Source organism: Oncorhynchus mykiss, chromosome 9, assembly GCF_057628025.1.
Source record: "Oncorhynchus mykiss isolate SJ-2025 chromosome 9, ASM5762802v1, whole genome shotgun sequence".
Taxonomy (NCBI): domain Eukaryota; kingdom Metazoa; phylum Chordata; class Actinopteri; order Salmoniformes; family Salmonidae; genus Oncorhynchus; species Oncorhynchus mykiss.
In genome coordinates, this window is record NC_143030.1 from 23,240,642 (window position 1) to 23,309,592 (window position 68,951).

General features: G+C 44.6%; 2 protein-coding genes across 3 annotated transcripts in view; one reads left to right on the forward strand and one right to left on the reverse strand.

Annotated features, from left to right (window-relative positions):
• Positions 1-4,271: 4,271 nt before the first annotated feature.
• LOC110531711 (calpain-5) lies at positions 4,272-32,530 on the reverse strand. Its single transcript, XM_036987535.2, has 14 exons — positions 32,418-32,530; positions 30,654-31,060; positions 29,401-29,566; positions 16,015-16,146; positions 15,557-15,768; positions 14,788-14,980; positions 13,791-13,984; positions 13,518-13,595; positions 12,910-13,378; positions 12,212-12,334; positions 11,861-12,057; positions 6,164-6,282; positions 4,851-4,987; positions 4,272-4,678 (listed from the first exon to the last, which is right to left on the reverse strand). Exons 3-14 carry the CDS (start codon positions 29,563-29,565, stop codon positions 4,502-4,504), a joined length of 2,196 nt encoding a protein of 731 aa, XP_036843430.2. The 5' UTR covers position 29,566; positions 30,654-31,060; positions 32,418-32,530; the 3' UTR covers positions 4,272-4,501.
• A 17,557-nt stretch (positions 32,531-50,087) lies between these two features.
• The window catches only part of LOC110531712 (netrin-1), a 23,836-nt gene continuing 4,972 nt past the window's right edge, over positions 50,088-68,951 (forward strand). The window contains exons 1-5 of one of the 2 annotated variants that reach the window (XM_090183765.1): positions 50,474-50,585; positions 53,218-53,324; positions 61,511-62,988; positions 63,150-63,338; positions 66,069-66,218. In XM_090183765.1, the coding sequence (XP_090039891.1) occupies positions 61,521-62,988; positions 63,150-63,338; positions 66,069-66,218 (1,807 nt within the window). In that variant the 5' untranslated portion in view covers positions 50,474-50,585; positions 53,218-53,324; positions 61,511-61,520. Of the gene's footprint in view, positions 50,586-53,217; positions 53,325-61,510; positions 62,989-63,149; positions 63,339-66,068; positions 66,219-68,951 lie in introns of both variants that reach the window. The other variant, XM_036987537.2, reaches the window with a different exon arrangement.

Below are 68,951 nucleotides of genomic sequence, written 5' to 3' on the forward strand. Positions count from 1 at the left end.
ATATTATCGCTTGCACAGTGCTCCTTGGGATGTTTAAAGCTTGGGAAATCTTTTTGTATCCAAATCCGGCTTCACAACAGTATCTCGGACCTGCCTGGTGTGTTCCTTGTTCTTCATGATGCTCTCTGCGCTTTTGACGGACCTCTGAGACTATCACAGTGCAGGTGCATTTATACGGAGACTTGATTACACACAGGTGGATTGTATTTATCATCATTAGTCATTTAGGTCAACATTGGATCATTCAGAGATCCTCACTGAACTTCTGGAGAGAGTTTGCTGCACTGAAAGTAAAGGGGCTGAATAATTTTGCACGCCCAATTTTTCAGTTTTTGATTTGTTAAAAAAGTTTGAAATATCCAATAAATGTCATTCCACTTCATGATTGTGTCCCACTTGTTGTTGATTCTTCACAAAAAAATACAGTTTTATATCTTTATGTTTGAAGCCTGAAATGTGGCAAAAGGTCGCAAAGTTCAAGGGGCCCGAATACTTTCGCAAGGCACTGTAACTGTCAATCTCCCTCGGCCTGGGGCTCCATGCAAGATCTCACCTCGTGGAGTTGCAATGGTCATGAGAACAGTGAGGAATCAGCCCAGAACTACACAGGAGGATCGCCGTGAAGGACTGAAATCCTGCAGGGCCCGCAAGGTCCCCCTGCTGAAGAAAGCACATATGCATGCCCGTCTGAAGTTAGCCAATGAACATCTGAATGATTCAGAGGACAACTGGGTGACAGTGTTGTGGTCAGATGAGACCAAAATGAGCTTTTGGCATCAACTCAACTTGCCGTGTTTGGAGGAGGAGGAATGCTGCCTATGACCCCAAGAAACCATCCCCACCGTCAAACATGGAGGTGGAAACATTATACTTTGGGGGTGTTGTTCTGCTAACGGGACAGGTCAACTTCACCGCATCAAAGGGACGATGGACGGGGCCATGTACCATCAAATCTTGGGTGAGAACCTCCTTCCCTCAGCCAGGGCATTGAAAATGGGTTGTGGATGAGTATTCCAGCATGACAATGACCCAAAACACACGGCCAAGGCAACAAAGGAGTGGCTCAAGAAGAAGCACAATAAGGTCCTGGAGTGGCCTAGCCAGTCTCCAGACCTTAATCCCATAGAAATCCTGTGGAGGGAGCTGAAGGTTCAAGTTGCCAAACGTCAGCCTCGAAACCTTAATGACTTGGAGTAGATCTGCAAAGAGGAGTGGGACAAAATCCCTCCTGAGATGTGTGCAAACCTGGTGGCCAACTACAAGACACGTCTAACCTCTGTGATTGCAAACAAGGGTTTTTCCACCGAGTACTAAGTCATGTTTTGCAGAGGGGTCAAATTCTTATTTCCCTCATTAAAATGCAAATCAATTTATAATATTTTTGACATGCGTTTTTCTGGATTTTTTTGTTGTTATTCTGTCTCTCACTGTTAACATACCATTAAAATTATAGACTGATCATTTCTTTGTCAGTGGGCAAACGTACAAAATCAGCAGGGGATCAAATACTTTTTTCCCTCACTGTATAATGATTACATGAGCAGACATTTATAGTTAAAGTAACCTCAAAATTTGGCCTTAGATGTTACTCATTTTAAGGTTGAATGTTGCATTAGTTTGTAAAATAGTCTTAACTTTAGGCTATTTATTGTATTATGCCAACAAATAACATTTTAAAGGAGCTGTACACTGAGTGTACAAAACATTATGACATAGACGGACCAGATGAATCCAAGTGAAAGCTATGATCCCTTATGGATCTCACGTGTTAAATCCACTTCATTCAGTCTAGATGAAGGGGAGAAGGATTTTTAAGCCTTGAGACAATTGAGACATGGATTATTGTGTATGTGTGCCATTCAGAGGGTGAGTGGGAAAGACAAACGATGTAAGTTCCTTTGACCGGGGTACGGTAGTAAGTGCCAGGAGCACCGGTTTGTACCAAGAACTACAACACTGCTATGTTTTTCACTCTCAACAGTTTCCCATGTGTATTGGAGTCAACATGGGCCATGGGCATCCCTGTGGAAAGCTTTCGCCACCTTGTAGACTTCCTGCCCTGACAAATTGAGGCTGTTCTGAGGGCAAAGGGTGTTCCTAATGTTTGGTATACTCAGTGACTTAGTCTGGCTTTAGGTCCAGTTTATGTACAAATTGATTAGTTGGGTTCACGTCTCCATCTCAACCACATACACAATCCAAGAATATAAATAAATCAAATCAAACTCTAAATGCACTTTAAATAACGTGTTTAGATAAAAAAAATAAAAATAAAAATATTTTCCATGTAGATTCCACGTCACAATACGATGACAAATTACGTTGAAACAACGCTGATTCCAACTGTTTTTGCGCAATGGGTATCTTTTTTAAATCTAAATTAAAAACATATTTTTTAAGATGGTACATATTTGAAATGAATTCTCAGCGGTCTGCAGGTTTTTGATGATGAGCATTGTGACAACTAGCCCCAGTCTCCCCTAATGCAAAGACATTTCTGATGTTCTCAATCAATCACTTACAATAATACACACAAAATAGTGTGTATTTCACAAGCAGATTCGTTAACAAAAACACAAGGGTCATTTGATTTTGTACGACTTACTTTCGTGCTTCGTCTTGTGACAAACTGTGTCCTGTTGGTTATTGAAGTACGTGCTGATACAGCTGCCAGTAAGAAGAGCCAGTGCCAAAGCCCAAATAATGTATTTACATATTTTGGAGCATAGACCTGCACACATACCTATCGTGCCTACCTACATGTGAAAAAAGAAGACATTGCATTGTGAAACACATTTTAATGATAGCACACATTTGTCCCCTCAAGTCAGCAAAAGGGATTCGACCTTCATATTATGTACACAACTTCAGATAACCTTGGCAGCTGTCCAGAACCAATAATGTTTCACAGTTTGATTATTTTGTTTTAGGATAACGCTGTGCCCTATAAGGTCTGACCAGCAGAGATGTAAAACTAGGGCATGTATTTTACACATTAACTTATCTCCACTGCACTAGTGGTGAACAGCAAACTGATCACTGTGCTTGTGTGTTCCAAATCATTCCTCTTTACTCAGTAGTGCTGAGTTCTCATAACTATACTGAAGGAATATATAAATGCAACATGCAACCATTTCTAAGATTTTACTGAGTTACAGTTCATAGAAGGAAATCGGTCAATTTAAATAAATTATTTTAGGCCCTAATCTATGGATGACTTGGAATACAGATATGCATCTGTTGGTTTCAGATACCTTGAAAAAAAGGTGGTATCATGAATATGCATATCCTTGCTTCAGGTTCTGAGCTACAGGTAGTTAGATTTGGGTATGTCATTTTAGGCGAAAATTGGGGAAAAAAAGGTCCGATCTTTAAAGGTAAAAAAAAAAAAGTATGGGTGTGGATCTGAAAACCAGTCAGTATCTGGTGTGACCACCATTTGCCTCATGCAGCATGACACATTTTCCTCGCATGAAGTTGATCAGGTTAATGATTGTGGCCTGTGGAATGTTGTCCCACTCCTCTTCAAAGGCTGTGCGAAGTTGCTGGATGTTGGCGGGAACTGGAACACGCTGTCATACACTTCGATCCAGAGCATCCCAAATATGCTCAATGAATAACATGGTGAGTATGCAGGCCATCAAAGAACTGGGACATTTTCAGCTTCCAGGAATTGTGTACAGATCCTTGCGCCATGGGGCCGTGCGTTATCATGCTGAAACATGAGGTGATGGCGGCAGAAGAATGGCACAGATATGGGCCTCAGGATCTCGTCACTGTATCTCTATGCATTCAAATTGCCATCGATAAATTGCAATTGTTTTCATTGTCCATAGCTTATGCCTGCCCGTACCATAACCCCACCACCACCCTGGGGCGCTCTGTACCACAATGTTGACATCAGATAACCACTCGCCCACACAAGTTGTGAGACCGGTTGGATATACCGCCAAATTCTCTAAAACGATGTTTGAGGCAGCTTATGGCAAAGAAATTAACTTTCAATTCTCTGGCAACAGCTCTGGTGGATGTTCCTCCAGTCAACATGCCAATTGCACTCTCCCTCAACTTGAGACATCTGTGGCATTGTGTTGTGTGACAAAATTGCACATTTTAGAGTGGCCATTTATTGTCCCCAGCACAAGGTGCGCCTTGATATGCCACACCTGTCAGGTGGATGGATTATCTTGGCAAAGGAGAAATGCTCACTAATATCAATGTAAACAAATTTGTGCACAACATTTTAGAGAAATAAGCTTTTTGTGCATATGGAACATTTCTAGAATCTTTTATTTCAGCTCATGAAACATGTTGCAATTATATTTTTGTTCAGTGTATATTCATTAAGTTAATTCAAAGAGGCATTTGTCTTTGTTATTTATGGTAGTTCCAATGGATAAAGCTATTGAACCCGATACATTTTCATCCAAATCTGCAGCCTCTTCCAGAAAATCAGTGATTGCATGGTTGCATCATGGGTGGTACAAGCCACAGCTGTCAGTTATAAGTCTGTTAGGCATTCGCTGGATGAGGTTTCCACATAGATACAGCCCCTGGATCCTGACCGTGATTGGCCACCCTGCAGGTCAATCACTCGGCTCCGCCCCTTCTCACTGTCGCTAGTCTGGAGCCGAGCCCCGCCCAGTAGTGTGTCCCACAGTAGACCATAGCTCCACAACTAAACACACACACACACGTGCAAGCATACACACATACATACATACAAAGAAAAGCAAATATTACATCCCTGAATATAACTAGAATCATAACACTTCAATTACTGTATCTACCCCAGTGTGTGTGTGTGTGTGTGTGTGTGTGTGTCTCACTGAGATGTGTATATATCTAACCTCAATGCTAATATGTGCGTCTGGGTTTCTCCTGTAGAAAATGGCCCTGATGTTGAACTCTGGGTTTCCATCCTCCTTGAACACACGTGTTCTTATGGTGTCGTCCTCACACCAGATCACCGCATACACATCTGGTGCTACACAACACAGATACAGACACAATACATAGACAGTTCGTTTCATGTTTGTAGTCTTTGTAATCTTGTGAAAGATGCACATAGAGGTTTGTATACAATGAGATTACATGTGGCCAGTTGTTGGTAAAAGACACCGTTCCGTATGATGGTAATGTATTTTATGATAATGTATGTTATGATATTGATAATGCATATTATGATATTGATCATGTATGTTTATAATGTATGCTATGATATTGATAATGTATGTTTATAATGCATGCTATTGATCATGTATGTTTATAATGTATGCTATGATATTGATAATGTATGTTTATAATGCATGCTATTGATATTGATATGGGGCTTGATATTGATATGGGGCTGTTTCCTTTCTAGGTAGTTTTGTATGTTTATGGGGCTGTTCCCTTTCTAGGTAGTTTTGTATGTTTATGGGGCTGTCAACTGTCTAGGTAAATTGTATGTCTATGGTTGCCTAGATTGGTTCTCAATTAGAGGCTGCTGTCTCGTGTCTCTCGGTTTTTCTCTTCGTTTTTTTCCCACCTTTATTGTATTGTATTGTATTGTATTGTATTGTATTGTATTGTATTGTACTGTACTGTACTGTATTGTATTGTATTGTATTGTATTGTATTGTGTTCATGTTCAGTTTTTTCCTTATTAAAAACCACGGACACCTACCACGCTGAATTTTGGTCCGCCTCTCCTTCGACGGAAGAATCCTGTTACAGTATGTTTATAATGCATGCTATTGATCATGTATGTTTAACACGTATGCTATGATATTGATAATGAATGTTATGATATTGATCTTGTATGTGTGAAAATGTATTTTATGATATTGATAATGTATGTTCTGATATTGATTATGTATGTTATGATATTGATAATGAATTGATATTGATCCTGTATGTGTAAGATTATTGTACCTTTATTTAACTAGGCAAGTCAGTTAAGAACAAGTTATTATTTTCAATGATGGTCTAGGAACAGTGAGTTAACTGCCTGTTCAGGGGCAGAATTACATATTTGTACCTTGTCAGCTTGGGGATTTGAACTTACAACCTTTCGGTTCCTAGTCCAACACTCTAATCGCTAGGCTACCCTGCCGCCCCATATTGATAATGTATGTTATGATAATATTATGGCGTAATGTCACAGTGATGTAATATTTACCTGTCTGTTTAGGCTGGCTGAGTCCAGATGCTCGACGTAGGTGGACGGTGGTTACTATACTGGGCTGGGGAAGACAACACTGCCACAGTGAGGGAGCAGGCAACTCCTCTCTCAACTCACTAACAGGTAGAGAGAGAGGGAGGGAGATAAATAATAGTAGTGAAGTGGAAAAGGGGGAGAATAGATACAATCAATCATTATCTGGTGCTGACATGCTAAATTCCTAACATTCACCCCATCCCTTCATTCCTAACATTCACCCCATTCCTTCATTCCTAACATTCACCCCTGTCATGTATTGTCATGTTGTGTCTTGTTTCTGTCCTTTCCCTTCACCCTGTCTCCCTCTGCTGGTCGTTATTAGGTTACCTTTTCTCCCCCTCTTTCCCCCAGCTGTTCCTTGTCTCCTCCTAACTACCTCGTCACCCCTTTTCCCACCTGTTCCCTTTTTCCCTCTGATTAGTCCTCTATATCTCTCTCTGTTTTTGTTTCTGTCTTTGTCGGATTCTTGTTTGTGTTATTCATGCCTGAACCAGACTATCGTCATGTTTGCTGCAACCTTGTCCTGTCCTGTCGGAATCTGCCGGTCCATCTGAGCCTACCTATATTTTGTCATTAAAGAAGCTCTGTTTACGTTAATTCGCTTTTGGGTCCTCATTCACGCACCGTAACAGAAGAATCCGACCAAGAATGGACCCAGCGACTTCGGATCCTCTCCACTCAGCCGTCGAGATCCAGGGAGCGATGCTAGGCAGACACGAGCAGGAATTGTCTGCTGCTCGACATGCCGTTGAGACCCTGGCCACCCAAGTCTCCCACCTCACAGAACAGGTTCACCATCTCCGCCTCAATCCACCGGCCACTTCCAGGGCTTTCGAATCTCCGGAGCCCAGAATCAATAACCCGCCGTGTTACTCTGGGGAGCCCACTGAATGCCGCTCGTTCCTCACCCAGTGTGATATTGTGTTTTCTCTCCAGCCCAACACTTACTCCAGGAGCACTGCTCGTATCGCCTACGTCATATCTCTCCTTACTGGACGGGCTCGTGAGTGGGGCACGGCAATCTGGGAGGCAAGGGCTGAGTGTACTAACCAGTATCAGGACTTTAAGGAGGAGATGATACGGGTTTTTGATCGATCTGTTTTTGGGGAGGAGGCTTCCAGGGCCCTGTCTTCCCTATGTCAAGGTAATCGATCCATAACAGACTACTCTATTGAGTTTCGCACTCTTGCTGCCTCCAGTGGCTGGAACGAGCCGGCTTTGCTCGCTCGTTTTCTGGAGGGTCTCCGCGCAGAGGTAAAGGATGAGATTCTCTCCCGGGAGGTTCCTTCCAGCGTGGATTCCTTGATTGAACTCGCTATTCGCATTGAGCGATGGGTTGATCTTCGTCACCGAGCTCGTGGAAAGGAGCTCGCGATCTCCGTTGCCCCCCTCTCCGCATCACTACCATCTTCCTCTGCCGGCTCGGGTGCTGAGCCTATGCAGCTGGGAGGTATCCGCATCTCGACTAAAGAGAGGGAACGGAGAATCACCAACCGCCTCTGTCTCTATTGCGGTTCCGCTGGTCATTTTGTCACTTCATGTCCAGTAAAAGCCAGAGCTCATCAGTAAGCGGAGGGCTACTGGTGAGCGCTACTACTCCTGTCTCTCCTTCAAGATCCTGCACTACCTTGTCGGTCCATCTACGCTGGACCGGTTCGTCAGCTTCCTGCAGTGCCTTAATAGACTCTGGGGCGGAGGGCTGTTTTATGGACGAGACCTGGGCTCGGGAACATGACATTCCTCTCAGACAGTTAAGGGAGCCCACGGCCTTGTTCGCCTTGGATGGTAGTCCTCTCCCCAGGATTCAGCGTGAGACGCTACCTTTAACCCTCACTGTCTCTGGTAATCATAGCGAAACCATTTCTTTTTTAATTTTTCGTTCACCTTTTACACCTGTTGTTTTGGGCCATCCCTGGCTAGTTTGTCATAATCCTTCTATTAATTGGTCTAGTAATTCTATCCTCTCCTGGAACGTCTCTTGTCATGTGAAATGTTTAATGTCTGCTATCCCTCCTGTTTCCTCTGTCTCTTCTTCACAGGAGGAGCCTGGTGATTTGACAGGGGTGCCGGAGGAATATCACGATCTGCGCACGGTGTTCAGTCGGTCCAGGGCCACCTCTCTTCCTCCACACCGGTCGTATGATTGTAGTATTGATCTCCTTCCGGGAACCACTCCCCCCCGGGGTAGACTATACTCTCTGTCGGCTCCCGAACGTAAGGCTCTCGAAGATTATTTGTCTGTAGCTCTTGCCGCCGGTACCATAGTCCCCTCCTCCTCTCCCGCCGGAGCAGGGTTTTTTTTTGTTAAGAAGAATGACGGGTCCCTGCGCCCCTGCATAGATTATCGAGGGCTGAATGACATAACAGTGAAGAATCGTTATCCGCTTCCTCTTATGTCTTCAGCCTTCGAGATCCTGCAGGGAGCCAGGTTTTTCACTAAGTTGGACCTTCGTAACGCTTACCATCTCGTGCGCATCAGGGAGGGGGACGAGTGGAAGACGGCGTTTAACACTCCGTTAGGGCACTTTGAATACCGGGTTCTTCCTTTCGGCCTCGCTAACGCTCCAGCTGTCTTTCAGGCATTAGTCAATGATGTCCTGAGAGACATGCTGAACATCTTTGTTTTCGTTTACCTTGACGATATCCTGATTTTTTCACCGTCACTCCAGATTCATGTTCAGCACGTTCGACGTGTCCTCCAGCGCCTTTTAGAGAATTGTCTTTTTGTGAAGGCTGAGAAGTGCACTTTTCATGCCTCCTCCGTCATATTTCTCGGTTCTGTTATTTCCGCTGAAGGCATTAAGATGGATCCCGCTAAGGTCCAGGCTGTCATTGATTGGCCCGTCCCTAAGTCACGCGTCGAGCTGCAGCGCTTTCTCGGCTTCGCGAACTTCTATCGTCGTTTCATCCGTAATTTCGGTCAGGTGGCAGCTCCTCTCACAGCCCTTACTTCTGTCAAGACGTGCTTTAAGTGGTCCGTTTCCGCCCAGGGAGCTTTTGATCTCCTCAAGAATCGTTTTACATCCGCTCCTATCCTTGTTACACCTGACGTCTCTAGACAGTTCGTGGTCGAGGTTGACGCGTCAGAGGTGGGCGTGGGAGCCATTCTTTCTCAGCGCTCCCTCTCTGACGACAAGGTCCACCCTTGCGCGTATTTTTCTCATCGCCTGTCGCCGTCGGAACGTAACTATGATGTGGGAAACCGCGAACTGCTCGCCATCCGCTTAGCCCTAGGCGAATGGCGACAGTGGTTGGAGGGGGCGACCGTTCCTTTTGTCGTTTGGACTGACCATAGGAACCTTGAGTACATCCGTTCTGCCAAACGACTTAATGCGCGTCAGGCGCGCTGGGCGCTGTTTTTCGCTCGTTTCGAGTTCGTGATTTCTTATCGTCCGGGCTCTAAGAACACCAAGCCTGATGCTTTATCTCGTCTCTTCAGTTCTTCAGTAGCCTCCACTGACCCCGAGGGGATTCTCCCTGAGGGGCGTGTTGTCGGGTTGACTGTCTGGGGAATTGAGAGGCAGGTAAAGCAAGCACTCACTCAAACTCCGTCGCCGCGCGCTTGTCCCAGGAACCTTCTTTTCGTTCCCGTTCCTACTCGTCTGGCCGTTCTTCAGTGGGCTCACTCTGCCAAGTTAGCCGGCCACCCTGGCGTTCGGGGTACGCTTGCTTCCATTCGCCAGCGTTTTTGGTGGCCCACCCGGGAGCATGACACGCGTCGCTTCGTGGCTGCTTGTTCGGTCTGCGCGCAGACTAAGTCCGGTAACTCCCCTCCTGCCGGCCGTCTCAGGCCGCTTCCCATTCCCTCTCGACCGTGGTCTCACATCGCCTTAGATTTTGTCACCGGACTGCCTTCGTCAGCGGGGAAGACTGTTATTCTTACGGTTGTCGACAGGTTCTCTAAGGCGGCTCATTTTATTCCCCTTGCTAAGCTTCCTTCTGCTAAAGAGACGGCACAAATCATCATCGAGAATGTTTTCAGAATTCATGGCCTTCCGTCAGACGTCGTTTCGGACAGAGGTCCGCAATTCACGTCTCAATTTTGGAGGGAGTTTTGCCGTTTGATTGGGGCTTCCGTCAGTCTCTCTTCCGGCTTTCACCCCCAGTCTAACGGTCAAGCAGAACGGGCCAATCAGACTATTGGTCGCATCTTACACAGTCTTTCTTTTCGCAACCCTGCGTCTTGGTCAGAACAGCTCCCCTGGGCAGAATACGCCCACAACTCGCTTCCTTCGTCTGCGACCGGGCTATCTCCTTTTCAGAGTAGCCTCGGGTACCAGCCTCCGCTGTTCTCATCTCAGTTCGCCGAGTCCAGCGTCCCCTCCGCTCAGGCTTTTGTCCAACGTTGCGAGCGCACCTGGAAGAGGGTCAGGTCTGCACTTTGCCGTTATAGGGCGCAGACTGTGAGGGCTGCTAATAAGCGTAGAACTAAGAGTCCTAGATATTGTCGCGGTCAGAGAGTTTGGCTCTCCACTCAGAACCTTCCCCTTAAGACCGCTTCTCGCAAGTTGACCCCGCGGTTCATTGGTCCGTTCCGTATTTCCCAGATCATTAATCCTGTCGCAGTTCGACTTCTTCTTCCGCGATATCTTCGTCGCGTCCACCCGGTCTTCCATGTCTCCTGTGTCAAGCCCGTTCTTCGCGCCCCCGCTCGTCTTCTCCCCCCCCCCCCCCCCCATCCTTGTCGAGGGCGCACCCATCTACAGGGTCCGTAGGATTTTGGACATGCGTCCTCGGGGCCGTGGTCATCAGTACCTAGTAGATTGGGAGGGGTACAGTCCTGAGGAGAGGAGTTGGGTTCCCTCTCGGGACGTGCTGGACCGTGCGCTGATCGATGATTTCCTCCGTTGCCGCCAGGTTTCCTCCTCGAGTGCGCCAGGAGGCGCTCGGTGAGTGGGGGGGTACTGTCATGTATTGTCATGTTGTGTCTTGTTTCTGTCCTTTCCCTTCACCCTGTCTCCCTCTGCTGGTCGTTATTAGGTTACCTTTTCTCCCCCTCTTTCCCCCAGCTGTTCCTTGTCTCCTCCTAACTACCTCGTCACCCCTTTTCCCACCTGTTCCCTTTTTCCCTCTGATTAGTCCTCTATATCTCTCTCTGTTTTTGTTTCTGTCTTTGTCGGATTCTTGTTTGTGTTATTCATGCCTGAACCAGACTATCGTCATGTTTGCTGCAACCTTGTCCTGTCCTGTCGGAATCTGCCGGTCCATCTGAGCCTACCTATGTTTTGTCATTAAAGAAGCTCTGTTTACGTTAATTCGCTTTTGGGTCCTCATTCACGCACCGTAACAACCCCATTCCTTCATTCCTAACATTCACACCATTCCTTCATTCCTAAGATACAATACATTATATTCCTTCATTCCTAACATTCACCCCATTCCTTCATTCCTAACATTCACACCATTCCTTCATTCCTAACATTCACACCATTCCTTCATTCCTAACATTAACACCATTCCTTCATTCCTAACATTCACACCATTCCTTCATTCCTAACATTCCTTCATTCCTAAGATACAGTACATTCTATTCCTTCATACCTAACATTCACCCCATTCCTTCATTCCTAACATTCACCCCATTCCTTCATTCCTAACATTCACCCCATTCCTTCATTCCTAACATTAACACCATTCCCTCTTCCCATCCCTAACCTGAGTCTGAGGTGGGAATGTGAGAAGAGGCGTATCAGGAAGCGTCCGGTCGCCCCGGGCTGGAAGGTAGTGGGCAGGAGGGCGTAGCGGCCGGGGCCCAGGGACACTCGCAGGGCCACACTACGGGAGTCCATGTACACAGAGCTCGCTGCCTGCTCCACCACACACTGCACACGGCTTAGCCGGTTCACCTCCACCTGATGACAGGGGTGGAGGGTGAATGAATAGAGGGTTAAACACACACACAGGAAATATGGAGTATTCACACACTCACGGTCATATGCACACACACACACACCTTGGGTGTACTATAGCGTCCTACAGTGGCTCTTTTGAAGCCCTGTGACTCACCCTCAGCACCTCGAAGCCGATGGGCAGATTCTCTCCTCCTCCATCCTTCCTCTTTATCCTCCTGTCCTCCTGCTGCAGACAGATCAACACCTCATCCTCCTTTCCCTGCACCTCAAACATGAACTGAGAAGGAGAGAAAGAGAGAATTTATTTATATTTTTATGTAACCTTTTTTTAACTAGGCAAGTCAGTTAAGAACAAATTCTTATTTAGAGAGAGAGAGAGAGAGAGAGAGAGAGAGAGAAAGAGAGAGAGAGAGAGTTCAACAGTAGCAGATTTAGAGTACCACTAATATAGCTTAGTGTCAGCCATGTTGTTTTTAGCTTAGCAATGTTGTTTCCAACAGCACCACTCTGAATAGGCTTTCACAGGTCTATTTCCATGCCATTAAGATTGTAGCAGTTGCCCAAATAGTTCACATTAATCCCTTACAATTTCAGCAACACAAGCTATTTGCATGCTTGTGGTATATGCATACTATATTTGAGATACTATTCTAGCATCCTGAGTGTCCTTCTCAGAATATCAAGAATGTGTTTTTCACTACAGTCCGAATGTAACAGCTAAATTAGGACGAGACAGTTCTCCCCCACCCAGTCATAACCAAACATATTCTGAGTGTAGGATAAACTGGACCTCTACATGGAACCATTTAACCAGTTGTTTTGAGCATAAACCTAGCTGAAGTGTAGGCTCACCTGGGGGTTGTGTAGAAAAGTGTCTTTGTGGTTGATGCATCCTCCACACCTACTCTTCTTATCAGTCTGTTCATCCCATCCTCCATCCACCTCTCCCTCCTTCTTCACCCCCTCCTCCTTCCTCTTCGTCTTCTTCTCTCCTTCTTTCGCAACAACCATTTTTTCCCTCCCTCCACCACAAACAACTCGACCTCCTCCTCCCCCTCCACCCCTCTGTCTCTCCCCCAGTCTTGCCTCTTTCCGGTCCCCTCTCTGAGTCTGGTTCAACCCCCGAGGCTTGGCAGTATTCTTCCCCAGGTTGGGTGCCTGGCGCCTGGAGAGGAGGGTGCCGGGGGTGTTAGGGGCTGGCGCCCACTCCCCAGGGCAGCGTACTTCTCTCCAGTGAGTTCTGGGCCACAGCAGGGATCGTTCTACCAGACGACACACCACCACGTCTGTGAAGTAGCGGCAGAAGTCCTCAAACTCCATCCTGAGAGGAGAGGTGAAAACCCCTATTTATTTAGCTTTTCAGGATGAATTGAAGTGTATTTGTTAACGTATGCTATGCATTGAGCATTTAAGTTGTTTTCTGTTAAAATAGTAACATTTATTTGACTGTTTGTTTTTACCAGAACTCCCCCACATCTCTGACTATGAGGCCCATCTTCTCCCTTTCACCACGACCAACCCGCTGCCAATGTTGAGACCTGAATGTGGCGCAAAAGGGCTCTGTGTCAGTGGTTCCCTTCATGTGTGCTTTGCTATGAGACCCTCCAATTTTGTGGCCAGCCAAAATAGACAAAAACATGTTTCTAGCCAGATCCTGTCATTTGTTATGACCCAAGTGAGGCTACCTTGACCTTGACCTATACCTATGAACAGTACAGTAATAGCCCCCTCACCCCTGACTCCAGGGCCCGTTCCAGTCGGCTGTACCCCATGGGTTCCTCATGCGCACCATGCAGAGGCGAACACCACAGCCACCCAGCAGCGACCACTCCCCCAGACGCACTTTCCTCACCGCGGTGATACCGTAGGCATGGCCCCGCACCAGACCACAGTCTAGTACTGACTCTACTGTCTCCCCCTCCGCTGGCTGGGACAGACAGAGAGACACAGACAAAGAGAGAGAGACAGAGACAGAGACAGAGAGAAAATACAGATATGCCATACGATACACAATAGAAATACACTAACATCAATACACAATACAGGCACTCTATGAAGGACCCCTGATTTGTTTAATAAGAGTCATGCACGATATTATAACTACACAAACAATACAGATCATTAATCAATAAAAGCATGTATCTGGAGTGTTTATGAGGACAGGAAAGAGGAAGGGCAGAGAGCGAACAAAGACAAGAGAACGTGCCAGGATAGAGAGCATGCAGTGTCACGCCTGTCATAGTACAGTAAAGGTTGGTGTTAACATGCTGGACTATGCTTAACATAGCCAACTGTCTCTCTATGAAGCAGAATTCACCAAGCGGTGGATTGTTCACCCACTAATGGGGAACATGAGTTGGGTTTAGACCGTCGTGAGACATGTTAGTTTTACCCTACTGATGATGTGTTGTTGCAATAGTACAGTACAGTACAGTATTCAGAGGTGACCTCTCTGCTAGAATGACATTCATAGAATCTCTCTGGCCCAATCCCAAACCATTCATGTAATATCTAGGGCATGTGGGCACCAGTTTAGATCGAGGCCTCCAGTAATGGTCTCTGGTATTGTGATGGATTAAAATTCCACAGTCAAGCTGATCTTTTAGTACTAATTCACTGATCCAAGGTCAATTAAACATTTTCCCCTCACATGGTTGCTTTTACGTTTTGGGGACGGTAAGCTGATCCTAGATCTGCAGTTAAACAGAGAAATGTCTATTGTTCACTGACCCGTATGGAGCAGGTGATGAGGGCTCTGCGTCCATGAGCCTTGGCCAGGGTCTGGAACAGTGCCTTCCTCTGATTGAGGTGAAGGGTGAGGGCCTCCCTGTCCAGGCTTAGGGGCTCTGACACACCCCCTGTGAAGTCAATCAGGGCCTCTGCCGTGTTACCTCCTTCCAACGCCTCATAGCAGCCGTTCAACCTTGGTGAGAGAAGAGAGGGGGAGATTAGTGGCTGGGGGACAGAGGGGAGAATACGAAGGTTGGAAGACTGGGAAAGAGGGGAAATGTTGAGGATGAGGAGAAACATTGAAGGGGTGGAATGGGGTTTATTTTGTCAAGTGTGTATTTGCTGTGTGGTGTATACTTAAGCAATAAGGCCCGAGGAGGTGTGGTATATGGCTAATAAGGGCTGTTCCTATGCACGGCGCAACGCGGAGTGCCTGGACACAGCCCTTAGCCGTGGTATATTGGCCATATATCACAAACCCCCGAGGTGCCTTATTGCTATTATGATCTGATTACCAATGTAATTAGAGCAGTAAAAATACAATGTTTTGTCATCCCTGTGGCATACGGTCTGATATACCACGGCTGTCAGCCAATCAGCATTTAAGGCTCGAACCACCCAGTTTATAATGTATTCATTAGATAACAATTTACTAGGTGCAACTGGGACAATAAGATATTTAATTGACTGATTAACAACCTTTCTCTTAGCCAACCTGAAATCTAATTTCTCAGCTGGTTCTTGGCTTTAGCATAGTTTAAAGTCTCACTTGGCGTAGGCCTTCTCCAGCAGGGCGCTCCAGAACTCCCGTGGCGTGGCTGAGCGGCAGAAGAGCAGCGTTCCGTCCTCACTGACCGGCAGGCGGTCGTCCACCACCACGTCTGTCCAGCGCCCCAGCCGCCAGAAGCGGAAGTGGAAGATTCCAGCGTACAGGTCGGGACGCTTGAGGTTCCACTCCTGCTCCGCGTGGTCAGGAATCACCTGGTAGTTCAAACCAATCAAATAAATGTTTTTTTTTTAAGTTTTCAGGGGTGGTTACTGAATGTGTTATTACAGTGGTCACAGGGTGTGCAGGTTTTTGGTCCAGCCCAGCGCTAACATGTCAGATTAAGCTATAAGCAACTGATCATCAAGACCTCTCAGTGAAAATTAAATTAAATCAGTGACCAGGAAGTAAAATAGTGAGGTGACCTACAGAGATTTGGCTTCTGCCCTTTGACCCCTCACCTTCTTCCAAAGTGAGGGTTCTGAGGCCAGACAGGAAGTTGCCGCCACCATCCAGCAGTTACCCAGACTGCCTTGGTGCAGATCCCGCGTGCTGATGCCGTCCACAAAGAGACGAGGGTCCTTACACAGCTCCTGATAGAGAGAGAGAGAGAGAGAGAGAGAGAGAGAGAGAGAGAGAGAGAGAGAGAGAGAGAGAGAGAGAGAGAGAGAGAGAGAGAGAGAGAGAGAGAGAGAGAGAGAGAATTATAATGTATTATAGGCCCAAAAGTAAACTGGGTGCAACATACTGTACAGTACAGTAAGCCAATTGGACCTAGTTTATCTTGTCATGGTGCCATTGTATTTGTCAGGACTAGTGTGTTAATCCAGTTTACTCTTATTTGACTTTGATGTCAGAGCAGTGTAGAAGAGAGAGATCCTGTCCAATTGGAGCTGTTGATCTTAGTTTTGACAGTATCAGGTCACAGCAGAGTTATAAGGATACACACACTCATACACTAACACACACACACTGCTACACACACACACAGGACATAACTTGTACAAATGTAACTTTAGAAAAGTTATGAACTTCATTTTCCCTTAGATGATATCATGTTCAACCTACCGGATGAAGTATGAACCTGACTGGATGATAGCTGAGGAAGTTCACAGTGTCCAAGCATCCTGTGTGTGTGTGTGCACGTGTGCGATTATATGAGTGAGTGTGTGTCTCACTGCAGAGTGAGGTGACAGATGTCATCCTATCATTTGACCCTCGGTGGATGCACGCTTAAAATTCCTGCACAGAGCATGAGGAACACACTACAGAAAAGAGTGAGGTTAGCTACCACCTATAGTATCAGGCATGTGCACAGATAGGGCTCAACCAGTCCTCTAGGGCTCAACCAGTCCTCTAGCACTGACCCTTTTGCCCTCCTACAGAAAAGTGCCCTGTCAGCTCTGTGGATTTTTTACATTTATTTTATGAATTACTTTTCTTTTCATTTTGCTTTTCATTTGAAGTGAATTGAATTGCACATCAAACTAAATTCCCCATCCGCCCTACTGCCGGGGAGACTTGAATACTGGTAGGAGCAAAGTGCGAAACAGTAGACAGAATTTTTTTGAACATTTTAAAAGGCATTTCCTTGCAATTCTACACAGTTTGACATTACTTATTTAATTAAAAAAAATTAAAATTATGAATGAGATATTTGGCTACAGAAGTGACAGTTCTTACCGATCTCTACATCTTCCATCCAAAAACAAGTCCCCGCCTCCCTGTAGCAGTTTTGTCTATGTTGGATGTGTCATGTGTCTCTCACTGTTAAGGTGCCCCCATACTGGGTTCGGTTTGCCCCCATACTAGTTTCGGTTTGCTCCTAGCAGAGCTCGGCTTGACAAATTGGATGTCTGTGACACACATACTCCCTCGCATATGACCTTTTCTTGAAAAACTAGAAAAAGCATCAATATTAATGTTTGTCCCTCTTGAGGCGCTGTAGCAAAATAGTCGAAGTAATCTAAGATAAATCAAGAAATCTGTCATTCATTTGGATGTTTTTGCAGAGGAAGTATTAGTTGCGCAATTGTACATCTAACTAAGATTTTTGGTGCAGTATTTATCAAGTGAAAAAATGTACACGAAAACTAGTTGAATGACACTTCATTGAAGAATCCCATCCATCCTGTCCGTACTGTTGACCAATCACCGACAAAGGGGCATAGACTTTTTCTACCTAACGTCGACCCGCTGAACACAAAACACCACAAAATTTAGCTAGCTAGCATACTAACATCTAATATTAACATAATAACATATTAACAACATATAAACATTCTCCCATCATTCGCTGATAGCTGAAAGTCATTATTTTCCCGATGTCAATCATCTGTCACCGTCTCTAGGCCTAGTAGTCAATGGCACCAGCTGGCTTACAATCTGTGACGATGAGCGACTGTGTTGTTGCAGAAAATAAATAGGCATATAAATGCTGAAATGTTGGCTACAGAGGCAGTTAAGACACTACCTGTAAGTACAGTATTATATATTTAGCAATACAAGCAACATCAGACCTCCTATAAATTGTGTATCTTGTATGTACAGTGCATTCGGAAAGTACTCAGCCCCCTTCACTTGTTACGTTACAACCTTATTCTAAAACGGATTAAATAGATTTTTCCCCCTCATCAATCTACACACAATACCCCATAATAACAAAGCAAAAACAGAGTTTTAGAAATGCTAGCAAAAACAAATATTTAAAAAAGCTTTACTCAATACTTTGTTGAAGCACCTTTGGCAGTGATTACAGCATCGAGTCTTCTTGAGTTTGAGTTTATTTTTGATTTTTACAGGGACAGTGCACATTAATCAACGTTTCAGTAAAAGTGCCGGTTTTAGCCAGCCGGCTAATTTTCAACCGCAGTCCCTGGGCAGGTTATTAAAAACAAATACAATATAGACAATAGCAGCATAGAACAAGCAAGACATAGCATACAGACAGAGCAACATAGGACAAGCAAGACGTAGCATACAGACAGAGCAACATAAAACAAAAAGCAGCAAGACAAAATTCATAAAAGCAACAAAGTGTTTCCACACCTCACAAGCTACAGACAACAGACAACATAGAAAGCGGCAACACACAGCTAGGGACCATGTTCACAAATCTGACTGACCTTTAGCCATGTCTTCAAGCATTTTGTGAAAGTGTGATATGTGGTGCAGTTATGTGTGTCTGATGGCAGTGTATTCCAGACATGGGAGGCTCTCACAGAGAATGCAGATTTACTAAAGGTGCTTTTCCTTAGGGGAACTATACAGTCACCTCTCATGGCAGACCTTGTGGATCTGCTGCCATATGTCTGGGTTTTCTGTTTAACAAAAATATTGAGTGGAGGGGGAGCCAGGCCATTAAGGATCTTGAATACAAGACATGCGTCGGTGTATTGCACAAGATTTTCCCAACTCAAGAGCTCATGCTTTCTATGTGACAATGATGATGGCTATTGGGCTTCCTATCAAGCACTTTGAGAGCCTGTTTGTAGACAGACTGAATAGGTTTTAATGTTGTACAGCAAGCTTGGGCCCAACTAGTCAAGCAGTATGTTAAGTGGGGGAGTATCATAGATTTGAAGTACAGTTTTGCTACCTCTGTAGTCAAACAATTTCGATAAATCGGAAATTAGCTAGGTTGAATTTGGTTATTTGAATTACCTTTTTCACATGCTTTTTAAAAGAGAGGTTGGAATCAAGTATGATGCCAAGGTACTTAAAATCGGATACCACCTGAAGCTTCTCCCCTGACACATAGACATCTGGCTCAGTAGCATCTGTTGCCCTCTTTGTGAAGAACATGCAAACAGGTATCTTAGGTATGATGCTACAAGCTTGGCACACCTGTCATGTATTGTCATGTTGTGTCTTGTTTCTGTCCTTTCCCTTCACCCTGTCTCCCTCTGCTGGTCGTTATTAGGTTACCTTTTCTCCCCCTCTTTCCCCCAGCTGTTCCTTGTCTCCTCCTAACTACCTCGTCACCCCTTTTCCCACCTGTTCCCTTTTTCCCTCTGATTAGTCCTCTATATCTCTCTCTGTTTTTGTTTCTGTCTTTGTCGGATTCTTGTTTGTGTTATTCATGCCTGAACCAGACTATCGTCATGTTTGCTGCAACCTTGTCCTGTCCTGTCGGAATCTGCCGGTCCATCTGAGCCTACGTATGTTTTGTTATTAAAGAAGCTCTGTTTACGTTAATTCGCTTTTGGGTCCTCATTCACGCACCTAACAGAAGAATCCGACCAAGAATGGACCCAGCGACTTCGGATCCTCTCCACTCAGCCGTCGAGATCCAGGGAGCGATGCTAGGCAGACACGAGCAGGAATTGTCTGCTGCTCGACATGCCGTTGAGACCCTGGCCACCCAAGTCTCCAACCTCACAGAACAGGTTCACCATCTCCGCCTCGATCCACCGGCCACTTCCAGGGCTTTCGAATCTCCGGAGCCCAGAATCAATAACCCGCCGTGTTACTCTGGGGAGCCCACTGAATGCCGCTCGTTCCTCACTCAGTGTGATATTGTGTTTTCTTTCCAGCCCAACACTTACTCCAGGAGCACTGCTCGTATCGCCTACGTCATATCTCTCCTTACTGGACGGGCTCGTGAGTGGGGCACGGCAATCTGGGAGGCAAGGGCTGAGTGTACTAACCAGTATCAGGACTTTAAGGAGGAGATGATACGGGTTTTTGATCGATCTGTTTTTGGGGAGGAGGCTTCCAGGGCCCTGTCTTCCCTATGTCAAGGTAATCGATCCATAACAGACTACTCTATTGAGTTTCGCACTCTTGCTGCCTCCAGTGGCTGGAACGAGCCGGCTTTGCTCGCTCGTTTTCTGGAGGGTCTCCGCGCAGAGGTAAAGGATGAGATTCTCTCCCGGGAGGTTCCTTCCAGCGTGGATTCCTTGATTGAACTCGCTATTCGCATTGAGCGACGGGTTGATCTTCGTCACCGAGCTCGTGGAAAGGAGCTCGCGTTCTCCGTTGCCCCCCTCTCCGCATCACTACCATCTTCCTCTGCCGGCTCGGGTGCTGAGCCTATGCAGCTGGGAGGTATCCGCATCTCGACTAAAGAGAGGGAACGGAGAATCACCAACCGCCTCTGTCTCTATTGCGGTTCCGCTGGTCATTTTGTCACTTCATGTCCAGTAAAAGCCAGAGCTCATCAGTAAGAGGAGGGCTACTGGTGAGCGCTACTACTCCTGTCTCTCCTTCAAGATCCTGCACTACCTTGTCGGTCCATCTACGCTGGACCGGTTCGTCAGCTTCCTGCAGTGCCTTAATAGACTCTGGGGCGGAGGGCTGTTTTATGGACGAGACCTGGGCTCGGGAACATGACATTCCTCTCAGACAGTTAAGGGAGCCCACGGCCTTGTTCGCCTTGGATGGTAGTCCTCTCCCCAGGATTCAGCGTGAGACGCTACCTTTAACTCTCACTGTCTCTGGTAATCATAGCGAAACCATTTCTTTTTTAATTTTTCGTTCACCTTTTACACCTGTTGTTTTGGGCCATCCCTGGCTAGTTTGTCATAATCCTTCTATTAATTGGTCTAGTAATTCTATCCTCTCCTGGAACGTCTCTTGTCATGTGAAATGTTTAATGTCTGCTATCCCTCCTGTTTCCTCTGTCTCTTCTTCACAGGAGGAGCCTGGTGATTTGACAGGGGTGCCGGAGGAATATCACGATCTGCGCACGGTGTTCAGTCGGTCCAGGGCCACCTCTCTTCCTCCACACCGGTCGTATGATTGTAGTATTGATCTCCTTCCGGGAACCACTCCCCCCCGGGGTAGACTATACTCTCTGTCGGCTCCCGAACGTAAGGCTCTCGAAGATTATTTGTCTGTAGCTCTTGCCGCCGGTACCATAGTCCCCTCCTCCTCTCCCGCCGGAGCGGGGTTTTTTTTTGTTAAGAAGAAGGACGGGTCCCTGCGCCCCTGCATAGATTATCGAGGGCTGAATGACATAACAGTGAAGAATCGTTATCCGCTTCCTCTTATGTCTTCAGCCTTCGAGATCCTGCAGGGAGCCAGGTTTTTCCCTAAGTTGGACCTTCGTAACGCTTACCATCTCGTGCGCATCAGGGAGGGGGACGAGTGGAAGACGGCGTTTAACACTCCGTTAGGGCACTTTGAATACCGGGTTCTTCCTTTCGGCCTCGCTAACGCTCCAGCTGTCTTTCAGGCATTAGTCAATGATGTCCTGAGAGACATGCTGAACATCTTTGTTTTCGTTTACCTTGACGATATCCTGATTTTTTCACCGTCACTCCAGATTCATGTTCAGCACGTTCGACGTGTCCTCCAGCGCCTTTTAGAGAATTGTCTTTTTGTGAAGGCTGAGAAGTGCACTTTTCATGCCTCCTCCGTCACATTTCTCGGTTCTGTTATTTCCGCTGAAGGCATTAAGATGGATCCCGCTAAGGTCCAGGCTGTCATTGATTGGCCCGTCCCTAAGTCACGCGTCGAGCTGCAGCGCTTTCTCGGCTTCGCGAACTTCTATCCTCGTTTCATCCGTAATTTCGGTCAGGTGGCAGCTCCTCTCACAGCCCTTACTTCTGTCAAGACGTGCTTTAAGTGGTCCGTTTCCGCCCAGGGAGCTTTTGATCTCCTCAAGAATCGTTTTACATCCGCTCCTATCCTTGTTACACCTGACGTCTCTAGACAGTTCGTGGTCGAGGTTGACGCGTCAGAGGTGGGCGTGGGAGCCATTCTTTCTCAGCGCTCCCTCTCTGACGACAAGGTCCACCCTTGCGCGTATTTTTCTCATCGCCTGTCGCCGTCGGAACGTAACTATGATGTGGGAAACCGCGAACTGCTCGCCATCCGCTTAGCCCTAGGCGAATGGCGACAGTGGTTGGAGGGGCGACCGTTCCTTTTGTCGTTTGGACTGACCATAGGAACCTTGAGTACATCCGTTCTGCCAAACGACTTAATGCGCGTCAGGCGCGCTGGGCGCTGTTTTTCGCTCGTTTCGAGTTCGTGATTTCTTATCGTCCGGGCTCTAAGAACACCAAGCCTGATGCTTTATCTCGTCTCTTCAGTTCTTCAGTAGCCTCCACTGACCCCGAGGGGATTCTCCCTGAGGGGCGTGTTGTCGGGTTGACTGTCTGGGGAATTGAGAGGCAGGTAAAGCAAGCACTCACTCAAACTCCGTCGCCGCGCGCTTGTCCCAGGAACCTTCTTTTCGTTCCCGTTCCTACTCGTCTGGCCGTTCTTCAGTGGGCTCACTCTGCCAAGTTAGCCGGCCACCCTGGCGTTCGGGGTACGCTTGCTTCCATTCGCCAGCGTTTTTGGTGGCCCACCCGGGAGCATGACACGCGTCGCTTCGTGGCTGCTTGTTCGGTCTGCGCGCAGACTAAGTCCGGTAACTCCCCTCCTGCCGGCCGTCTCAGGCCGCTTCCCATTCCCTCTCGACCGTGGTCTCACATCGCCTTAGATTTTGTCACCGGACTGCCTTCGTCAGCGGGGAAGACTGTTATTCTTACGGTTGTCGACAGGTTCTCTAAGGCGGCTCATTTTATTCCCCTTGCTAAGCTTCCTTCTGCTAAAGAGACGGCACAAATCATCATCGAGAATGTTTTCAGAATTCATGGCCTTCCGTCAGACGTCGTTTCGGACAGAGGTCCGCAATTCACGTCTCAATTTTGGAGGGAGTTTTGCCGTTTGATTGGGGCTTCCGTCAGTCTCTCTTCCGGCTTTCACCCCCAGTCTAACGGTCAAGCAGAACGGGCCAATCAGACTATTGGTCGCATCTTACGCAGTCTTTCTTTTCGCAACCCTGCGTCTTGGTCAGAACAGCTCCCCTGGGCAGAATACGCCCACAACTCGCTTCCTTCGTCTGCGACCGGGCTATCTCCTTTTCAGAGTAGCCTCGGGTACCAGCCTCCGCTGTTCTCATCTCAGTTCGCCGAGTCCAGCGTCCCCTCCGCTCAGGCTTTTGTCCAACGTTGCGAGCGCACCTGGAAGAGGGTCAGGTCTGCACTTTGCCGTTATAGGGCGCAGACTGTGAGGGCTGCTAATAAGCGTAGAACTAAGAGTCCTAGATATTGTCGCGGTCAGAGAGTTTGGCTCTCCACTCAGAACCTTCCCCTTAAGACCGCTTCTCGCAAGTTGACCCCGCGGTTCATTGGTCCGTTCCGTATTTCCCAGATCATTAATCCTGTCGCAGTTCGACTTCTTCTTCCGCGATATCTTCGTCGCGTCCACCCGGTCTTCCATGTCTCCTGTGTCAAGCCCGTTCTTCGCGCCCCCGCTCGTCTCCCCCCCCCCCCCCCATCCTTGTCGAGGGCGCACCCATCTACAGGGTCCGTAGGATTTTGGACATGCGTCCTCGGGGCCGTGGTCATCAGTACCTAGTAGATTGGGAGGGGTACGGTCCTGAGGAGAGGAGTTGGGTTCCCTCTCGGGACGTGCTGGACCGTGCGCTGAACGATGATTTCCTCCGTTGCCGCCAGGTTTCCTCCTCGAGTGCGCCAGGAGGCGCTCGGTGAGTGGGGGGGTACTGTCATGTATTGTCATGTTGTGTCTTGTTTCTGTCCTTTCCCTTCACCCTGTCTCCCTCTGCTGGTCGTTATTAGGTTACCTTTTCTCCCCCTCTTTCCCCCAGCTGTTCCTTGTCTCCTCCTAACTACCTCGTCACCCCTTTTCCCACCTGTTCCCTTTTTCCCTCTGATTAGTCCTCTATATCTCTCTCTGTTTTTGTTTCTGTCTTTGTCGGATTCTTGTTTGTGTTATTCATGCCTGAACCAGACTATCGTCATGTTTGCTGCAACCTTGTCCTGTCCTGTCGGAATCTGCCGGTCCATCTGAGCCTACGTATGTTTTGTTATTAAAGAAGCTCTGTTTACGTTAATTCGCTTTTGGGTCCTCATTCACGCACCTAACAACACCTGTATTTGGGGAGATTCTCCCATTCTTCTCTGCAGATTCTCTCAAGCGCTGTCAGGTTGGATGGGGAGCGTCGCTGCACAGCTATTTTCAGCTCTCTCCAGAGATGTTTGATCGATCGGGTTCAAGTCTGTGCTCTGGGTGTGTCACTCAAGGACATTCAGAGACTTGTCCTGAAGCCACTCCTGCATTGTCTTGGCTGTGTGCTCAGGGTCGTTGTCCTGTTGGAAGGTGAACCTTCGCCCCAGTCTGAGGTCCTGAGTGCTCTGGAGCAGGTTTTCATCAAGGATCTCTCTGTACTTTTCTCCGTTAATATTTCCCTCGATCCTGACTAGTCTCCCTGCCATTGAAAAACATCCCAACAGCATGATGCTACCACCATCATGCTTCACCATAGGGATGGTGCCAGGTTTCCTCCAGACGTGACGCTTGTCATTCAGGCCAAAGAGATCAATCTTGGTTTCATCAGACCAGAGAAGCTTGTTTCTCATGGTCAGAGTCATTTAGGTGCCTTTTGGCAAACTCCAAACTCCGGGCTGTGATGTGCCTTTTACTGAGGAGTGGGTTCCGTCTGGCCACTCTACCATAAATGCCTGATTGGTGGAGTGCTGCAGAGATGGTTGTCCTTCTGGAAGGTACTCTGAAAGGAACTCTGGAGCGCTGTCAGAGTGCCCATCGGATTCTTAGTCACCTCCCTGGCCAAGGCCCTTTTCCCTTCATTGCTCAGTTTGGCTGGGCAGACAGCTCAAGGAATAGTCTTGGTGGATGGAAGATTTCTTCCATTAAATAATGATGGAATCCACTGTGTTCTTGGGGACTTTCAATACTGCAGAAATGTTTTGGTACCCTTCCCCAGATCTGTGCCTCAACACAATCCTGTCTCGGAGCTCTATGGACAATTCCTTCTACCTCATGGCTTGGTTTTTGAACTGACAGGCACTGTCAACTGTGGGACCTTAATTAGACAGGTGTATGTCTTTCCAAAACATTTCCAATCAATTTAATTTACTACAGGTGGACTCCAATCAACTTGTAGAAACATCTCAAGGATGATCAATGGAAACAGGATGCACCTGAGCTCAATTCCGAGTCTCATAGCAAAGGGCCTGAATAATTATGTAAATAAGGCATTACTGTTTTACATTTTTAATACATTTTCTAAAAATTCAAAAAAACTGTTTTTGCCTTGTCATTATGGGGTAATGTGTTGATGAGAAAAAGTTGTAATTTAATACATTTTAGACTAAGGCTGTAACGTAACAAAATGTGGAAAAAGTCAAGGGGTCTGGATGCTTTCTGAATGCACTATATGTCTTACATGTTAAGACTACATACAACCTCAACCTCATATCCAATAAATAGCCAACCTTGAAGACACACCACTATGCTTCCCTTCCCCACTCGTCATCACAGACATATGCTATTTAAATCAAGTGTTTCTTTTATAAACACACACTGATACCCTGGTCATTTTCAGATCCTAATCCGCAACACGCGCCACACACACTCTGGACCAGGTCGGGTTACTCTGTCCTGGCGCGTCTGGTTCTTTAGAAAGGCTTCAATTAACTAGATCTGGAATAAAACCTGCTGAGTGGATGACTAGAATTAGACTGGGGTATTAGACTGGTGCCCCCTGCCACGGGGAAAGGGCATGTAGGGGAGTCCAGAGGTCCAGCACGAGTGTGTGGTTTTAGACAGAAAAATACATTGACTGATTGATTTTGATGGAACAATGTGTTATCAGGATTTACGGTATTTTACAGTGGGGCAAAAAAGTATAGTAAATAGATGAGAGAGGCCTGTAATTTTCATCATAGGTACGCTTCAACTATGACAGACAAAATGAGAAGAAAAAAATCCAGAAAATCACATTGTAGGATTTTTAATGAATTTATTTGCAAATTATGGTGGAAAATAAGTATTTGGTCAATAATACAAGTTTATCTCAATACTTTGTTATATACCCTTTGTTGGCAATGACAGAGGTCAAACGTTTTCTGTAAGTCTTCACAAGGTTTTCACACACTGTTGCTGGTATTTTGGCCCATTCCTCCATGCAGATCTCCTCTAGAGCAGTGATGTTTCGGGGCTGTTGCTGGGCAACACAGACTTTCAACTCCCTCCAAAGATTTTCTATGGGGTTGAGATCTGGAGACTGGCTAGGCCACTCCAGGACCTTGAAATTCTTCTCACGAAGCCACTCCTTCATTGCCCGGGCAGTGTGTTTGGGATCATTGTCATGCTGAAAGACCCAGCCACGTTTCATCTTCAATGCCCTTGCTGATGGAAGGAAGTTTTCACTCAAAATCTCACGATACATGGCCCCATTCATTCTTTCCTTTACACGGATCAGTCGTCCTGGTCCCTTTGCAGAAAAACAGCCCCAAAGCATAATGTTTCCACCCCCATGCTTCACAGTAGGTATGGTGTTCTTTGGATGCAACTCAGCATTCTTTGTCCTCCAAACACGACGAGTTGAGTTTTTACCAAAAAGTTATATTTTGGTTTCATCTGACCATATGACATTCTCCCAATCTTCTTCTGGATCATCCAAATGCTCTCTAGCAAACTTCAGACGGGCCTGGACATGTACTGGCTTAAGCAGGGGGACACGTCTGGCACTGCAGGATTTGAGTCCCTGGCGGCGTAGTGTGTTACTGATGGTAGGCTTTGTTACTTTGGTCCCAGCTCTCTGCAGGTCATTCACTAGGTCCCCCCGTGTGGTTCTGGGATTTTTGCTCACCGTTCTTGTGATCATTTTGACCCCATTGGGTGAGATCTTGTGTGGAGCCCCAGATAGAGGGAGATTATCAGTGGTCTTGTATGTCTTCCATTTCCTAATAATTGCTCCCACAGTTGATTTCTTCAAACCAAGCTGCTTACCTATTGCATATTCAGTCTTCCCAGCCTGGTGCAGGGCTACAATTTTGTTTCTGGTGTCCTTTGACAGCTCTTTGGTCTTGGCCATAGTGGAGTTTGGAGTGTGACTGTTTGAGGTTGTGGACAGGTGTCTTTTATACTGATAACAAGTTCAAACAGGTGCCATTAATACAGGTAACGAGTGGAGGACAGAGGAGCCTCTTAAAGAAGAAGTTACAGGTCTGTGAGAGCCAGAAATCTTGCTTGTTTGTAGGTGACCAAATACTTATTTTCCCCCGTAATTTGCAAATAAATTAATGAAAAATCCTACAATGTGATTTTCTGGATTTTTTTTCTTCTAATTTTGTCTGTCATAGTTGAAGTGTACCTATGATGACAATTACAGGCCTCTCTCATATTTTTAAGTGGGAAAACTTGCACAATTGGTGGCTGACTAAATACTTTTTTGCCCCACTGTATGTATTGTGTTGTCATCAACTCCAATTTGAATGTTAGCCTAGGTCGTTAAATAGCCTGCCCCATATTTGCTAAATATGTTGAACATGTTTGTGGTCCACATGGTTCAACTTGCTTTGCTTCAATATGGAAATATATTGTTAAACATAGGCTATAGCGTTCACACGTATATAGGGGCTAGGCCTCCTGTAAATTGTAGTCTGGACATGGACATGCCAAACGTGGTCAATAAGCAAATATTGACCACGCTATTGTACCATTGTCTATGTGCTAGGCAGATTCTCAAAAAAATCCATAGTTAAATATAAGAGGAGTGAATAGTTTGGAGGTGCGTGTCTTTGATAATTGGGCAAGGAGTGCTCTTTGAAAATTGGGATGAGTAGCCTATTTGAACAAGCAAAATGAAGTATGCAGGTATGTGAATTGTGAATATTGAAAAAGCATGAGGGCAAAAACCTCCGAAATATGTCACAGCACTCTCAGTAGACCATTAAAAAAAGACTTTATTCATAGTCTGTTGGCCAGGATAAAAAGATGCTGCTAAACCAGACATGATTAAGTGGAAGGAAAGTCTATGCTTGATTTTTAAAAATCAAATTCAACGAAATGCAGGGAAACTCTTTTTTTTAAATGTTTCTAAATATGAGATTCAAAGGCACATCTCTCCTTCCATGGGCACTGTGCATCATGGGTAAATCCATTATCACCTGCGTTAGTAAATCCTGCTTTTTATGGGTCTTAAAACGTCCCATTAGCGCTGCATGACATCTTCACAGGCCCAGTGCAGTCAACAATGTTATTTCCCTTTGTTTTATAAACACTGAATGGACAAAACATTAGGAACACCTTCCTAATATTGCGTTTCACCCCCTTTTGATCCCAGAAAAGCCTCAATTCGTCTGGGCATGGACCAGGGATGTTGACTCCGATGCATTCCACAGTTGTCAAGTTGGCTGGATGTCCGTTGGTTGGTGCACACGGGAAACTGTTGAGTGTGAAAAACCCATCAATGCTGCAGCTCTTAACAGACTCAAACTGGGGCGCCTGGCAACTACTACTGTACCACATTAAATATTTTGTCTTGCCCATTCACCCTCTGAATGGCTCACATACACAATCCATGAGGAAACTTACCAAAAAGGTCATGCTGAAGTACTGAAATTCCCACAGAAGAACGTTGTAACTTTCTCTGAACATTCTGAGAACATGACTTTAAACAGAACCATGAGTAAACCTGTAGAATACGTTATGCTGAAGTACTGAAATTACCACCTAAGAAACATGGTTCTCAGAACTTTATGTGCTAGCTGGGTATCCTGCACCACTCTCAGAACATTGTGGGAAGGTTGTATGCAAAATAACCATAGGACAACCACGCTCTCACCAAGCTCTAACAAACATATGGTTCTCAGAACGTTATGTGCTAGCTGGGGACACGCCTCAACTATTGCCTCTCCTCCCACCTCAGCACAAGAGCTGATGTTAAACAGGTAAATTGCCAAACCTGGCTTTAGAGCTGGAAAATTCCAGAAATTGATGAAATTGCGTTTGACACTTGCGCCTCCTTAGCACTCATCCACTCACTCTTTCCAATTCTCTCTCCCCTCCATCCTCCAATCTCTCACCCGTGGTCTCTTCCATGTGAGTCCAGGGGGTGGGTCTCGTTTGTAGAAGAGTGACAGTGCAGAGGGGGGGAAGAGGGGGTCCTGGAAGAGCTTGCCCCGCCGCAGACACGCCCTCTTCAGCTTGTGGAAACTCTGCCCCTGGAACCCATACACCCTCTCTGGCATACTGAGGATGAGAGAGAAAAAGTGGAGACAGGGATTGAGAGAGAAATTGATGGGGCATGAGAGAGGATATGGGGGAACAGCAAGGAGAATGTCTGTTCATTTCACTATTTAGAACATGATATTACATATCCTCTCATTCTATTGTTGCCTAGGGTAAGATAGTTTCATGTTGTTATTGTTCATTGTCACATGCACTAGTACAGTGAAATTACTTTCTTGCTTGCTCTTTCACAACAATGCAGTAATCAATATCAGTAGTAGGAAGACACATTATAGTTGAAGGCAGTCAGTTGTACAACTGACTAGTATCCCCCTTTCCCTTTCCTTTCCCTTACTATAAAACATGTATTAAAAAGTCAAGTAGAACAAAAACACACGAGAAATAGAAAGTAACTAAGCGTTTCACAGATAGTACACCACATTAATGAAAAGTGTGGAGCTAGAAGGGTTAGCGTTAAGGTCATCAGGGTCAGGGGGAGGGGACATGAGGTGAGGACACAGTCATTAGACCGAGCTACTGCCAAGGGGGCAGATACCAGCCAGCAGAGTGTGTATGAGTGTGCATCACTGTGTGTGTGTGTGTGTGTGTGCGTCAGTGTGTGTGTGTCTGTGTGATTGAGTGTGTTCATCAGAGTGTGTGTGTGTGTGCATTAGTGTGTGTGAGCCAGGTGCGATTCTGTGTCAGTGTTTTTGCCAGGAGACGGTGTGTGTGTGTGTGTGTGGTGTAGGTGGCTGGGGTGCTAAGTACCGACACACACACAGACACACACACACACACACACAGGCCAACATTAGTAAATTACACTCTGACTTTTCCTCCACGGGCACCATGTTAAGGGAAGTTAAAGACGAGAAGCACTTCTTCACATTAGCAATTCTAAAATGAACTGATATTGGTTCTGTCTATAAGAGTATGGCCTATCCTCTGTGCATGACAAAGGTAAGAATGACAGAAGCCTTGCTACATTGTTTCTCTACAATATAACGTCTCAATCTGTTAATATGTCTAGATGCCCAGTTGTTAACCTGTACATATTCAAATAAGTAAATAAATAAAATAAAATATTCTAACTAAGTACAGTGAATACCTGTTCTAGATGGATTGTCACTGTATCCACTTTGGTTCCCGGTATGAGCAAATTCCTGGAGCTCAGGTGCGTCCCGTGAAACACTCCCTCTTAGTCATAAATGCAGTTCCATCTGATTGGTCCAATACAGTATAATGTTATCTAGGGAATCTAAATGTCAGGAAAGCCTCTTCTGGACACCCATATATCCAATAGAGGATGTTAGAGAGAGAGAGAGAGAGAGAGAGAGAGGTTGTATGGAGCTATAGGGTCAGCTTCTGTTGTTCCTGTCTGTCTCCTCCGTCTCTAAGGCAACCCATACAGGCACGAAGACCAGCTGTAGGTATTGTGGTAGTTTTCCAGTGTTTATAGTGGCATCTTGACCAGCTCTCCCTTGGAAAACATGTTCTTTATGTTCAATGGATTTCCTGGTTCAAATAAAAGTTGAATAAAAAAATATGACATGATTTTAGCATGAGCATACTGTTATTACAGCATGAATAGTAATTCTTAATGTTTGGGGCTATTGTCATTTATTTTATGTGTGTGTGTGTGTGTGTGTGTGTGTGTGTGTGTGCGTGTGTGTGTGTGTGTGCCTCTCTCTGTCTGACTTCTCTGTGTGTAGTTCTGACATGAGCGACATCGCTTGTGACTTTTTAAAGCGTCTAAGTGTGTTTGTGAATACGTAACAGAGCATACTGTAACAGCTGAGTGACACGCTGTATGTGTGATGTCCATGTTCAACCTGTCACAACCTGTGCTTCCATGTGCCATTCCTACGTGACTTCATATGATGTGTAGGTGTGTGTGTGTCGGTCAGACCTGGGTTCAAATACAATTTGAAATCTTTCAAATCCTTTTACCTTTGTCTTTAGCCTGCTTGGATTGCCAGATATGCGGGGATTGCTACTATTCAATTAAGTCTTGTGCCTGGACGCTCAATCAAGACCAGCTAAAGTATTTGCAACTATTTTAAATAGTATTGAACCCAAGTCTGGTGGAAGTGTTTGTGGCTTTAAGCGTGACAGGGCATCAGTAACATCAGTAGACCTGTGTAGCTGTGTGCTGCTGTAACCCTACCCTCCAGAAAGACAATGGATATTCACTCCTTCCATTGCTCTGTGATATACTGTAACACACAATTAGCAAAAGCTAGCCACTGTAGCCTCTCACACTGGGGAAACACCACAGGGTTACGTTCAGACATGCTAATGTTTCACCCATTACAGTAAAAACACTCTTCGTCCTCTAACCCACACTCTTAGGGAAAAAAAGGTGCTATCTAGAATCAAAAAGGGTTCTTTGGCTGTCCCCATAGGAAAACACTTTGAAGAAGCCCTTTTTGTTCCAGGTAGAACCCTTTTGGGTTCCATGTAGAACCCAGGGTTCTCCTATGGGGACAGCCACAGGACCTTTTTGGACCCCCTTTTTCTAAGAGTGCACATATGGGACTGTCCCAGGAGCATAGGACAGAGGGAGCAGACACAAACTAACCAATCAAGAGAACTTGAGACCATGCAAGGCTATACTTGTTAGTGTGTAGGCTATTCCATGCAAAGCCACACAGCACATACACATTAAGGTGCAGGTTGGTTGTTTCTTCATTGAGCCACTTATTGATCTTGCTCTCGCTTTCTCCTGTGTGTGTGTGTGTGTGTGTGTGTGTGTGTGTGTGTGTGTGTGTGTGTGTGTGTGTGTGTGTGTGTGTGTGTGTGTGTGTGTGTGTGTGTGTGTGTGTGTGTGTGTGTGTGTGTATGTAAAGGTATCAGTGGAAGTATCTCTTACCGCTGGGTCTGCTCCTCTCTTCAGATCCTCTGCATAGTGTTCTGTCCTCTCCCTGAACCCCATACTCCCCCGGCAACTTTATATGTGCAAGACCCCTCTTGTCCCTCTCACTCTCCCTCCTTCTCTCTTTCTCCTCCCCCTCTCTTTCTCTCTCTCTCTCTCCCTCACTTTATACTTGTCATTTACACATTCACATAAATCTTTGTTCATTCACACTTTACCCCTCGTTCTCTCTATTTTTGGTCCTTCCTTTCTGTCTTTGTCTCTATTTCTCTCTCTTTCTCTCTCTCTTTCTCTCTCTCTCATGTTGTCATTAAGCGCATGTTCCATCCGCAGGGGGCACCCACCTCCTCCTCTCCTCTTCCCCATCCCCCTCATTTAACCCCTTCATTGCCAGTCTCAAATCTGATTATCTCATTTGAATTTAAATAGCTATGTATCTATGTCATGTTGTTCACATTTGCAGCGAACAGCTGGCTGCGGTGTGCACACAGGAAACAGTGGGACAGGACAATATTATCGACTAGATACCACTGCAGACTGGAAACTTATGCTCATGAGAGCACATGCGCAGGTAGGATTATAGATGTGATGCTATTAAACATAACTTATGTCTATCAAACATTTTAGATGCAGGTCTGATGATGTTTCTCAAACGCACACCACCATTTTAGGAGATATTCCGAGTTGGATTGCAATGAATCTGCTAGTCACAATCACATTAAATAAGTCATATATTTATAAACCCCACCTTCGCTTATCAATCTACTCACTCCTTCATACCAGAACTTCTTCCTATCTGAAGTATCTTCCTCACCCACACCCAACTGTCAACAAGAATACCACCACAATGACATGACATAAACCCTACAAGCCGTGCTGTGTCATAATTAATCATATATACACTGCCTATTAATAAATAGTGTTTATAAATAAATAGTAGGCCCTAGTTCTGAATTCTAGCACTGACAAGGAGTGGGGGTCTTGGGTCTCCAAAGCCTCAAACTCACCAACCAAATTCACTTGATCAAATCCTCATGAGATCAAATAAATGCATTGGTATCTTAGCATGTTTTTTTTGTATTGTTGTGTTCACATTTTACAAGTGTGCTCTGAATACCGTTCCCTACCTAGACTAGATTTCCTACATTCGAATGGGCACAATCCCCCTTTTCCTATTTTGGGTAGTGTCAACTACCACACTGCGCCAGTGCACTGACATTTACTTACTGTGAGTCTGAGAGTGTTTTCATGCTTTGTCCCTTTCAGACAATTTTTGTGAGAAGTTTGAACACTCAAAAGGAACTCAGACACTTCAAAAGAGCCCCCGATGCGAACCCAGGTCATTTGAGTCCGGTTTGCTTGAATTCCTCGGTCCGGTTCCCTTTGTTTGGGGCAATATGAACACAAAGCTCCCCAGTTGTGCTTGTCATTATTACACGCACCAAACACTACTGCAATACCGTTGCCCGTGCCATAAACCCTCACATTGGTCCCACAAAATAGAGAAGATGATGATGTGCAGGTTTGTGGAAAAAAACGTGTCCTATTTTTGATATTGATTAGCGACAGTCAAGGATGAGTTTTTAGTTCAGATTCTTTGTTTACAATATGTGTTAAATAAAGGTAAACAAATATATATAATATGTGATCTATAGGTTAAGAGAGCTTCATAAGCTGTTTATTTGATTGAGGGGTTTGAATAGTGTAAGACAACAACATATTTGGTAAGAATCACAGTGGCGCAGTGGTCTAAGGCACTGCATCTCATTGCAAGAGGCAGCACTACAGTTCGAATCCAGGCTGTATCACATCCGGCCGTGATTGGGAGTCCCATAGGGTGGCGCACAGTTGGCCCAGCGTTGGCCGGGGTAGGCTGTCATTTTAAATAAGAATTTGTACTTAACTGACTTGCCTAGTTAAATAAAATAAAAAATATTTATATAAAAAACATTGGCTGCAAAATCTGTTCTAGCTCTTAAAGGGGCAGTAGCCTACATTGGGTGTACAATTTTCAATTGCAGAATTATTCATTTCCAGTTATTCTTCTGCTATTTATTCTGTTACCAATAATATTTTTGTACATGTTAACAGTATCTTCTGATTACAATTATCATTTCACTTATTTTAACTAAATGCAATCTATTAGCTTCCAAAATGTAAGTAGGTAAATATAGCTGTCCGACAACACATTCTGAGTGTGCATTGAGTGAATTTTGGAAAAATATTTTGGTTCCTTTCTAAACATAGCAATGTGAATGTAAAGAGGACGCAGACCACAAAATAGATGAAGTGAAATGGCAAAAGAGTTGAGTCCTCATTCAAAGGCAAGGGCAGTGTGAATACAAAGACAACTGAGTTAAAGAGGACAGATCAGTGATTTTAAAGAGGACAATATGTGAAAACACCCTGAGTCTCCCAAAAATGATCAATGTGGATTCTATAAACAGATTTAGGTAAACAAGCTGGTGAAAAGTGAGAATAAAGTTGCAATTGAACTTTTTCTCTTGTGCTTCCTTTGGGTGTGAATCTTCGCTATAGGAGCCGAGGACAAAAGACTGCTCAATAGATGCGAAGGTAGACTACAAATTCAATGTGATGATGATGCCTTGTCCAGCTTAGTTAGCTATTCAACGTTACTTGGCTAAGTCTGTCTGTGAGTGTATTGTCACTCCTCTGCAGTGGCATGTATTCATGGTTAAGGAAGCCAGACTTCCTAAAATTGGCCACGAAAAAAATAAAAAATATATCAAATGATTTATCTTTCGTCTCGCTGTGTTTTATAATTTTCAATTCGCCAGAGGCTGAATGTATCTCACCAGAAAAGGCACATGAGCGAGCGAAACAGTGCCCCTTTGTCTCTGTATGTGTAGGCCATCTATCTGATGCTGTCTAGTACAAAAGAGTACGAAATTGTTGACCCCCGTGGCATTGAATGCAAGTGAAGCCAGCGAGCATTTGACCTCCCTTGATAATATTTGGGATAAAATAATAGCCAATTAGGGTTGAGCTAAATTTAGTGAGTTTAACTGAGAATGGTCCTGGGGCACCAAAAAAAAGTGTCAAGTGAAACCAGTTTGGATTTGGCATGGAGAGCATATATCACTGACATAAACTCGCTGTGCATCTCGTTGTGTTGTTGTCCTCCGGTGGCTAGCTAGCTAGTTCAAATTAGCCCTTTCCTAAATTAGCCATGGATGGAGATAGGGATTAGGACTTGTGGTTTACTTAATTCTCCGTACTGGCCAATGATTATAATGGCAATTCTGATCCAACAATAAATGTATACATTGTGCCCCTGGCTTGACAGGATGGAAGTTCAATATGTAGCTAGATGTAGAAGGCTAATGTTAACTAGCTAACGTTAGCCATGAAAGGAAGTTAGGCTGGCGAGCAAGCTTTTTAGCCAGGTAGCCTAGGACAACAATTTTGACTGAAGTCCTCCTTCAGTAAAAAATCTAAATCGCTGGAGGACGTTTTGATGTGATTTGACCACTCATTATGTAACACACCTGAGTCAATTAATGGCCTGTGTACAGTGCCTTGCGAAAGTATTCACTGTAAGTCGCTTGGGGTATGTCTCTATCAGTTTTGCACATCGAGAGACTGACATTTTTTCCCATTCCTCCTTGCAAAACAGCTTGAGCTCAGTGAGGTTGGATGGAGAGCATTTGTGAACAGCAGTTTTCAGTTCTTTCCACAGATTCTCGATTGGATTCAGGTCTGGACTTTGACTTGGCCATTCTAACACCTGGATATGTTTATTTTTGAACCATTCCATTGTAGATTTTGCTTTATGTTTTGGATCATTGTCTTGTTGGAAGACAAATCTCCGTCCCAGTCTCAGGTCTTTTGCAGACTCCATCAGGTTTTCTTCCAGAATGGTCCTGTATTTGGCTCCATCCATCTTCCCATCAATTTTAACCATCTTCCCTGTCCCTGCTGAAGAAAAGCAGGCCCAAACCATGATGCTGCCACCACCATGTTTGACAGTGGGGATGGTGTGTTCAGCTGTGTTGCTTTTACGCCAAACATAACGTTTTGCATTGTTGCCAAAAAGTTCAATTTTGGTTTCATCTGACCAGAGCACCTTCTTCCACATGTTTGGTGTGTCTCCCAGGTGGCTTGTGGCAAACTTTAAACAACACTTTTTATGGATATCTTTAAGAAATGGCTTTCTTCTTGCCACTCTTCCATAAAGGCCAGATTTGTGCAATATACGACTGATTGTTGTCCTATGGACAGAGTCTCCCACCTCAGCTGTAGATCTCTGCGGTTCATCCAGAGTGATCATGGGCCTCTTGGCTGCATCTCTGATCAGTCTTCTCCTTGTATGAGCTGAAAGTTTAGAGGGACGGCCAGGTCTTGGTAGATTTGCAGTGGTCTGATACTCCTTCCATTTCAATATTATCGCTTGCACAGTGCTCCTTGGGATGTTTAAAGCTTGGGAAATCTTTTTGTATCCAAATCCGGCTTTAAACTTCTTCACAACAGTATCTCGGACCTGCCTGGTGTGTTCCTTGTTCTTCATGATGCTCTCTGCGCTTTTAACGGACCTCTGAGACTATCACAGTGCAGGTGCATTTATACGGAGACTTGATTACACACAGGTGGATTGTATTTATCATCATTAGTCATTTAGGTCAACATTGGATCTTTCAGAGATCCTCACTGAACTTCTGGAGAGAGTTTGCTGCACTGAAAGTAAAGGGGCTGAATAATTTTGCACGCCCAATTTTTCAGTTTTTGATTTGTTAAAGAAGTTTGAAATATCCAATAAATGTCGTTCCACTTCATGATTGTGTCCCACTTGTTGTTGATTCTTCACAAAAAAATACAGTTTTATATCTTTATGTTTGAAGCCTGAAATGTGGCAAAAGGTCGCAAAGTTCAAGGGGGCCGAATACTTTCGCAAGGCACTGTATGTTTCAGGGTACCTCTGAAGAACCTGGTGCATAAGGGGGTGAAGGTGGAGCTGGGCCTGCCCTATGAAGTCTGGGACAAACCCTAGGTGGAGGTGTCCAACATGAAGAAACAGGTACACACCCGTGTATGTACCAGTGGAGGCTGGTGGGAGCAGCTATAGGAGGGCGGGCTCATTGTAATGGCTGGAATGGAATAAGAGGAACAGAGTCAAACGTGGTTTCCATATGTTTGACTCCGTTCCATTAATTCCATTCCAGCCATTACAAAGAGCCCGTCCTCCTATAGCTCCTCCCACCAGCCTCCACTGGTGTGTACACATTGACATACAGCCCTACTGGAGCAGCATGAGGAGGTTGTTGAGGACTGGTACCTCCACCATCTGGAGGAGAGGCTGAACACTTCCTGTGTGAGATGCACGTCCTCAAGACCTACGAGCAAGGTCAGACACACACTATAACATGCACACACTTGCAAAGAAAACTCACGCCTAATGCCCACACTCACTCAAGCAGACACTTGAATAGAGGCAAACACAACATAGCTTCACATGAGTTCATGGAGAGTTCAACACTGAGCCCTCTATCTCTTTCAGAATGTCTACGGGAGGTTTGGAAGGGTGACATGGGAACGAAGGGATTGAATGAGGAGATAGCAAGCAAAGGAGAGGGAGGAGGAAAGACAGATGATGCAGGAGAACTGTGAAATCACCCTAAATGACAGAGTGAAAGTGTTGCTATCAGAATTAACCCCTCCCTCCATCCCATATGGTCATGAAATCTATGGAGTGGGGGATAGTTTAAAAGCATGGAGCGTAGGTGCAATGTTACATTCAACAGAAGTAATAATGTATGTAGCAGACCAATCAAATGAATATGACATTTCCTAGCTCTGCATAGACTATCAGCCTTCTGATAGAGTGAACCAAGTCAAGTCTCCCAGAACTTTCAGTACTTCATCACTCTAAAATCATCTGTGGAGCAAGAGGCCATCTAGTGGTGTCGGTCCAAATGCTTTCACAGATGTGTCATCATGGCTTACAATTTGCATCGACTCAATATCATCAATTTACACAATCCTGAAGCCAACATGAATGTGCCTTTTCAATAGGTGAGTTGACACTCAGAATGCTACACTATAAATTTTTTTAAAATTATAACACCAACAGGATTTGTTCCATGGTGCCCACATCACCAACAAACTAACATGGTCCAAGCACACCATGGCAGTTGTGAAGCGGGCACGAAATAACCTACGACAAAACGACAAAACCTCAGGAGACTGAAAAGATTTGGCATGGGTCCTCAGATCCTCAAAAGGTTCTACAGCTGCACCATCGAGAGCGTTGCATCACTGCCTGGTATGGTAACTGCTCGGCCTCCGACCGCAAGGCACTACAGAGGGTAGTGCGAACGGCCCAGTAAATAACTGGGCCCAAGCTTCCTGCCATCCAGGACCTCTATACCAGTGTCAGAGGAAGGCCCTGAAAATTGCCAAAGACTCCAGCCACCCTAGTCATAGACTGTTCTCTCTGCTACCACACGGCAAGTGGTACCGGAGCGCCAGGTCTAGGTCCAAGAGTCTTCTACCCCCAAGCTATAAGACTCCTGAACATCTAGTCAAATGGCTACCCAGACTATTCACATTGCCCCACCTCCCCTCTCCACACCACTGCCACTCTCTGTTGTAATCTATACACAGTCACTTTAATTAACTTGACCTACATGTACATACTCAACTAACCGGTGCCCCCACACATTGACTCTGTACCGGTACCCCCCTGTATATATTTTTATTTTTTTCTGCTCCTCTTTAATTACTTGTTACTTTTATCTCCTATTCTTATCTGTATTTTTTGAAACTACACTGTCGGTTAGGGGCTCGTAAGTAAGCATTTCACTGTAATGTCTACACCTGTTGTATGCATGTGACAAAATGAATTTGATTTGATTTGGTGTACGAAACCGCAAGTAAAAGACAAAAAAAATGTAACTAAAGAACGGGAAGTATAGAACTAACGCACATAGAACAGATATACTACTTCTTAGACTTGCAATTAATGAGAATGACAGCTGTATAACTTACATTTTTATGTGAATTGGGTCATCGCCCAAAAAGTTGCATTCGGCTGTTTTGACAGCCCTGGAGATTTGTACTGTACTGTGCTGCCATCTTGTGGTATATAATTGCATTGATAAGGTGGTAAAACGTTTTGTATTGCGAAAGTGAACTCCTCCGTAATGGGGTCCAGGTGCACCTGCCAGTAGACTACACTTGATTGGTCACTTCATTATCTCCAACAACTCTGATTGGCGAATTAACAATGAGCACAACTTTCTATAGCTAGGTTTCCATCCAATTGGCTACAGATTGTATTTGAATATTCTAAAATATGCATAAAGAAAATTGTCCCACCCAGTGGTGCGTTTCCGCCAGACGGATTTATAAAAAAGAAAAGTGTGCGGTGACGTTCAATGTATCTCCGTTGCATTTTTACCTCTACGGAGAAGTTTGTCGCTAAAACGGTTGCCTTAAATAGCAAATGTGCCTACTCTGTCCTTGGCACGAGCGCTCTAGTCAACAGCTGGCAGATACAGGTAGTCTACAGCATGAGATTATTATGGATGCAAGAAAGAACATTTTCATTTGTCAAATGGCAGTCAAGCATCGATCATCCTCACACCAGAATCAGACCCTCAATGTTTATTGGAAAGGAGCATCAAGATCACATGTACTTTCACCGCCTTGTAAAGTTGATCATATGTTATTTCATTTTGTAGCCATAGCCACGGGAAGTTAACTAGTGTTAGCGGACCGGACGTCTGTAGGGCGGGCAACAACAAAAAAATTCAGCATCTCTGATTTGGAAAAAAAATTAGTTGTATAATTAAGAACAGTATCTTGCAGCATTCAATTTTTGGAATTGTAAGAGTTCTTGCCCTGTCCCCTTTCCTGAAGTTCTAATGGAATCCAGAAAGAACAAAACCCTGTCCTCAAACATTTACATCAAAAGATGCAAGGCTATGGCCAAAGACACAAAACATCCACATCAAATGTAATGTTGTTATTGATCAAATAACATGGAAACAACCACTTTTTGTGCGGTATTAATTAATTGGCCATCCCTACAAACCACTGTATTGTACAGAGGCTGGTAATCTAGGTTTGTACCTGTAGACTTTCCATCACCATGAAGAAAAACAAAGCACAATATTATAATGAAGTACATTGAGAAATCAAGTGGTTTCTGACCATGTGATGATCTGGCTCAGTTGGTAGAGCATGGTGCTTGCAATGCTAGGGTTGTGTGTTTGATTACCATGGGGGATGAGTATGAATATGTATGCACTCACTACTTTAAGTTGCTCTGGATAAGAGTGTCTCCTAAAATGGAGGATGAATAGACCATTTGCTAAGAATTTCAAGAAACTGGAAAGCATACAGTACCAGTCAAAAGTTTGAGCACACCTACTCATTCAAGGGATTTTCTATATTTGTACTATTTTCTACATTGTATAATAATTGTGAAGACATCAAAACTATTTAATAACACATATGGAATCATGTAGTAACCAAAAAAGTGTTAAACCAATCAAAATGTATTTTATCTTTGAGATTCTTCAAAGTAGCCACCCTTTGCCTTGATGACAGCTTTGCACACTCTTGGCATTCTCTCAACCAGCTTCATGAGTTAGTCACCTGGAATACATTTCAATTAACAGGTGTGCCTTGTTAAAAGTTCATTTGTGGAATTTCTTTCCTTCTTATTGCGTTTGAGCCAAACAGTTGTGTTGTGACAAGGTGGGGGTGGTATACAGAAAATAGCCATATTTGGTAAAAGACCAAGTCCAAATTATTGCAAGAACAGCTCAAATAAGGAAAGAGAAATGACAGTCCATCATTACTTTATGACATGAAGGTAAGTAAATCCGGAAAATGTCAATAACTTTTAAAGTTTCTTCAAGTACTGTCGCAAAAACCATCAACTGCTATGATGAAACTGGCTCTCATGAGGACTGACACAGGAAAGGAAGACCCAGACTTACCTCTGCTGCAGAGGATAAATTCATTTAAGTTAACTGCACCTCAGATTGAAGCCCAAATAAATGCTTCACAGAGTTCAAGTAACAGACACATCTCAACATCAACTGTTCTTAGGAGACTGTGTGAATTGCTGCAAAGAAACCACTTCTAAAGGACACCAATAAGAAGAAGAGACTTGCTAGGGCCAAGAAACATGAGCAATGGACTTTAGGCCGGTGTCTGATGAGTCCAAATTTGAGATGTTTGGTTCCAACAGCCATGTCTTTGTGAGATGCAGAGTAGGTGAACGGATGATCTCTGCATGTGGTTCCAACTTTGATGTAATGTCCTTAAAACAAAAACAGTCAAAATGAGGCTCAGTGTGTGTGTGGCCTCCACGTGCCTGTATAACCTCCCTACAATGCCTGGGCATGCTCCTGATGAGGTGGCGGATGGTCTCCTGAGGGATCTCCTCCCAGACCTGGACTAAAGTATCTGCCAACTCCTGGACAGTCTGTGGTGCAACGTGACGTTGGTGGATGGCGCGAGACATGATGTCCCAGATGTGCTCAATTGGATTCAGGTCTGGGGAATGGGCGGTCCATGGCATCAATGCCTTCCTGTTGCAGGAACTGCTGACACACTCCAGCCACATGAGGTCTAGCATTGTCTTGCATTAGGAGGAACCCAGGGCCAACCGCACCAGCATATGGTCTCACAAGGGGTCTGAGGATCTCATCTCGGTACCTAATGGCAGTCAGGCTACCTCTGGCGAGCACATGGAAGGCTGTGCGGACACCCAAAGAAATGCCACCCCACACTATGACTGACCCACCGCCAAAGCGGTCATGCTGGAGGATGTTGCAGGCAGCAGAACGTTCTCCACGGCGTCTCCAGACTCTGTCACGTCTGTCACATGTGCTCAGTGTGAACCTGCTTTCATCTGTGAAGAGCACAGGGCGCCAGTGGCGAATTTGCCAATTTTGGTGTTCTCTGGCAAACGTCCTGCACGGTGTTGGGCTGTAAGCACAACCCCCACCTGTGGACGTTGGGCCATCATACCACCCTCATGGAGTCTGTTTCTGACTGTTTGAGCAGACACATGCACATTTGTGGCCTGCTGGAGGTCATTTTGCAGGGCTCTGGCAGTGCTCCTCCTGCTCCTCCTTGCACAAAGGCAGAGGTAGCGGTCCTGCTGCTGGGTTGTTGCCCTCCTACTGCCTCCTACATGTCCCCTGATGTACTGGCCTGTCTCCTGGTAGCGCCTCCATGCTCTGGACACTACGCTGACAGACACAGCAAAACTTCTTGCCACAGCTCGCATTGATGTGCCATCCTGGATGAGCTGCACTACCTGAGCCACTTGTGTGGGTTGTAGACTCCGTCTCATGCTACCACTAGAGTGAAAGCACCGCCAGCATTCAAAAGTGACCAAAACATCAGCCAGGAAGCATAGGAACTGAGAAGTGGTCTGTGGTCACTACCTGCAGAACCACTCCTTTCTTGGGGGTGTCTTGCTAATTGCCTATAATTTTCACCTGTTGTCTATTCCATTTGCACAACAGCATGTGAAATGTATTGTCAATCAGTGTTGCTTCCTAAGTGAACAGTTTGATTTCACAGAAGTGTGATTGACTTGGAGTTACATTGCGTTGTTTAAGTGTTCCCTTTATTTTTTTGAGCAGTGTATATTTGAATTTGTTTAACACTATTTTGGTTACTACATGATTCCATATGTGTTGTTTCATAGTTTTGATGTCTTCACTATTATTCTACAATGTAGAAAATAGTACAAATAAAGAAAAACCCTTGAATGTCCAAACTTTTGACTGGTACTGTATATCACAAAACTATTATCCGATTAACTATTTTGTACAGATAATTAGGCTATCAGACTCAAGTCGCAAATGCTGGTAAACACTCAAATACATTCAAAAAAATATCACAAAAGTAGTCCACTGGGCCTTTACTAGTCCTGTATTAGCAGACCATTATAGATGGTGGGGGGTTTTCTGCAAACATCGGCAAAAAAATTGCAGCACCCCCACCCCCAAACGACTTCATATGGCTATGTCTGTATCCTAAAGAACTGCATGGTTTCCCTAGTTGTAGTGGGAGGACCATAAAACATACTGCTGTTACTCCAAGATTACTTCAAAAATGTTGGTTGTTATAGCAATATTTGCGCATAAAGGCTTTTCCACCACCGTTTCTCGCGTATGAAATTTTACTGACACAAAAAAATCCCACGTTGTTGAACAAATTAATTATCTGTCTGCATTTATTAAATTGTACCTAAACTTCCTGTTTCCATCACAGGTGTCAGATTTTTTTTGTACAGTATGACTTTCCTCGCATAAAAGCTGTGTGAAGGGAAGCATTGTGGACCCTGTTGGCTCAGCTTTTGTCTCTTAGTTCTGATGGCCTCTGACTTTATAGCCAAATTGTTGTTTGGTAAACCAGAGTGAACCATTGTGGTGTGTTTGTTCAAATATAAATCAGGCTGATTGTGATTCTTTGAGCTGTTGTTTTGACAGCCATCAGTGTTATTATGAAAATGTAGATAGGCCCATTATGCTGTTTACATTGAATTGTGATCTGATGGTAGGACTTGACATCTTGTTTATGTGCGTGTGTAGGGCTATATGGATTTGTGTTGGCTGTTTGTATATCCAATTGAATTTCATTATATTTGTCAGAGAGATAGACCTACCCATCACATAAAACTGCCATGTTCTCTCAGTGACTCTCCACTGCAACAAGGATGGTCCGTTTGTGGTGTGCTGGCTTGAAACATAATCAAACCTCATCTGGACTTTACACACTGTCAGTCTACAGGGAGGAAAGGGTGGAGAGGGAGGTGATGATCAATCCACCTGCAGCCCTGTTGACATCAGTCAAAGCCTGTGGCACTAGGGTACAGGTATGTATGAAATAGAACAAAGAAATCACACAGGCATTGACTGCCATAGAAAGACGTGTTACTCCTGATGTTTTAATCAAACCACTATTGCAATACCTTTTCATCTGAGGGTGAAGAGGACTCTGTCGTATGATAATGTTCTGTCATCTTTATACGAGGCGATGGAAGGACGCTCTGCCAGAGTTACAATGGGACAATATCGCTATACAGTTGCATTGATGGTTTCTCTAAATGAATAATGTGTACATTCCTCTCGCAGGCTTATAATATAGTGTAGATAACCCAGAACTGATTTTGTCAGATTAGGTCTTAGCGATTCCTCCGCCCCTTCCTGCCAAGGTCCAAGGACTCCTGCGCGTGGACCTTTAATTGACTAGAGGTAGTGATTGACATAAACACGTTCAAACGATCCCTTCCTTGAAATAGGCACTAACATAACTGAATTGCTCATACATTGGGAGAATCTCAAATGCATTTCCTTGACACCTCGCCTCCTCTCAAAACCCATTGGATGACAAAGTCAGAGGTCCCCTAAAATCCAATGGATTTTGAGAAGGAAGCGAGGAGTCACGGAAATGCAATTGCGATTAGGCCAATGTATACCAAACAAAAATGTAAATGCAACATGTAAAGTGTTGGTCCCATGTTTCATGAGCTGATATAAAAGATCCCAAACATTTTCCATATGCACAAAATGCTTATTTCTATTTGTTTACATCCCTGTTAGTAAGCTTTTCTCCTTTGCCAAAATAATCCATCCAGCAGACAGGTGTGGCATATCAAGAAGCTGATTAAACAGCATGATCATTACACAGGCACACCTTGTGCTGGGTACAATAAAAGGCCACTCTAAAATGTGCAATTTTGTCACACAACACAATGCCACAAATGTCTCAAGTTTTGAGGGAGTGTGCAATTGACATGCTAACTGCAGGAATGTCCTCCAGAGCTGCTGCCAGAGAAATGAATGTTAATTTCTCTACCATAAGCCATCTCCATCGTTTTAGAGAGCTTGTAGTATGTCCAACAGCAAACCACGTGTAACCCCGCCGGCCCAGGGCCTCCACATCTGGCTTCCTCACCTGCGGGATCGTCTGAGACCATCCACCCGGACAGCTAATGAAACAGAGGAGTATTTCTGTCTGTAATAAAGTCCTTTTGTGGGGAAAAACTCATTCTGATTGGCAGCCATGGGTGGGCCCGGAAGGGCAAAGGCCCACCCACTTGGGAGCTAGTCCTACCCATGGATGCGCCTATGCCCACTCATGTGAAATCCATAGATTAGGGAATAATGAATTAATTTCAATTGATTGATTTCCTTATTTGAACTGTAACTCAGTAAAATCATTGAAATTGTTTCATGTTGCGTTTATATTTTTGTTGAATATAGTTGGTCTGGCACCCTTCCTCTCACCTGCCGAAAGATTGAAGGAAAATAGACAAGGAGAAGAAGCCACATTAGAAGAGAGACACCCCTGGTTTAAAACCTCCATCCATCTTCCATCTGGCCAAAGGAGGACTACCCTGTCACCAAGGTCCTGGGGAAACCTGTGTACGCGGAGTGGCGGGTGCTGGAGAAAAGCCACCCCGACCTGGTCCTGACTCTGCAGGAGTGCTGGGCCACCTCCAGCTCTGTCAGCCTGCCCCGCTGGAGCTTCCTGGTCTATTGTTCCCGTCTGATGCTGATGACAAACCAAATTCCCTCTCTGGGGATCAATCATTTTCATTAATTCAGTACTTTTAGATGAATATAATTGTGCCTCCTAGCATTGTTGATTACATGTCTTTAGTTCAGGGTTTCCCAAACTCGGTCCTCGGGACACCAAGGGATGCATGTTTTGGTTTTTGCCATAGCACTACACAGCTGATTCAAATAATTAACTACATTTTACATTTACATTTTAGTCATTTAAGCAGATGCTCTTCTTCAGAGCACCTTACAGTTAGTGCATTCATCTTAAGATAGCTAGGTGGGACAACCACATATCACAGGCACATAAAGTATATTTTTCGTCAATAACGTAGCTATCAGTAGAGTCAGAGCTAGAAGGGGGGGGGGGGGTCGAGATGAGGAGGAGGATTATTTAAGATACTGTTTGAAGAGGTAAGGTTTCAGATGTTTTTGGAAGATGGGCAGGGACTCTGCTTCCTTAGCTTCAGGGGGAAGCTGGTTCCACCATTGGGGTGCCAGAACAGAGAAGAGCTTGGACTGGGCTGAGCGGGAGCTTCCCTCCCGTAGGGGTGGGAGGGCCAAGAGACCTGAGGTGGCAGAACAGAGTGCCCGGGTTGGGGTGTAGAGTTTGAGCATTGCCTGAAGGTAGGGAGGGGCAGTTCCTCTTGCTGTTCCGTAGGTAAGCACCATGGTCTTTTAGTGAATGCGAAGCTAGTGGAGTGTGCAGAGGAGTGGGGTGACATGAGAGAATTTGGGAAGGTTGAAAACCAGGTGGGCTGCTGCGTCCTGGATAAGTTTCAGGAGTTTATTAATGGCACAAGCAGGGAGTCCAGCCAACAGCGAGTTGCAGTAGTCCAGATGGGAGAGGACAAGTGCCTGGATTAGAACCTGCAGCGCTTCCTGTTTGAGGTAGGGTCGTACTCTATGTTGTAGAGCATGAACCTGCAGGAGCGGGTCACTGCTTTGATGTTTGCAGAGAACGACAGGGTGTTGTCCAGGGTCACGACAAGGTTCTTTTCACTCTGGAAGGGCATCCATGTTAGTGAGCATTTCACCTTTGCCAAGACAATCCATCCATCTGACAGGTGTGGCATATCAAGAAGCTAATTAAATAGCATGATTATTACACAGGTGCACCTTGTGCTGGGGACAATAAAAGGCCACAGATGTCTCAAGTTTTGAGGGTGCAAATGGCATACTGACTGCAGGAATGTGTACCGGAGTTGTTGCCAGAATGATTAATTTCTCTACCATAAGCTGCCTCCAACATTGTTTTAGAGAATTTGGCAGTACATCCAACCGGCCTCCCGCAGACCACGTTCAACTACGCCAGCCCAGGACCTCCACATCCGGCTTCTTCATTTGTGGGCTCAACTGAGACAAGCCACCTGGACAGCTGATGAAACGGTGAGTTTGCGCAACTGAAGAATTTCTACACAAACTGTCAAAGACTGTCTCAGGGAAGCTCATCTGCATGCTTGTAGTCCTCACCAGGGTCTTGACCTGACTGCAGTTTGGCATCGTAAATGACTTCAATGGGCAAATGCTCACCTTCGATGGCCACTGGCACGGACGAAACCCAGTTTCAACTGTACCGGGAAGATGACAGACAGCGTGTATGGAGTCGTGTTGGCGAGCAGTTTACTGATGTCAACTTTGTGAACAGAGTGCCCCATGGTGGCGGTGGGATCATGGTATGGGTAGCCATAAGCTACGGACAATGAACACAATTGCATTTTATCAAAGGCAAATTGAATGCACAGAGATACCGTGACGAGATCCTGAGGCCCATTGTGCCATTCATCCGCCGCCATCAACTCATGTTTCAGCATGATAACGCACGGCCCCATGTCACAAGGATCTGTACACAGTTCCTGGAAGCTGAAAATATCCCAGTTCGTCCATGCCCCGGATTGACGTGTACAACAGTGTGTTCCAGTTCCGAACAATATCCAGCAACTTCGCACAGCCATTGAAGAGGAGTGGTACAACATTGCACAGGCCACAATCAACTCTACATGAAGGAGATACAGTATGTCGTGCTGCATGAGGTAAATGGTGGTCACACCAGATACTGACTGGATTTCTGATCGACGCCCCTACCATTATTTAAGGTATCGGTGCCCAACAGAGGCAGATCTGTATTCCCAGTAATGTGCAATCGATAGATTAGGGCTTGGTGAATTTATTTCAATTGACTGATTTCCTAATATGAACTGTAACTCAGTAACATTTTTGAAATTGTTGCATGTTGCGTTTATATTTTTGGCCAGTGTATATTTTCACCTTTGTGGACGAAGCCTCCCTGCTCCACATGAAAGACAAGGTAACATATAATATTTACTTTGACCTTTGACCTTTTAAAGCTTTTGATCTCCACCTTGACCGTTGATCCCGAGTGTCCCCGAGCTTCAGTTCGGTGCCTAACAATATTTCGAATGCTGAAGATTAAAATAGAACGTACCGAGTTGACACGTTACCATGTTTTACATGACAGTACAGGCAGTACGGCCTTCATCTATATCTACACTTTGTTTTAATGTTACACTCTGCTGAATAAGTCTTTGGTAATGTTTAACTTCTTTTTTTATTGCAGGTCTTCATCCATTGTGGCACATCAATCTGCTCCCCGTCTGCTTCCAACACATGTGAACGGAACTGTCACAGACCGAGTGGGTGGCTTCTAGCATTGCATTGTTCTCTAGTTCTTCAATAGAAAATAACATAAGGGGCCGAGCAGCAATCTCTTATCCCTGGTCTTAGAGAGCTACAGTTCATGCACGTTTTTGTTCTACAATTCAAATACATGATTGAAATACTGCTGGGCTGTAACAAAAGCCTGCATACACTGTACTGTAACTCTCCAATACTCTCCAATGCTTTTTTTGCACTGTGGTGAAGTTGCTTGCAAGAAAATGTCACCAAATCACCTTAGTTTTATTACTGTACCTCGTGTGTTTTTGTCTATTCCAGGACGCAGTGTCTATGCAGCACCAGAGTTCTCCTCTGGGGAGACTACTGTCGTCTCCAGTGGGTAGGTGATCCTCACTGCCCCCAGACAGTACGAGCTCTGGTGGCCGGGCCAGTAGGGTCATTGGGTCCTGTGTCCATATGGGAGCAACCCGGGGAGGAAGGTGACATGAGGAGGCTGCCAGGGTTGTGCTCTTCCTCCCCAGTTCCTGGTTCTCTCTGCTGTGGCATCATGGGACAGTCAGTATCTGCAGGTATAATTGTGTCATCTACTGGCAAGCTGGCCACAACATGAAGGTTCAGGAAACCAATAAAGGAGAATCACCTGCAGACAAAGGCCTTGAATAAAAATGACTCTGTCCACAGTTGGGCTCTTGAAGCTTGTGTATGACTATTATCAGTGTTTGTGGTATGATGTCAAAACACTTTAAATGTGAAGTTTTCACAGGCAGCAAACCCCTGGAAATGGAGGTACATTTATTGTGAAATCTGTTCTGATTCTGTCAAGAACGATCATCATGTTTACTCTTATGATGAGGGGAAAGTCTGGCAAATATCACTGCCTCGTCTTGTTTAGCCTGCCGTTTTATTAGTTACATCAATCTACGTCTTGCTGCAGGGTGCAGATTTTGGCAGGACACCTGCTATTCTACCCTCTGACAGTATGACACACACACCTAATACAGATTTACTTTTTTTTTATTATCTTTATTGCTTTATACCTTCTTTGTCTTTACAGCTTCTGTCCCATTGACTTGCATTGCTTTATTAACCCAGCCGTCAAATAGAAGCAATGTTCCTCCTCAACCTAACTGGGAGCTCAACTGTATAGTGTCTCAAAACTGTATAGTGTCACTATACAAAACTGTATAGTGTGGTAGGTTACAGTATGTAAACTCTGCCAAAATATAATGGTGATGCACAATTGTACCATTTCTCCCCTCAATGTATTTGATTGCTCTTGTCACCCTTCCAAGGATAGCATTTCTAAATGACTCCGAGTAACTACTTGAACACATACATACACACACACACACACACCTGGGGAAACATTCCTCAAGAGAAGTCATCAATCAGTTTTATGGGGTTTCTCTGGGAAAGTTTCCTCCTCCTCTCTCAGTCACTCGCTTCTCCCTCCATCCCCCATCATCTATCCATTCTCTTTCTTTTATTTCCTGCTTTCCATCTGTGTCTGCTTTAGTTCATCTGCTACGTTAGTGCTTACTCACTATACTGCACGTGAGAGCTATCCCCTTCTAGCCTATGTGGTTCAACGACTTTTTTTTCCATTTGACGTTTGGAAAACGAGAACAAATATTGCGACAGGAGATTGAAGTCTACAAAAGCAATGATGAACTTCTAGGTAATTGGGCCCACTTTGTCTTAATTATCTATCTGCAAATTGTCCGCCAGACTGACTCGCCCTGCACTGTAGTAGGGCACTGTGCAGATGTGAGTTGGAGTTGAGAGAAGCAGCGGGGTCTTGACGTCAGGACAGGACGCCCCCTTACTGAGGCGGGCTGCAGCGAGTTGAATCCCCACTCCATATGCACAGCACAGGGCGGCCGGATAACTGTACACTTGTTGCGCCCCTATATTGATTAAGACCGCATGAGCCGTCACGAGCGAAGGGAGATCAAACATTGAGACGCACATGGTGAGTGTTCTCATATTAGACATTTTTATGTGTAGCCTATATTTCTTTATTCGCTGTGGTTTCTTTCTCACGGAGGTTCGTAGACCTGTTTTAAATTTAGAATGGAAGGACTAGGCATTGACAAGTTGATCATTTGGACCCGGTGAGAGTGCCAAAGTTCGCGCTATAAGTACTGTATACGCAGTCACTTACTCTCCATGGGTAGGCTATAACCCATTGCAGGCTTTATGTATCCAAATGATGATTTACACTTTATTTTATTGAAGATTGATTTGATATAAACCTGTTGTCTTCATGGGAATATAGGCATATCTGAGCATAATATAGTATTATTGCTAAATATATGAAATAATTTAGCCTGAGACCATTTTCATTGGATTATTGTTTTATGACGGTAGACTAGGGTTTATTTAATATCTTAATGTCCTAACCTAAGGTAATAATTATTCTTGTGTGATTATGTTAATTAAATATTTGAAATCTAAAAAGCCTGTTGAGTTAGTTGGGAGAGTTTCATTGTCAAAACTAAGATTTTGGAAGTATTGAATTGAGAGTCATTTCAAGAGATGTCTCAATATTTTTAGGACTAGCTGATATACAGTATAAGCCATAACAGTATAAGTCATGAAGGGGATGTTTGCAAATGTATTAATACGTTCATCATCACAAATAAATTAAGGTTATTGTCAGAACTGTTATTCTGTTTCGGGCTCCCCTTTATTTAGGTTTAAATTAAATTGAATTGAATTATAATAATAATAATAATAACAATAATAAAAGACGAATCATTATTATTATATGACTAGGGCCTATCGTATTTCCCTCTAGAAAACAGCGATATGCCATTGGGCATATGTGTTTCTACAGGGACAACAGCCATGATAAATAGCTTAAACTTATTTCGAGAAAATAACGAAAATTGCGATTAAGTGTATGATCAGAAAGATAATAACACTTAACTGCGTAGAATACAATATAGCCTTACATCAGGTTCTGTCTCTGCAAGATGAAGCAAATTGAGCATAATTACTGGAATGTGCAATTATAGACAATTTGGCGGCGCGCAGCAAGTGACCCTGGACGAAAACAATCGTACTACATTTGATAGACATTTGTGTTAAATGAACCAATCCAACTATTTTTCTTCAAAGGGTGTTTCATTTAATACATCCATTTTTCTAAACCAGATGCACCCCAGAGTAAAACTCGGGTTTCAATTTATTGAATTAAGATTGGGGAACATTTATATAGCCAACAGTAGGCTATTGCTCTTTTTCCTTAAATCATTTTCCTTAAATAATCTCTATTGACTAGGTTTATTATTCAATTATCATTCAATTTATTGATATAATAATAACAATAACAATAATTATACTACTAATAATAGGCTTAACAATTCGTGATTTATTGGTCAAAAAAGGCTATTAAGTTCTATTTTCTAATGAGAAAAACGGTAATGTAGCTTTTTGCCTGGTAATTCAAATTCCAAACGCATATTATTTTCTATCGAATTGTCTCCAACATGTTTCGTTTAACGAGTTCCAAGGTCAACACAGGCCCATACGCTGCATGTATCTGTAGGGATTTCACCTTCGCCTCTGTCGCCATGAAAAATGTTTCGAGGGAGATTTAATTAACAGAACACAAATAGTCTACAATATGTTCATCTATTATCTTGTCATAATCTTCGGTCAATTGAATTTATATCAAACGGGATTTTGTAGGCCTAATTCTTCTTCTGCATGCTTTAAATGGGATTTAATAGGCATGTTCTAAATCTAAGTCAATGGGTGGTCAAAATATACTTTTCGAGGATTCTTATTGTCGTTTCTCTGTGGCCTGCAATTAATTGTGAATACCACAATGACACGTCTTCCACTTAGTAAAATGGGCTTCACTTTCATTTTAATTTCGCCCGAGGTTGTTTTTGGCATTACTTGAAGATGAAATCACGAACCATGATTTCATGTCCATCTGTTTTTCAATATCGACATTGAGGCGAAACCTCCATGGATTTGCTTAGCACGTTGTCGACTTGTGTGATAGGTTATAAACTAGCGTGGGACAAGAACCAGAGCAAAATTGAGCGAAATAGCCTCGCTTCCTTTAGGGCACATATGTCAAACTCATTCCACAGAGGGACGAGTGTCTGTGGGTTTTCGCTCCACCCGTGTACTCGATTGATGAATTAAGGTCACTAATTAGTAAGGAACTCCCCTCACCTGGTTGTCTAGGTCTTAATTTAAATGAAAAAACAAAAAACCCGCAGACACTCGACCCTCTGTAGAATGAGTTTGACACCTCTGATTTAGGGCAGGGATATCAAGCTCATTCCATGGAGGGCTTAGTGTCTGCTGTTTTGGGGTTTTTAGTTCCAATTAAGACCTTGAAAACCAGATGAGGGGAGTTCCTAATTAGTGACCTTACTTAATCAATCAAGTACAAGGGAGGAGAGAAAACTCACAGACACTCACTCGGCCCTCCGTGGAATGAGTTTGACATGTGCTTTAGGGCATACGTTCTCTTATTCGATCCCTGAAATATGTCCAAGCTGAGTTGTCTGGCCTGTTTTAAAAAGCTTTTCCCTTTATAAATCATCTTCGTGTCGTCCCTTTTCCTTTCTGGACTTCAGGCCGAGGGGCGCCCATAGCAGGCGGCCGTTTGGCTGCGCGTTGGAGGTGCGAACCTGAGGGACAGGGCCTGCTAAAGATACGTGCAGCAGCAGCGATAATCCATTTTGTGAGTGCTGTCAGTTGCACCTCCTCACCGCCCCACTAAAATTAGATTATTACACCTAAAACAGTGCTGCTGGAATCTGCTCCGTGTGGAATAACACCCTGTGTTGGAGCGGACAGGAATGCTGTTTGGGAATACAGGGAGAATACTGCGCATTTCTCTTCTCCTTGTCTCTATGCTGCGTTATGTTTCAGACGGGCTAAGGACAATTGGAAATTAACAAAGGTGTTACTAGTCAGATGTGATCGCGATAACATGCCCAAGCAGGTGTCCGGTTCAGTTCCACAGTGGAAGAGTGGTAGGTTCGTGTAATTGATTAGTGTGTATTTAGAGCTCATTAATGTATCGTACAGGCCTTAGCCCAGGGTGCATATTGTTATACAGTGGGGCAAAAAAAGCATTTAGTCAGCCACCTCTTGTGCAAGTTCTCCCACTTAAAAAGATGAGCGAGGCCTGTAATTTTCATCATAGGTACACTTCAACGATGACAGACACAATGATTTAAAAAAATCCAGAAAATCACATTGTAGGATTTTTAATGAATTTATTTGCAAATTATGGTGGAAAATACGTTTTTGGTCAATAACAAAAGTATATCTCAATTCTTTGTTGTATACCCTTTGTTGGTAATGACAGAGGTCAAAAGTTTTCTGTAAATCTTCACAAGGTTTTCACAAAATGTTGCTGGTATTTTGGCCCATTCCTCCATGCAGATCTCCTCTAGAGCAGTGATGTTTTGGGGCTGTTGCTGGGCAACACAGACTTTCAACTCTCTCCAAAGATTTTCTATGGGGTTGAGATCTGGAGCCTGGCTAGGCCACTCCAGGACCTTGAAATGATTCATAAGAAGCCACTCTTTCGTTGCCCGGGCAGTGTGTTTGGGATCATTGTCATGCTGAAAGACCCAGCCACGTTTCATCTTCAATGCCCTTGCTGATGGAAGGAGGTTTTCACTCAAAATCTCACGATACATGGCCCCATTCATTCTTTCCTTTACACGGATCAGTCGTCCTGGTCCCTTTGCAGAAAAACAGCCCCAAAGCATGGTGTTTCCACCTCCATGCTTCACAGTAGGTATGGTGTTCTTTGGATGCAACTCATCATTCTTTGTCCTCCAAACACGACGAGTTGAGTTTTTACCAAAAAGTTCTATTTTGGTTTCATCTGACCATATGACATTCTCCCAATATTCTTCTGGATCATCCAAATGCTCTCTAGCAAACTTCAGACGGGCCTGGACATGTACTGGCTTAAGCAGGGGGACACGTCTGGCACTGCAGGATTTGAGTCCCTGGCGGCGTAGTGTGTTACTGATGGTAGGCTTTGTTACTTTGGTCCCAGCTCTCTGCAGGTCATTCACTAGGTCCCCCCGTGTGGTTCTGGGATTTTTGCTCACCGTTCTTGTGATCGTTTTGACCCCACGGGGTGTGATCTTGCGTAGAGCCCCAGATAGAGGGAGATTATCAGTGGTCTTGTATGTCTTCCATTTCCTAATAATTGCTCCCACAGTTGATTTCTTCAAACCAAGCTGCTTACCTATTGCATATTCAGTCTTCCAAGCCTGGTGCAGGTCTACAATTTTGTTTCTGGTGTCCTTTGACAGCTCTTTGGTCTTGGCCATAGTGGAGTTTTGAGTGTGACTGTTTGAGGTTGTGGACAGGTGTCTTTTATACTGATAACAAGTTCAAACAGGTGCCTTTAATACAGGTAATGAGTGGAGGACAGAGTAGCCCCTTAAAGAAGAAGTTACAGGTCTGTGAGAGCCAGAAATCTTGCTTGTTTGTAGGTGACCAAATACTTATTTTCCACCATCATTTGCAAATAAATTCATAAAAAATCCTACAATGTGATTTTCTGGATTTTTTTTTCCAATTTTGTCTGTCATAGTTGAAGTGTACCTATGATGAAAATGTGCAGGCCTCTCTCATCTTTTTAAGTGGAAGAACTTGCACAATTGGTGGCTGACTAAATACTTTTTTGCCCCACTGTATGTTCTTGAAAGAAGTCATCCACTGTGGACCAGAGTTGTTTGAACATGATTTCTATCACTTCTTAGCCTGTTATTTTCATTTCCTCACTCCTTGTGGTATTTTAATAAGCCACATCCTTTACCCTTAGCTATTTAGCCAGTTTAATATAAGTGCATCAGACAACCATATCAAATATTGCACAATAACGAATTAACAAAGCCTACTGTTTACAAAGCACACTGTCTCCTCTGCCTCCATCTTGCATGTTGTATTCAATGGTCGTGCTGAGGCTGTGGCTGGGCTGCGGAATAGCTGGGTAGTGCTCTACACTGCTGCCCATGACAAGGAATGTTAAAGTGTGTGAGACAGGCCAAATCCAGCTCATTTGCTCCAGATACACAGCCCCAAAAGACACAGATTTAGACCGCAGAGTGGAACGGAGGCAAGGGGAGCTGACAGATAGCAGAAGGCATCATCTTCCTTGCCCACAACTGCCCATGTCCCCTCTTAATGACATCATATTCTCAATTTATTAGCCCTTATTCCTTCACCCACAGTACACCACTTAGCCCTCTCCAAATCCCCCTCCTATCCCTCTGGCCCCGTATTCCCTTTAATATGTCAACGTCTTACTCTCGTATCCTCCACTTCTTCCCTACTTTTATCACCTTCTTACACGCTTCTAACCACCCTTTTACACCCATATAATGATATCCCTCTCTCAGTGCCCTTATGCTCTCTGTGTCTTAACCCAATTCTTTCACCCCCATTGCCACGCTCATAAGCCTCTCTTACAGCCTGGTATCCTATCTCATCTCTCCCTTAGTACCCCTAGTATAACTTCTTATTATCCAAACCCTCAAAGCACAACCTCCCCACACGTTGACAGAACATACAGTAGCAAAGTATTTTAAACAATTGGTGGAAGTGACGGGATTTTACAGAGCAGACTGTTTGAACCCAAAGCGCTACTTTGAAACTCCTCACACCTTTGACCCTATGACAACTCATTGAACTCATAAGTATGAAGGAACGAACGATTATACAAAGTGTCTTAGAGCAGATTTCTACTGGAGGCTTACTGTGAGAACATGAGCAGAAGACTCTCCTGTTAGCTAACTCCCACCATGTTAGACTGTGCTGTAAACATGGCCCGGGTTGTCGTCAAGTATTTCTCCAGGCCTTCGCCAGCCGAGCACAGCTGAGCACACTGCCCGCCCCTGCTTTTAAAGACCATGCATACTGCCTCCCTCCAGAGACATCATTGACCTTACTTAAACACTATTCGCTTATGTAAGGTTTTTTGAAAAGTTACATCATCAAAAGCCTTGCTGACAAATCGTTTGGATACTTTAGTATATACAGTATATGATGTAAGCGTGAAATAGTATTCAATGTCAGTGATCGGTTCATGTTTACTCTGGAAAACCGGTAATTATGTGATTCTCCATGATAAGTTATTGTAATGGATATGCCTATTAATTGCCAATTAATGGCAATACTTGAGTAAATGAGGGATACAAACTATATTGAAAGGAGGGGCTTCAACGCAGGTGTGGTTCCTGAGTTAATTAAGCAATTAACATCCCATCATGCTTAGGATCATGTATAAAAGTGCTGGGCAGGCCATTATTTTGACTACCATGGCTATGCCGCCATAGAATGAAAATGACCCCATCCACAGGGCAATAGTGGTCACTGAATGGTGTCATGACCATGAAAGAAATACAATTGAAGTCGGAAGTTTACATATACTTAGGTTGGAGTCATTAAAACTCGTTTTTCAACCACTCCACAAATTTCTTGTTAACAAACTGTAGTCTTGGCAAGTCAGATAGGACATCTACTGTGCACGACACAAGTAATTTTTCCAACAATTGTTGACAGACAGATTATTTCACTAATAATTTGCTGTATCACAATTCCAGTGGGTCAGAAGTTTACATACACCAAGTTGACTGTGCCTTTAAACAGCTTGGAAAATTCCAGAAAGTGATGTCATTGCTTTAGAAGCTTCTAATAGGCTAATTGACATCATTTGAGTCAATAGGAGGTGTACCTGTGGATTTATTTCAAGGCCTACCTTCACACTCAGTGCCTCTTTGCTTGACATCATGGGAAAATCAAAAGAAATCAGCCAAGACCTCAGCAAAAAAATTGTAGACCACAAGTCTGATTCATCCTTGGGAGCAATTTCCAAACGCCTGAAGATACCACGTTCATCTGTACAAACAATAGTACGCAAGTATAAGCACCATGGGACCATGCAGCCGTCATACCTCTCAGGAAGGAGACGCATTCTTTCTCCTAGAGATGAACGTACTTTGGTGTGAAAAGTGAATATCAATCCCAGAACAACAGCAAAGGACCTTGTGAAGATGCTGGAGGAAACAGGTACAAAGTATCTATATCCACAGTAAAACGAGTCCTATATCGACATAACCTAAAAGGCCGCTCAGCAAGGAAGAAGCCACTGCTCCAAAACCGCCATAAAAAAGCCAGACTACGGTTTACAACTGCACATGGGGACAAAGATCATACTTTTTGGATAAGTGTCCTCTGGTCTGATGAAATAAAAATAGAACTGTTTGGCCATAATGACCATTGTTATGTTTGGAGGAAAAAGGGGTAGGCTTGCAAGCCGAAGAACACCATCCCAACCGTGAAGCACAGGGGATGGCAGCATCATGTTGTGGGGGTGCTTTGCTGCAAGTGGGACTGGTGCACTTCACAAAATAGATGGCATCATGAGGACTGGAAATTATGTGGATATAATGAAGCAACATCTCAAGACATCAATCAGGAAGTTAAAGCTTGGTCGCAAATGGGTCTTCCAAATGGACAATGACCCCAAGCAAACTTCCACAATGGTGGCAAAATGGCTTAAGGACAACAAAGTCAAGGTATTGGAGTGGCCATCACAAAGCCCTGACAACAATCTTATATAAAATTTGTGGGCAGAACTGAAAAAGTGTGTGTGAGCAAGGAGGCCTACAAACCTGACTCAGTTGCACCAGCTCTGTCAGGAGGAATGGGCCAAAATTCACCCAACTTATTGTGGGAAGCTTGTGGAAGGCTACCCGAAATGTTTGACCCAAGTTAAACAATTTAAAGGTAATGGTACCAAATACTGATTGAGAGTATGTCAACTTTTGACCCACTGGAAATGTGATGAAATAAATCAATCATTGTCTCTATTAATATTCTGACATTTCACATTCTTATAATAAAGTGGTAATCTTAACTGACCGAAGACAGGGAATTTTTAGTTGGATTAAATGTCAGAAATGGTGAAAAACTGAGATTAAATGTGTTTGACTAAGGTGTATGTAAACTTCCGACTTCAACTGTGTAAACCATATGCAATGGCCGTCTTAGTCACCAAATCTCAACTCAGTTGAACACTTATTGGAGATTCTGGAACTGCGCTTAAGACAGCGTTTTCCATCAACAAAACAACAAATTATGGATTTTTTTGTGGAAGAATGGTGTCTCATCCTTCCAATAGAATTCCACTTCCAGACACTTGTAGAATCTCTGCCAAAATACATTGAAGCTGTTCTGGCCCGTGGTGCCCCAACGCCCCATTAAGACACTTTATGATGGTGTTTCCTTTATTTTGTCAGTTACTTCTATGTTGTACAATATTTGGGATATGAATGTTTTTCCTGTCTTCTTCTCGTCTTTAAAGCTCTATTAAAGAGGAATGCCACTCATCCACCGTGTTCTTCCGACATGCTGGGTGTGTGAATTTATGGAAAGTGACTGAGAAAAAACATTGAAACAATATCTGGTGGCTGGGTTACATTCCAGGTGCCAGACTGGCGATCTGGTATCGGAGCGGAGAAGGATGAGGGGGGTAAGGGTCTGGATTTGGCCTGGGGGCACAGAGAATGGTGAGGCGCACTTTAAAGAGCCCTGTGCTGAGTGCTCCTCTCTGAAAAGCTTCCCTCCATCATGTTGTTTGTTATGGAGGCTATGCTTAATTAGTGGTAATGTTACCTAGAAAGACGAGTGCAAATAACGTCATGGGGAATAGTAAACAATCCCCTCGCCTCTGTATCCTAACCCCCCTTAACCCCTTACGCCCCTACCCACCAACAGCATCTTGTCTGAATTTCTCAGACATTCCCCCATCACCACAACCCCTTTTTAAGAATCATTCCATGAATTCCCCTAACCCACCACCCCACCACCACCTTTACCTCCTTATACCATCTCTTCCCCTGATTATACTGTACCAGACATCCCCACTCCCCATCTCGCCTCCCATTTCTCCCCTCGAGCGAAACCCTCCACCCTGACGCCAATATGAAACCCGAGACCTAATTAATCAGTCGATCAATTAATGAGGCTCAGTTTTTAGCGGGCTGTTCGGGTTCCCAACGGAGCATGTTGCAACACGTGTGGAATGCTCAAGGGGTGCACACCGGACCCCAGGAATGCGTCAGAGCAGGACAGGGGCTGCAGTCGCACCACTCGTCACCTCAGCCGCCGGTCGTGGCGTTTCCAACGACACCCCAAAACATAGCCGCCCGATATACCTGACAAGCCTCATCCTCCACCCGATCCCACCGAGCCAGGTTGGGACAGTCTGGTTTTTGGGGGGCTCGCAGGGAATCATAACACGTTTTGGGGGGTGACTTGAGTAATAACTTCCGTTGTAAACCCCCCCCCCCTCCTGGAGCCACTTATAGTGCTGTAGTCCTAAGAGAAGCCTCAAGTTTCGGGCTGTGGTATAATTGAGTGTGATGACTAGCCCTGGGTGACTCCCAACCATTTTTTCTATCCTCTATCCTCTCCTATGGGGTTGGTTTATACAGCCCCACTGACGGCACTGTTAGTGTCAAACGCTTGTTAGGACATCGTCAATCACTGCGTCTTGATTGACGATGTCCTAACAAGTGTTTGACACTAATATATATATATATATATATATGAGAGAGATAATGCAGTGCCAGTAGAGAGGGAATGAGTAAAAGGGGAGGAGGGAAAGAGCGAGACAGACCCACTGCATAGCAGAGATACATTTACAGAGAAATAGAGGAGGGCCTGGAGAAGAGATGGATCCTAACAATCTGTGTCTTTGTAAATTGCTTGGTGTGAAGTGTTGGGTAGGAGTCTTGTTTGCTTGCCCCCAGCCTATCCGTCTGTCTATAAAACCGCAAAGTTTGTTGTAGATCATGTTGGCAGGAAAAGTAGACGCATTGTTCGCCCATGTCTGCAGGCACAAATGAAGTAACCTTCTCTGGTATCACTATCAATTCCTGGCCGACAAATACATTTAACACATCACCAGCCGTTTTAGGAGGGAAGGGAATCTGTTCACACTAAGGACGTACACAAGTCTGTGTTTGTCTTCTCACAGGAAGTGACTGTACAGGGGTTGAAGCTGAACACACATTTCTCGCGTTCTCTTCTATAAATCTTTCCCTCCATCTTCCACGCTAAGCTCTATCTCTCCTTCCTTCCCCTCTCTTTGTCTTTCTTTCTCACACCCTCTCTCTCTCTCTCTCTCTCTCCTTCCATTTCCCTCCACACTTTGGTCTCTCCAAAACTCGGGTTCCTGCCCATGTGCGTTGAGTGGAGTGGAGTGGAGCAGAGCGACGGGAGAAGGATTTAAAAGGAGGACCATAAAGATGATGGATGCTGCCCAGCTTGTGTTTTCAGACCCAGCTGTTTTTTGTCATCCCGTACAGACCCGCTGGTTTTCTGTATGCTTTCATCCATCTCATCCACACATTCATCCACTCTTTATACGCTCTCCTCCATCCACTCATCCACTCTGCATACGCTCTTTACTTTGTACACGCTTTTATCCATACACTTAAGCACGACTTATGGGCTGGGTTTCTATACACTCTCATCCATACACTCATCCACTCGGTATATGCTTTCATCCTTACACTCATCCGCTCTTCATGGGCCAAGATAATGGGTTTTTAAAGGCTGTTTTTGGGTAGAGAAATAGGCCTGTTTAAGGGTGGAGGTAGATTTGGTTGGATTGTATGAGGGATACAAGGGATGTTAAAATGTTCATGGTGGTGCTGCGAGCTGGTGTGTTTTCAATAAAGGCACCGGTGGTCTCTCTACCTCAGACGGCCCCTCCCTTTGGCTCCAACCGCAAGTCACATAAATTCATCAATATGTTTTCCTTTTATGATTTCGCCCTGTCACTTTATCCCCTAAAATCGTTAATTTTTGTATTTTCTCCCACAGGCTCGATGACATGATGTTCCTGCCCTTCTCCCCTCTCCCCTCCTTGGCCCTCCCTTTTCTCCTACTTTTCCTCACTTTCCTCCCTCCTTCCCTACTTTCCCCTTCCCTCTCTCACTCCCCTCTGAGCTGGACCTCACCCCATGACCCCTGCTACCACTTGGATGGGCGTCCGCGACACTGCCTGTCGGAATTCATCAATGCCGCTCACGGTGTCCCTGTCAGTACCGCCCACTCCCTCCGAGGACCCCCCGACCAGAAAGCTGTTAACGTCAGCTCCCTCACGGACCTCCACAACCCCCACAACTTGACCTGCTGGACGGCCCAGCCCGGAGGCCTCGACGGCGGGGACTGGGTCCTCACCCTTCCCCTGGGCCGACGCTTCGAGGTCACCTACATCAGCCTGCAGTTTTGCCAGCAGGGGGAGCCGTCAGACCCCGTCTCCTTATCCGTGCTCAAGTCCATGGACCACGGGCGCACCTGGAGGCCCATGCAGCACTACTCCAGCGACTGCCCCGGGAAGTTTGGGCTCCAGGCCCAGACGGTGGCCCAGACCAGGCACCAGGAGACGGAGCCTCTGTGCTCAGACCCCCGGCCCCTGCAGAGGCACCGGGGAGGCATGTTGCTGGCCTTCTCCACCCTAGATGGAAGACCCTCCTCTCCTGACTTTGACTACAGCCCCACCCTGCAGGACTGGGTGACGGCCACGGACATACGGTTAGTGTTCCACGAGGTGACCCAGTCCCAGCAGACCGAGGTGAGGAGTTCGGAGGGGAAAAGGGGTGAGGTCGGTTGGGGGGAGGGAGCGGGTGGGGGTGTTCTGAGGTGGAGGGCAGGGTCAAAGTACGAGGCTGTGGTGGGACAGGTGGATAAGGTGAATGGGGACAACAATAAATGGGGGTTTGTGGAGAAGGAGAAAAAAAAGACAGAAAAACGAATGAGGAACGGAGGAGGATACAACAAAGGGTCGGGGGATCGGGGAGAGGACAGACACAACGTGACCCGGAAGGAGTCAGAAGGAGACACTATGGAAATAGACATCTCCAAAAGAGGAAACGGAAAAGGAAAAGGGCATGGCCGCGAGAGGGAGAGGGGCCACCATTGGAGTCCATGTCAGGAAGGCAGCATCTGTGGTTGGACAATCGACAGCAAGCAGGGGAGAATCTACAAAGGGCGGGAACTTCGGAGGAGGAGGAACAACCAGCAGAAAGTGAGAGCGAATCGGAATCTTGAGCTGGCTCCTCCCTCTCCATTGATCTCCACCCCCCCTGTCCGGCCCGCCCTGGCCCTCTCCGACCTGCAGGTGGGTGGCAGGTGTAAGTGTAATGGACATGCCTCTCGGTGTCGTCGTGATGATGCGGGCCGGGCGGTGTGTGTGTGTGAGCACCACACAGCAGGGACGGACTGCGATGTTTGTGAGGACTTCTACTACGACAGGCCCTGGCAACGAGCCACGCCCAGTCAGCCACAACCGTGCGTCTGTGAGTCACACCCCCCACTACTGTGTCTGTGTGTGCGTGTGTGTATGTATGTGTGTGCAAATTGGATCATGGATGTAAACTTTACTGCCTTTATTTAAATGAATTCCCTCCCTCCCTCCCTCCCTCCCTCCCTCCCTCCCTCCCTCCCTCCCTGCCTCCAGCGTGTGAGTGTAACAGCCACTCCTCTAAGTGTCGGTTCAGCATGGAGGTGTTCCAGCAGTCGGGCCGGCGCAGCGGGGGAGTATGTCTGAAGTGTCGCCATCACACAGCGGGGCGCCACTGCCAGTACTGCCAGAACGGATACACCCGAGACCACAGCAAGCCCCCCACCCATCGCAAGACCTGCCAACGTCAGTCAGAGAGACGGAGGGAGAGAGTGTGTGTGTGTTTATGTGTGTGCGTGTGCGTGCACATTAAAGCGGTTGTGCCTGTATTAAGTCGCACAGACCAGCTGTGTATCTTATCCATGCAGAGATCAGTGTGTGTCCAAGTGTGTGTGCATCTGCATCTGTTAGGATATCTGTTTCTCTTTGTGCATCTGCTAGTCTACAAGGTATACATGTGTCTGGGTTCCAGCCTCCTCCACAGTGTTTATGAGGTAGTTACATTGTGACAGAGGACAGTTATTTCTGTATGCTAGTCGACTGGATTTAGTGTGCATGTTGTTACCACTGGCTGGAATCCACCCTGACATTTGACCTTTGACTGGTCACATGTTCTAAGTGACTGTGACACTCTGGCATGCTTTTGGGGCGGTTGACCGAAGTCCTAATATAACCACTTTTAATGGAGTGAGGTCATGCACATGACACATGCAGGTGCGTGTGTGTGTGATTGAGTGTGTGTGCCGTGCAAGTGCAAGGGGGTTGCAGTTATAGCAATATTGGAGAAATGTAACTAGATTAGAATGAGATATTTTAGCCTTGGTGCCAGTCCCTTTCAGCTTTTCATTTTTTAAATATTTTTGTTGTTGTTGTTTTAGTATATATATTTTTGTTGTTGTTGTTTTAGTATATATATTTTTAATGTAAGTATATATAGTCTCTTTCAGCTCTTGCTAACTCCTTATGGAATTGTCATGTCACATTTGACTTGAGTAACAAGGAGTTGGCAAGAGAGCAGCAACAGACTAGCACCCAGGCCATAAATACACTCCCCTCCGTGTGTACGTGGACAGTGCAGCCAGCATTTCAAATGTGTCCCTATACTCCAGCATTTTGGATTTGAGATCAAATGTTTTATATTGGCGACATTTTATTTTATTTGAGGGTATTTTCATACATATCAGTTTTACAGTTTAGAAATGAACAACCTTTATGTTTCTGGTTCCCCCATTTGAAGATGTCAAAAGTATTTGGACAAATTTCACTTATAGTGCATCAAAAGTGTAACATTTAGTCCCATATTCCTTTCATACAGTGACAACATCAAGCTTGTGACTTTACAAATGTGTTGGATTCATTCACAGCTTGTTTTGGTTGTTTCAGATTGTCTTTTGCCCAACAGGAACTGAATGGTGAATAAAGTAGTGTGTTCTTTTGGGGATCCCTTTTATTGTAAGTAAGAAAAGAAGACAATTCTGAACTGGTCTACATTAATGTAGGTAGCATCCACAGATGATCATGCATAATCATTACAGATAATCATGAATGAATTGATGAATTGTGAATGATAAAACATTTGAAAGCTACAGAGAGCCAAAGATCACCCCCCCCCCCCCCCCCCCCCCAAAACAAATGCTAATCTCCACCGGTAATGGTGAGAGGTTAGCGTGTTTGGTTGTAGCCTCTGTAACTTTCTCACGCATCATTCATTCATTCACGATTCATTCACGGTTTTTCTTAACCATGGCATCATCAGGATTCATTTAGAAGTGTTACGAAAAATCATATCTTATTCCAATCATTATTCACCATTCGGTTACTTTTTGGCAAAACATACTTAAATACCATCTAAGTGAATCTTGTCTAAATACTTATGACATCTTCAAATGGGGGGACTAGATAAAGTGCTTTCATTTCTAAACGATAAAGCATATGTACAGGTGAAAGCTATGATTCATTATTGATTTCACTTGTTAAATCCACTTCAATCAGTGGAGATGAAGGGGAGGAGACGGGTTAAAGAAGGATTTTTAAGCCTTGAGACAATTGGGACATGGATTGTATATGTTTGCCATTCAGAGGGTGAATGGACAAGACAAAAGATTTAACTGCCTTTGAACAGGGAATGGTAGTAGGTGCCAGGCGCACTGGTTTGTATCAAGAACTGCAACGCTGCTGGGTTTTTCCCGCTCAGCAGTTTCCCGTGTGCATCAAGAATGGTCCAGCAGCCAAAGGACATCAAGCCAACTTGACACAACTGTGGGAAGCATTGGAGTCAACCTGGGCCAACAGGCCCCAACAAATTGAGGCTGTTCTGAGGGAAGGTGTTCTGAATGTTTTGTACACTCAGTGTATTTGTAGGCCATAGATATGTAACTTATGGAAGTTACATTAGTGCTATTTATGTGTCATAATATTATGTGATTTAATCACCAATGATAGATAAACGAACCATGTTTATTTGATCAATGTTCCGGCCAAGTCAACCTTTTTCCGAGCCTTAGTGACCTGCCCTTAGAGCTAATTACTTAAAGGTGTTTGAAGTATCTGTAAGGGTTTGTTTAGACTACATTACTGGAGGAAAAACAGACCTACTAGAGAATGGCTTCCTCTTTCTATCTGTGCCCTTTCGATGACCCCAACTCTACCTTTCTCCCTCCTTCCTTCTAAACTGCTATATCATTCATCCTTTTACATCCTATTTCCATGTTTGCTTTGTCCATGTATCATTATTTTCACTCCTATCTACCATTCCTTTTTCTGTCGTCTTTAATCTGTCTTCCCTCCATCATTCCCTCTCTCTGTGTTTGTCGTCTCTCTCTCCCTCGCTCCTTTTCTTCTCTCTCTCTCTTTCCCTCTTGTACATTCATAGAAGCTTTATTAGGAGCAATCAAAGGTTATTAATACAATGCTCTTTACTATGTGACGTTAACCTTCTCTCTCCTCCCATCCCTCCATCTTCTCCTGCTCTCTCAGCGTGTCAGTGTCACCCTATGGGTGCTGTGGGGCTCTGGTGTAACCAGACATCGGGACAGTGTCTGTGTCGGGATGGCGTGATGGGACTGAGATGCAACCGCTGCGCCCCTGGTTACAAACAGGGGCACTCCCCACTCCGCCCCTGCGTCCGTAAGTCTACTTTACCTAACTACTCTGTCTGGAAACCGTCCTCCATGTTGGAGCCAAACTTCTAATGACAATAACATTCTCATGGGGATTTTTGAAAGAATGTGATTGTCCTGGAGCTTTGGAACCAAAATGGTACCCGTGCTATTACATGGTTGTCAGTTTATGTGGACTGGCCAACTAAGCCCAACTACAGAGTTTCATTGTAAGTGGAGTCATACTCCCGTGCAGGGGCTGTGGCAGTCACAAAATTTTGTCAGCCGGTGATTGTCAAGCAAATAACTGTTGGTCTCACGGTAATTGACCGTTAATTATCATAAACACATTTAGTATCTCCTGGCTTCCTCACATAACCACTGATAACCACCACAAGCCACTGATGCAGACCTTTGGGACATCTACATTTTAGTCTAATAAATCCATAATCCACCTCCCCAATAAATCAATGATTTATTTTAGACAGTTCTAAAGAAACATGATATGAAGAAAATGCAGTCTATTTCAGAAGAACAGAATAGCATACTCTGAGTTGTCCTTATGTTAGGTCCTGATCTGGGCTACATTAGTTCATTTAGAAAACAAGATCTGGTTAGAAATTCCATGCTATTATTTAATATTATTTTATAGTATGAAAAATACAATTGAACAAAGCTGAATAAAATACAAAGGATATTTTCTCCAAACGATTTGAGGGAGTGCTATTCTGTGTTGAGTGGTTAACAAAGAAATAGATACTCCGATGTGCTTAATTTAGAGTTATTAATGTAACTTAAATAACTCTACAAATGTTGGGCTATATGTTTTTATTTTTAATACATTGTGAGGCTGCATGATGTGACTCTAATGATGATTTGAAAAAAGTTGCTTGAAAGGCATGACCTCTGCTTTGTTTATTGTGTAGGCTGTACACACTTCATCAGTCTCTCATTCACAATTTGAATGAATTTCCCAGTGGGATTCCCTTTCTGTGGCAGTAATGCACCTTTAAAAAAATCAATGCCAGACTTCCCGAGTGGCACAGAGGTCTAAGGCACTACATCACATTGTTGCGGAGTCACTACAGCCTTGAGTTCGATCCCAGGCTGTGTCATTACCGGCCATGACCGGAAGTCCCATAGGGCGGCACACAATTGGCCTAGCGTTGTCCGGGTTAGGGGAGGGTTTGACCGGGGGAGCTTTACTTGGCTCATCGCGCTCTAGCGACTCCTTGTGATGGGCCGGGCACCTGCAAGCTGATTTCGGTTGTCAGTTGAATAGTGTTTCCTCCGACACATTGGTGTGGGTGGCTTACAGGTTAAGTAAGTGGGTGTTAAGAAGTGCGGTTTGGCGGGTCATGTTTCGGTGGACGCATGACTTGACCTTTGCCTCCCCCGAGCCCATTGGGGAGTTGCAGCGATGAGACAAGATTGTAATCACGAAAAAGAGGGATTAAAAAATACCGTAAATATATTCCTTTTGCAGCCAGTGGCCGTTGTTCCCTTCTCCCTGAGTGCTGCATGCTCCGAAGCACCTCTCACTCACATGGCTCTCCATCACGTGATCAGGTCTTTCTCACAGGCTACAAGTGAAGACAGACACTTCCGGGATGCAAATGCGGGCGTACTTATCCAATTCCGAAGTGTATATTGAAGGTATTGGAAGAACTGTCCACATTTACTTTTCGTCAGACAACAAGAGGAGTAGGCCTAACAAACATAAAAAGCAATTACCAATGTCTATCTATTATTCCACATATTAAAAAAGCTGAGCTATTCTATACTGTGCGAGAAATAAATATTCCAAACATATTCTGGGACAGTTGTGGGATGCGATAGATCCCAAATTAATACAAAAACTAGCATCAAAATAAGTTTTTACGCAATGAGGCTGATACAACAGATCAGAACTTTTATCTTAAAATGTAATAAACTATTAGGCTATTTCTTCACATTAAAAGCGTAGCAATGGTACACGGCAGTAGGCCGTGTGAAGGAAAACACCATTATAAAAAGTGACCGCAAATGTTATTATGATTGTAATGCTTTCATTATAAAGGTGCATTTTATGGTGAAAATTATCTTTCCCAAACTTGAAACTCACGCGCTGCGTATGTATTCCAGTTAGGCTCTACACCCCTTGTAAAGCCAATTAATGTGCTTCATTTTAAAAGTTATTTGGCCACTTTAGTTGTGATTACAAACCTTATCAAAACATATAGGCCTATGGGCTAGGCTACATGAGGTGCGTGACTGATTAGAAAAAGGAGCAAAAAAAGGCATTGTTTCTTGCCTTATGCTGGGCATCATTCACAAGTGATAGGCTAATATTGTCACCCATCAGAATATTCTTGATTTAATCTTGTCTTTACATATACTGAATAATATATGTGTGAAATGTATTTGGATTTTTAAATGGCCATTATCATGCACCTGGCTCAAAAAAAATACATGTCATCTATGCACTTAAATAGCGAATGGAGGACGCTTTTCCCGTGGTTCATTTTCATGCCAGCCAGGTAGGCTATACTCCTGTTGTAAAGAGAAGAAATGTGCTTAATATTAGGAAAGTTGAGAAATGAATACAGTAGGCCCAGCCTATGGAAAACTGATAGGATCCTCCTCTTTTTAATAGAGGCCATCAAAACCCTGTTTTCTCTCGCAATTACATATCCTATAGAAATGTTGCGCAACATGAGCTCATGGTCTCTCATGATGTGTTTTATTAGATTTTCAATTGCATTTGCATTGATGTCTGAGT

Excerpts from the sequence above, each read along its gene's own strand:
- LOC110531711 (XM_036987535.2), bottom strand. The coding sequence starts at position 29,565 with ATGCCAGAGAGGGTGTATGGGTTCCAGGGGCAGAGTTTCCACAAGCTG. Across the intron at positions 15,769-16,014 it reads AACCCTCACTTTGGAAGAAG|GTGATTCCTGACCACGCGGA; the intron begins GTGAGGGGTCAA and ends TTGAACTACCAG. Across the intron at positions 6,283-11,860 it reads CATTCCCACCTCAGACTCAG|TGAGTTGAGAGAGGAGTTGC; the intron begins GTTAGGGATGGG and ends TCTACCTGTTAG.